Genomic DNA, 57,491 nt, shown 5'->3' on the forward strand with positions numbered 1-57,491 from the left:
TTTTTTTCCTTCATCTATTTATTTCTAGGGCTACTATTTTCTTGTCTAATGTGACATTGTCCCACTTTATTAGATGTATTGCCTTGTTCTGGCTGTTTCTTTATCATTTTTCTCACTTCTCATTATGTCTCTTTCATAAAACTTATATGTCATATTTATAGCATGTGGGAAGACACACATCAAATAAATACTACTCCCTCCGTTTCGTTTAAAAAAGAATGACCTAATTTGACTTGGAACGGAATTTAAGAAAAGAAAAAAGACTTTATAATTTTGTGGTTCTAAATTAAAATTATGTCAAATGTAACAAAATACCCTTTAATCTTTTACATCTTAAACATTTGTAGTCTTAAACATGTCATGCCACGTGAAAAGTTAAAGTTAAAAATGTTGCCAAAAAAGGAAAGGAATCGTTCTTTTTTAAACAAACTAAAAAGGAAATATGATCATTCTTTTTTAAACGGAGGAATTACATTATATTAATTAGTACTATATTTCTTTCCATAGTTTAAAATTATTATTTCTCGCCTAAGTTGATATAGAATTAGGCAACATAATTAAAATGTCAATACTTAGTCTATTTGGCCAAAAAAGATAATTTCCGATTTAACAACAATAGCATCATATTGAATCATCACTTGAATCTATGGAAAATTCAGTAGACAAAACAATAAAGAGTTAAAATTTGAAACTTATAGCACCACATGCTGCTACCATCAGTGCATTTCCTATAAATATGAAATGCCAAATAATATTGATAAATAGCATATAATTTTGTATCTCAAAGAAATGATAGAATTTACTCATTCAAATGGAGAAACAGAATATGCGCTATGCGCACACCTTACAGTCAGCAGAGGAAATCATATCATTCGTATCATTCTTGACACAATTCAAAAACTGAAGGCATATTGCATGCGGCCTGCAAGAAAGAACAAAAAGAACATAGCAAAAGATCACTTGATATATAATTGTGAAAAATAAATATAAATGCATAAAATTAGAAGTGTTTTACAATCGTTTGTAACATTAATAATGTCATCCAACATGAGTCATACATTAACTTTCTTTTTCACATCTATCAAAGACCTTCTGGAGGAGCAAAAATAATTAGTTTGGAAAACTATTTCAAAATTTTCTATAGATTCATGGACATTATCTATTTAATTTACACGGAATAACAAAAAATCATTTTGCAAGAAATAAGAAACAAAAGAGTTGATGGTAAAAAGCTCCTAAAGTGTCCTTACATTTTAGTTTCATTATTGAAGTACACCGCCAACTATTTATCAAAACACCCATCAACCATTAAAAATTCACTTTCTCCTAGGTGAAGCGATGATTGATATTTCAGCTAAGAAACTCAGACACACACATGATAGTTAGATAAAGTTTTCAGCCATCACTCCAGAAACAAATAAGCAAAAAAGCAAAAACGGCAACTATGACTTTCCTGTTTTGAAATACCCAATTCCAGTTGTTTCCAATATTCTTGTATAATTGGTTGTGGAGATCATCAAATTCACCCATTTGACAATTATCACACGAAAACACAATAATCTGACAGAGAGTTGTGCACCATAAATGGGTGATTATGTTTAGTTGATCTCTATGTCTGGTTCAAAATTTTGAGAGAATAGTAAGTGATAATGCAATTATATTTGACCATATCATTTTCATCTCATTTTTTTTGTTGCTTTGTTGACAGACTCACCTGTCACGTGTAATTTTTGGGCATTTCTTCGTATCCAACAAACAGAGGTATAGAAATGCATTTTCTAAGATCAAAGGTCCTCCATCACAACCATATACAGAAATAGGTCTATATAAAGCGAAGATGCTGAAAGCATTAATTTCAAAAGTAATCCAAATCGATAATTCAAGTTCAGGTATGGGTGCTCAATTTCTTTCCTTTCCTCTCTTCTCCAAGTACATGCAAAAGGCTACATAAAAATCAATAACAAAAAATTACCAAAAAAAAATTGAGATACAAAATAGAGAAAGTAGAAAATGGAAGCAGCAACAACTTCAAAAAATTTGAAACCCATCAAATGAAAAAATTGAAAAAGGTTCAAACTCATCAAATGAAAAAATTGACAAAAATATCAGACTAATTGAGGCGGAGAAACTATACCTTCTCAAGTTTCTGTGAATTATCAGAACAATTTAGTATTTGATGTTGTAACATTCTTCTATTCTTCCTACCAGATTATTGCGAAAGCTCTTGTGAATCTTGTTATGCAATCAAATAGGTTTTACAATTGTAATAAGAAGAAAACATGAATAATGATGAAATATGGAAAAAGTAACGAAAATTATAAACCCAACATAATATTTTTAACTGATGCAGTTCTTAAGTTGTAGGTCTTTTTGGGCATTTATACAAATAAGATATAAAGCAAAACAATAGGAAGAAGAATGAAAAAAAAAAGAGAAGAGAAACTAAATAAATAAAAAACCTAGCTTTTAAGAGTGTGTATTTATATTTTTTCCATAAATATATAAGAATATTGTTTAATAGAAAATAATAGTATTTATTTATAATCAATGTGTACATTTTTGTTCATCAATATAATGACATTATAAGGACATTTTGGTAATTCAACTTTTGACTTGAAGGCTTCCCACTTATTAATATAACAAGAATTCAACTATATGAAGAGAGACAAAAAAGTTTTATTATAATTCTTACTACAAATAAGTATAAAACTAACACATCAAGCTCCGATGCTTCAGTAATTGTATTCTTATCTATTCTCGTAACTGCATAAGGGAATCTCACAACTTTCACCTCAAATTGTGACATTATTTCACATCTTTAGAATTCCTATACAAGAATTGTAAGAGTGGTAAATAAAAGTTCTTCTTGAAAAAGTTAAATTTATAAAACAAAATTATGGAAACATGAAAAGTCACATGAATTATTGTTAAAATAAATATAAAAAAGATAGATATGAAATGTAATTTTAAAGATACATGAATCTACTTTAATTTCTTGATAATTACTCATTTTTGTTTTTATTTACATTTATGTTAGAAATTTGAAAGGTCAAGATTATGAAATGAGAATAAGAAGATTATATATATATAAATTATATAAGTTTTAATTTATTAGAGGGGCAAAATGGTAATTCAACTTTTAAGTTTTGAGCTTCATGCTTATAATAATATATGATATGATAAGAAAGTCCGAATTTCTACTGGAGAGGTATTGACTGGAGGAGGCTCTGATGACGAAAGAGTTGGTGCAGGACATGTATCATTGGTTGCTTTTCACCTAGAATAAACTTGAATTATTGGTGGCTTTGTTGGAGTAGTATGAACATCAGAAGACACATTCTCAGTTGACTGCTCAGCACTACCAAAAACTTTTTTATGGTGTCCTGAGCTCGGTTAAGTGGTCTTAAAAATGATCCATTCTTCTTTTCCTGTCCTTGAGTGGGAGAACTGTCAGGAGAAGGAACAAAGGAAATGTTCTCACCGAACACCATATCTATCGACACCATGTTTCTGTTAAGGGCTGGAGAGTAGCACCGGTATCCCTTCTATAAGCGAGAATATCCCAAAAAGACACACTTCAAAGCATTTGGATCTAGTATAGTAACATGGAGTCACACATCATGAACATAACAAGCACTTCCAAACACCTTTGGCTCTAATGAAAATAATGACTTATTCGGAAAGAAAACACCATATGGAATATCACTATTAAGCACTGTGGATGACATACAATTAATTAAAAAACTAGTTGTGGATACCACATCAACCTAAACCTTCATTTGGAATAGCAAAGCACGAGCAGTCTCAAGCAAGTGTCTATTTTTTCTCTCAGCTACTCTATTTTGTGAGGGTGTATCCACACATGAAGATTGATGAAGATACCATATTCACTAGAAAGAAGCATCAATAAAGGTAAGAATATCATACATATCTCTCATGATTCCTACTTATCTTTCCTATCTATATAAGGTAATAGAATATATTTGCAATATTCTGTACCACATCACAAAGCAGCAGAATGACACAGACAAGAATCCTTTTATATGCTTTAATAATATGCAGATTATAATAGTATTCATAGTTATTAACACATGAAGCTGAAACACTAGTCTTAATTATTTTAATGTAGGCACCATAGTTGTGTAAAATCTCTCCATAATTCTAACTTCTGGTTGACTTCTGGCTATTTTTGCCGGTTAACACTCCATCATTATACATTTCACTTTATGCTCAGACAAGACATGTACGTCCTTGTCCTTGTCTTCATCGAACCTTCTCCTATTCTCCTTTTTATGACATGATGATATGTATGAGAAGGAGGATCTAGTACAATGGTTATTGATATAGTCATGTGAATTAATTAACGTTTGCCCTAGACCACATATTTGTATTTAAATTTTCAATTAATGTATAAGAATATATATTTATCGTGGAATTTAGTCTGTTCGTCTGATTATTATTGTACTGACTTGATACTATTGTAGAAATGCATAAACTTACAAGACATAATATACAGATACACTTTAACTTGGCCTCCACTGGGAGTTGAAAACCCCAACTTTCATTATGACTATCTAGACACTTTAACTCGACATAGGCGTCTCATGGACACCTTAACATTGAAAATGAACATTTGGGAGTGCATTCTCAAAGTTGGGGTGTTTATGGGGCCAACTTAAACCAAGCTAAGACATCTAGATATGCATTTTCAACCCAAAATTGAGGTATTTGGTTGCCTAAGGCAAAATTACGTGTCTATTTGTGCTACAACACAAATTCCACTAGTTTAGGCTCTAATTAAGTATCTTCCCTTGAGTTTTCAAATCACCATTCGTGCCATAATTCGATTTCTAGATACATTTATTTGGCACATCAAGATGCAATTATCTCCAGTATACGAAATCAAAATTATGTGTAATTTATTCTAAATACATTGTATCCAAGTGAATTCGCATGTATCTAACTCTCTCCCTCACCTCTCTTATGTATCTTCATGTCACTCCCCAATACATTTATCTAGCATGATTTACATGTATCTAAAATACACGTACTCTCTTGCTCGCCTCTCTCCCTCGCTCGCTCACCTTTCTCCCTATTTATCTCTATTTCAGACTGTATCTAATAGCAAAAATACATGTATCTAATTTGAAATCTGGTGTGAAATTATTAATTAGTAAAACCAATATGTAATTATTTAAAGAGATTTAATAAATACAATAGGAATGCTTGTATAATTAGATAGTTTTCCCATGTTTATGTAACAACCCCTACCATAGATAGACCAAAATTTAGATTTTCGAGAAGTGCAGGTGTCATCTATGAAGGCCACCTACGGACTATAGTTAGGACCATGGTCCGTGGACCAGATATGTCGAGCTTGGTCCACAAACGACGGCCAGGACCTACAGACCGCAGGTAGTACCACGGCTTATGGACCAGGACCGTCGATCTTAAACCACATAAAAAACTCTAAGATCCTAAAAGACAGCCAGGACCTACGGACCGTAGGTAGGACCATGGTCCGTGGATTAGTTTTGTTGATCATGGTCCATAAACCCATTCTCTGAACCAAAACAACGAAGAAACAGGACAAACCGTAGGTAGGTCAACGGACTGTGGACCAGATCCATCGATCATGATCCATAAACCCATTCTCTGAACCAAATAACGAAGGAACAAGATGGACCATAGGTGGGACCACGGTCCATGGACCGGGTCGGTAGATTTTGGTCCACTGACCCATTCTCAGAACCAAACGAGAGCCAGGACCTATGGACCGTAGATAGGATTACGGTCCATGGACCAGTTCCGTTGATCTTTGTAACGCCTCGTATCTAAAAAGGAACCCCAAAATAAGTTTTTCATAAAAACCTACAGGTGCAACCAACGTGGCCATCGACGGACCGTAGCCTGACCCACGGTCCATCCTACAAATTCGTCAATGGGGTCAGAAACCCCCAAAATCTCAGCCCAGGAAAATATGGTTAAGTCCTGATCGACGGACGGACGTACAGTCTGTAGGTCAGACTACGGTCTATAGTCTATGACCGTCGATCGACACCCCATTCATTCACTCTCTGACAAGGACTACGATTGACCATTATAGTCCGTATGTGGACTCATGGTCCCTAGGTCTGACCGTAGGTGCAAATAAGCAGACAATTAAGGGGGAAATACAGTTGGGTAAACTTCAAATGATCATAACTATTAGAACAAATTGAATTAGGTGTCCCATGACATACAAAAATATATATAGTTGAATTACCTTTCCATATCCACCGACCTTGCTAAAATCAGAGCTTCGAGTAAAACGTTATGCCTTTTTTAGTAAAGGTTTGTCGAATAGACCTAATCTACAGACCAAACGACGAACCGTCGATTGAACGATGGACCGTCTGTCCAGGTTGTTGTTTGGTCAGACAACAACTAACTCAGGTGTCTTTTGATCTTTTTCCACATCGTTTAAACTTTAAGATACGTTGTTTTGACCCTAAATCATCTGATTTTAGTCTGTTTAAGCCTAGAAACATAACTAAAACTTGTCTAAGTCAAATCATTAATTAAAACTTAGAAAAATTAGAAGCAAAAGAGGAGAAAAAGCTCAGGAACCCTAGTTCAAGAACGCATCAAGTTTCCTGCAGTTCCAGCCCCGAAAGTGTTTTTTCTTGAATTTCATCACCAGGTATGTGGAATATCACTAATGGGTTCCTTTCACCCATTGGATCCCTAGTTTTCAGTCAAATTCTTGATTCTCATATCATGATTAAACCTAGGGCTTTTAAAACTTCAACAGAACTTCATGAATTAATTAGTTATATGTTCCAAATCAAATTTCTATGTTATTACTCAAATTATTGCATGAATTTCAAAAACCTAGCTATGTATTTCTTTAGTTTTTGATACACGTGCTAGGTCAGATATTTCAGTTACTTCAAATATACATGCCTCAGTTATTAATGCATCATTATCAGATTAATTGCTGCATTCTCAGTTTGCATGTTCAGTTTTGAGCTATCAAGTATTTACAGAAACTCAGTCATAATCAATTTATTACATAATTTATTGGGAGTAGCATAATACCGAGTTGGACTAGGGTTTAGCGTACCCAATTAGTCCAAGAACTACTAGCCAAGTAGGTTGTAAGTCCCCTATGTTGGCAATCAGTTTAGTGATCACGCCAACATGCCTTTATACCTCTGGCAGGGTATATTGAGTCTTCTTAATAGGGCGTATACATCGGACTCCACATTTAGCTCATGTAATTTTATTGTCGGTTATTAGTGGCTCCCACAGTTCAGTCAGACTCTATTGTATTGACCATTAATCAGTATATTTATTATTCAGTTTCAGCATGTTATAAATTGGTTGTTGCATTCAGTTAACTCAAAATTCTCTATATCATGTTCAGATTATTATACTGGCTTTTGTGCTTGTTCAGTTATGTTTTATTTTAGCGTTATTCTATCCTACATGCTCAGTACCTTTCAAGTACTGACGCATACGTGCGCTACATCTTCTCGTGATATAGGTTCAGGTTCTCAGCATCCAGATCATGCATAGATTGATTCCCAATCTCCAGTTTAGCAGATTCAGTGGTGAGTCCTCATTCTTCAAGGACAATAGTCATGAGCTTCCTTTTCAGTCTTTTAGTCATTTAGTTTCAGTTTTTGCTAGATTTAGCTGGGGCTTGTCCCAGTATTTCTTGCCCAGTAGAGGCTATTTTCGGTCATAGTTAGTTTCAGCTTAGTGTTGAGTTAGTAACTTCATTGTATTAAACTCATCAGTCTTCATATTATATCAATTTTAGCATAAGGGTATTCCCCATCTTTTCATTATAAATTATGATTTAGCTTCCGCATCAGTTTATTTTCTTTAGTATGCTCATGATCATGCCAACAGGGTTAGCTTGGGATCACTTGTGGTCCTAGGTTCTGCGTCTGCATCTCGGGGGTAGCTCGGGGCGTGACAATCCTTGTCCACAGACGACGGCCAGGACCTACGGACCGTAGTTAGGACCACGGTTCGTCGGTCACTCCGACAATAGTTAATTCAGGAGTCTTTTGGTCTTTTTCTATTTCGTTTAACTCCTAAACTATGTCGTTTAAACCCTAAATCATGAGATTTTAGTCAGTTTAAGCCTAGAAACATAACTAAACTTACCTAAGTCAAATCATTAATCAAAACATAGAAAATTAGAAGCAAGAGAGGAGAAAAAGGTCAAGAATTATAGTTCAAGAACGTAGCAAGGTTCCATCAGTTCCAACCTCAAAATCTAAAGATTTATCCGTGGAATTCATCACCAGGTATGTGGGATTTCACTAGTGGGTTCCTTTCACCCATTGGGTCCCTATTTTTCAGTTAGATTCTTGATTCCCATATCATGATCAAACCTAAGGTTTCTAGAACTTCAAAAAAATATCATGAATTAGTTAGTTATATATTCCAAATCAGATTATCTTGTTATTACTCAGATTATCACATGAATTTCAGAACTCTAAAGATGTATTTCTTTAGTTCTTGATATACACATCTAGGTCAGATATTTCAGTATTTCAGTTATACATACCTCAGTTATTAATGCACCATTATCAGATTAATTGTTGCATTCTCAGTTTGCATGTTCAGCTTTGAGCTATCCAATATTTACAGAAATTTAGTCATAATATGTTAATCACTTAATTCATTGAGAGTATAATAATACCAAGTTAGACTAGGGTTCAGCGTACGCAAATATTCAAAGAATTACTAGTCAAGTAGGTTGTAAGTCCCCTCTGTAGGCATCGATTTAGTGATCATGCCAGCATGTCTTTATACCTCTGGCAGGCTATATTGGGTCCTCTCGATGGGGGCTTATACATCGGACTCCACATTCACCTCATGTAGTTTTATTATCGGTTATTAGTAGCTCCTATAGTTCATACAGACACTATTGCATTTACCATATTTACAGTTCAGTTAGTATTTAGTCTCAGCATGTTATAAATTTGGTCATTGCATCTAGTTAGCTCAGAATTCTGTATATCGTGTTCAGAATATTATACTTGTTTTTGTGTTTGTTCAGTTATGTATAATTTCAGCTTTACTCTATCCTACATGTTCAGTACCTTTCAAGTACTGACGCATACATGCGCTACATCTTCTCGTGATGTATGTTCGGGTTCTAAACATATAGATCACTCTTAGATCGATTTCCGATCTCCAATTCAGCAGAATCAGTGGAGAGTCCACATTCTCAAGGACAACAGTCATGAGTTTCTTTCCAGTATTTTTAGTCATTTAGTTTTCAGTTTTTTGCTAAATTAGTTAGGTCAGTCCCAGCATTTCTAGTAAGTTAGAGGCTATTTTCAGACATAGTTAGTCTCAGCTTAGTATTGAGTTGATATTTTCTTTGTATTAAACTCATCAATTTCAAATATCTCAGTTATAGTATATGGGTATTCCTCATCTTTCATTTTAATTATGATTCAGCTTCCGCATCAATTTATTTTATTTAGTATGCTCATGATCATGCCATCAGGGTTACTTTGGGATCACTTGTGGTCCTAAGTTCCGTGTCCGCGTCTCTAGGATAGCTCGGGGTGTGACATTTTATATCAACTTAATATCTTGAATCTGTTTCTAATTTATGTAGAATTGATTCTAATATGAACAAGAAAGTTTCCAAAACAAAAAACAAATTGGCAAGTGGTGAGTCATCCACTTAATATTTGAAGGGAAAATTATGTGAGATGACAAACATCCCTTAATTATTAATTAACAAAGGTATAATTTAATTTATTTATTGTTAGTAAATATAGTTTTAAATTTTTGTCATAATTGTTGAAACCCACCACCTCTTTGTATATCAAACTAACAAAGACATTTATTTGCTTTTCTATATAATTTTATATAAAATCATTTTTATCTTTCCTATCCGTATCTCATATCTTTCTCCTAAAATCACCCTTTCACTTCTAAGTTGAATTTTAAATTTCATATTCCCCCCTCAATCGTGTTTTCACTTTTCGCAGGTAACCACCAAAATCATGGATGAATTTTTTTTCCATGTTCAACAACTAGGTAAATTATCCATGCTTCGCACGGGATTGAAATATGTTGTTAAGCTCACATTAATCATTCGGTAATATTTAGATTTTTGATATATACACTACATTGTCAAGATCACTTTATCTTAAGGCAATCCAAAATCTTAAAAGTGCTATATTTTTTAATACAAAATTTATGAGTCATAGAGATATTTTAAGTATAAGAAAGAAATTTAAGAAATCTCCATGGAAATAGTTGGTCAGAAGTAAAAAAATTTCTAAATTCTAAGAACTTATAAAGAACAACATTAGACATTAAAGAAGAAACCAAAAACCCTCGAACAACAACACTCCCAAGTAAAGTGGAACATCACTTCCACACAAGAACATAATTAACTAATTCAAATGGAGGACATTCGACTCCTTTATTATGACCCTAAAATTGTTAGTATCATAACATCGTCTCAGAATAGTCATTACTATTGTTTAGGTTTCATTTCACCAACCCAACTTATTTGGAATTGAACCATAATTATTGTTATGGTTATATTATGTTGTTACAAAGTATTATTGTAGTTATCAACCAAGTAGTAGGAGACATCATTCATAACTGGATATTCTAAACCAAAATATTTACACCTAACATATTGAAATCTCAAAGCATAATTTCTCTGAGTGTTTGAACTCACAAATATACAAAAATAATAATAAAGATAATCTTACTTTCCTAACAATCAAGAAAAAAAACATATGTCGCTTAACATATTTTTCAAAAAAATAGTTTGTCGGTCTGTATCCAAGTTTACAGTTCACAAATTTAATTGAAAAAAAAATAAAAGAAAGAGTTATTACTTCTTTATCAAAAAGAAAAAAAAAAGACTTTATCAAAAGAAAGAGTTATCACTACATCAAAAATAATTTTTAGCGACAATTATAAATGTCCCTAGAAAAAGTCCATAGCAACATTGAATCTAATGACAATTAACTAATGTAGGTAAATGCTCTAGGGCTCTTTGTTAATGTGCATATTCTTTGCCGATGATTTCTTTTTTATTTTAGTGTATTTTGGACATTTGTTAGTTTCAAGAAAACTTGATCTCTTATTATTCCTAAAAAGAAGAGACGAAGAATATGACAAATTAGTTAACTTGCGATAAAAGAAGTGAACTAATTGTCTCTATACTAATATTCTAGGTTGGGTGCAATGGTATATAAGATGTTTGTACCAAAGAATGAGCAATCCAAATAATATACTAATTGTGGCAAAGAAGAGAGCAATCTGTGTGATTCTTTTAACAAACTTCAGCATTGGTGGTGTATTAGTTATCACATATTTATTATTCTGTGCTATAAAATATAGCACAACCTACAAGATATTTTCAATAAAGTTTATGAATAAAACTATAGAATGAGAGAAAATAGAAGATAAATTTTCAATCATCCTCACTGAAATTTTTAACTAAGTTAAGAAAAGACACCAAATTAGAAAAAAGAAATGGCAATAGATACATTAATTACTATGACTTACAGTAGAAGATTAAGCTTCATTAGATAGAGGAAGAAAACATTGAGGAATGAATCACACTTCATAAGAAGCTATGCTTAATTAATGTATTTAAATTTAATTCCCCTATAGCGAAAAAGCCCTACAAATAATAGTGACAGAAATAAATTTTTGTTATAAATAACCAAATATAATGAATTGAACCATTTCAGTAATTTTATGAGTTGTGGACTGAGAGGTGCAAGAATAGTAATGTCGCATTGTGATTAAAACCATTGTTCTTTGTTTATATGAAGAAACCTTAGGAAACGAAGAAAGAGAAGATCGATTTTCAATCATCCTTGCTGAAATACTTAATAGAGTTTTAAAAAGCTCACCTCAATAGTAAAAAGAAATTGTCATAGTTACATGAATAACTATGACTTATAGTAAAGATTAATCTCCATGAAGTAGGAGGAATAAAACTTTAAGGAATGAAACAATCTTCATAAGAAGCATAATTAAAGTATTTGAATTCAATTATCCTAGAACGAAAAAAACCCTAAAATTAATAGTGACAGCAAATCTCTCTATTTATATTAAACAAAATGTAGGTCACAACTCTTTGGAAAAGTTACAACCCTTTAGAATGGTCACAATCTTATATAAAAGTCACAACTTTTCATAAAAGTTGCAACCTTTCATAAAAGTCGTAACAATTCCTAAAAGTAGCAACTTTTCGTAAAAGCACAACTTTTCGTTAAAGGGGAAGACTAATTTTGTTAATATATAAATTTAAAGGGGAATCCTTGTTTGTGGTGGCACCACGTAAGCAGGCCTAGGGTTCTCTTTTATATATATATACTAGTTCTGGAAACGTGTCTTGCACGTTTGACCTCTGTTACTGTTATAATTTATATAGGCCCAATTCTTTTTGATATAAAATTGCTCAACATTGTCTAAAGCACTCCTATGTGTTCTTGTGCATATAAAATAAATTCTTTTTAGTGTTTACTTTCTACCTAGAACTTAAATATCAATAATTCTTTTTGAGGGGGATAATGAGCAATTTGTAAGGCTAGAACAATATTTTTACCAATTAGAATTATCACTCAAAAATTCTAAGCCCCTAGGCTGAAGTTTCTTAGAACATAAATACTCGAACAATCATTAAAAAAAATGAATGAAGTGCACAAACCAATAAGAAAAATAGTGACCAATAAAAAAATATTACATGAGAACGATTAGATGATGTGTTTTTCCAACAATCATGAAAAAATAATAAATGAAGGCACAATTCAATAAGTAAAATAGTTACCTATAAAAAATATTGCATAAGAACTATTAGATGATGAAACACAAAGTGAAGTGGATTAATATTTTTTATTCAATTTAAAGGGAGAAATTAAGTACATGAAAAGTTGTGAATGTTTAATGGTAGAAGATTACAAGAAAAGAGTGAACTACATGAGAATATGTAATGGTATGAATATTTCGATATAACATATCCTCAATAATCTCCCATACGTAGATCACATATTCAATTTGAAAACATAAAAAAAATAATTGAGAATAAACATAAAAATCACTTATAAAGGAACCAATTTACATGAAATAATACCAAAATTTAAATTCTTAGAAAATTTTCAAGCATCTTCAGGAGATATGTATCCTTCATCTACATCAATTAAAATTAAAACTATCAGTGTATAAAAGAGTATATATCTTTATTTTATTCTAATCCATACATAGTGATAAAAATTTATAAAAACCTTCGAAACATTTATTCTCTATCTATCAATATTATCACATGTGATGACGTTTTTGATCCCAATGCAACACTAATGGTACTATTCCTAACAAGAGTCTATAGGCTTAATTATAATTGTAAGCATTAATGTAGAATATATAGTTGATCTATTATTATTTATTTTATTTTTTAAAAAGAGTAAATTATTTTCTTAAAAAAGGATAAATGATAATCCAACTTTTAACTTGAGTTCTTGCATTTTTAATAACTGACAAAAAAAAATATCATAAACATAATTTTTACATAATTAAAATAACATTTTATTTTAGAATAAAATTTTAATTCACATATTTCCATGTCATATTGAAATAGGTTGTTATAACGAATATTTTAAAGTATAATTTTAGATGTTATAAAAACTTCACATAAATGTCATATTAAGTGCTTAAACTCCTAGAAAAATAGCTGTAAATTAATCTTAAAGGATACGAACCATTATTTTGTATTCATCAATAAACTGTTGGCTTTTTTTAATCATCATCCACGAAGAAATTCATCAATCACCTAATATCATTCACCAATATCCTTATATTTAATTTATTTGACTAATTTAATACAGGATATTCATCTATTATTGATATATAATTAATTAGATAATTCATAATATTTCAATTTAGTTTAGGAGTAAAATGGTGATCGAACTTTGCACTTTGGAGCTTCTCACTTTAAATAATATATGATATGATGATGATTACACATTGTTTTATCAATCATAATTTTCCTAAATACTTCCATTATGAGAATTATGATTATCTTAACTTAGAATTTCAATAGGAAATGTAAAACTGGACAGGCAAAGTAAATTTTACTTGAGCATTGTTACTATTGAAGCATTTAACAAGGGAATAAGTGCAGACATCCACATTACACATCCATTTATAGAGACATGAAAAATAGCGAAATATTGTTATAGAGAAATATTTGCTTCTAAACGCGAAACGTTGTTATTGCAAACATATAATATAACACAACATGAAACATCGATCCGTCCTTCATAGGGCAGTGCTGAGAGAGAGGATGACAGTCACATTATGGTATCATCCCCACACACCGATCTCGAGCTCTCAGCCTGTACAAGAACATACATATCAATACTTTATAACTATAAGATTATTCGTAACAAGCAAAAAGAAGAGATAAATTTGTCTTCTATACAATGTTCTAAACACCAAAACATCGCGCTAAAATGGAGAAATTGATGGTTATTTGTCTGTCTAGTCTCACTGCGTAGAATGCATCTGGACACAATTGACAATCCCCTTCTCGGTAGGATCTCATGAGCGAGGCAAACTTTCCTGATTACTAACGAGCAAAGCATTTAACTTTAGTAGGAGCCATACAAAACTATGGTAGCGTCCTAGATACGTCTTTCCTGTAAATTCTACCTACAACGAACTTGCACTCCTTATTATGTTTCCATCTAAAAGTGTAATCCTCGGTAATTGTGCATTTGAAGCCATCAAGCATCTGCAATAGCACCACAAATCTACCTATTTACCAGTCATTAAGAAGATACAACAACTACTAGTGTAGTCAAAGGCACATTTAAGCCCTGAAGCGAGACTCAAATCGTGTTGTGTAGAAAGACATGTTCGCCAAGTAAAAAGTTATCGACCTTAACAAAGCATTAGAACTTCCTTTTCAATCCATAAGTCCTTTCGAAATAGTATTTTGTTAACTGCACCCACCTCATTACATGAATTCTTTGCTAGTCTGGTCCAAAGATTCGTTATAGATCGTCATACTGATGATTCATAGGTGGTTTATACTGCATTTCACTTCCCTTAAATCTCCGAAACCATTAATGAGAAAGCAATCATTCTGCATTTTCAGATTCCTGACTCGTAAACCTCCACCTTCTTTGTCTAATTGTGCAATCTTCCATTCTACTAAGTGATACCCCTTTTCCCTCTCTGTTCCCGAACCAAAGAAAATTCCTTCTAAGCCCCTAGGCTGAAGTTTCTTAGAACATAAATACTCGAACAATCATTAAAAAAAATAAATGAAGTGCACAAACCAATAAGAAAAATAGTGACCAATAAAAAAATATTACATGAGAACGATTAGATGATGTGTTTCTCCAACAATCATGAAAAAAAAACGAAGGCACAATTCAATAAGTAAAATAGTTACCTATAAAAAAATATTGCATAAGAACTATTAGATGATGAAACACAAAGTGAAGTGGATTAATATTTTTTATTGAATTTAAAGGGAGAAATTAAGTACATGAGAAGTTGTGAATGTTTAATGGTAGAAGACTACAAGAAAAAGGTGAATTACATGAGAATTTTCCTGGAGGATAGTATGAAAATTTGCAGGAAACTTATTTTCCTGTGGATTTTCATACATTATGCAATTAATAGTTTTTCTGTAGTGGAAGTTAAAAGGTTTAACAATCAAATTCATTAAGAAATGGAAAATGATAAGTTGTAACATCTAATCATATATATGGTCTAGTTTAATTGTCACTGTTGATTTAATTTTAAAAATTGATAAAAGATTTTTTAATTTAAAAAATTGGTGAAGGGCATTTTTGTAATCTAACTTTGAACTTAAAATCTTTCGACTTATAATAATACTAGTCATTAGAGTTTATCCCATATTATTGGATTATTATGAAGAAAATGTTGAATTAATAATATTAACTTTATCATTTACATTATATTCATTAAATAAAATTCATAACAGTTGAATGTTATATTTGTAAAGCTAATTAATATAATATAACATGTAATGGTATGAATATTTCGATATATAACATATCCTCAATAATCCCTCATTACTCACTTTACACGTAGATCACATATTCATTCTGAAAACATAAAAAAAAATTAAGAATAAACATAAAAATCACTTACAAAGGAACCAATTTACATGAAATAATACCAAAATTTAAATTCTTAGAAAATTTTCAAACATCTTCAGGAGATATTAATCATTCATCTACATCAATTAAAATAAAAATTATCAGTGTATAAAAGAGTATATATCTTTATTTTATTCGTCAATTATAACTCAAGGCAATTGAAACATCGTGCCAGCAAACAAGAGTCTATAGGCTTAATTATAATTGTAAGCATTAATGTAGAATATATAGTTGATCTATTATTATTTATTTTATTTTTTAAAAAAGAGTAAATTATTTTCTTAAAAAAGAATAAAATGATAATTCAACTTTTAACTTGAGTTTTTCGCACTTTTAATAACTGACAAAAAAAATATCATAAACATAATTTTTACATAATTAAAATAACATTTTATTTTAGAATAAAATTTTGATTCATATATTTCCATGTCATATTGAAATAAGTTCTTATAACGAATATTTTAAAGTATAAATTTAGATGTTATAAAAACTTCACATAAATGTCATATTAAGTGCTTAAACTCCTAGAAAAATAGCTGTAAATTAATCTTAAAGGATACGAACCATTATTTTGTATTCATCAATAAACTGTTGGCTTTTTTTAATCATCATCCACGAAGAAATTCATCAATCACCTAATATCATTCACCAATATCCTTATATTTAATTTATTTGACTAATTTAATACAGGATATTCATCTATTATTGATATATAATTAATTAGATAATTCATAATATTTCAATTTAGTTTAGGAGTAAAATGGTAATCAAACTTTGCACTTTGGAGCTTCTCACTTTAAATAATATATGATACGATGATGATTACACATTGTTTTATCAATCATAATTTTTCATATACTTCCATTATGAGAATTATGATTATCTTAACTTAGACCACAAGACTATCAGAATCTCATAGGAAATGTAAAACTACACAGGCCAAGTAAATTTTACTTGAGCATTGTTACTATTGAAGCATTTAACAAGGGAATAAGTGCAGACATCCACATTACACATCCATTTATAGAGACATGAAAAATAGTCAAATATTGTTGTAGAGAAATATTTGCTTCTAAAAGCGACACATTGTTATTGCAAACATATAACATAACACAACATGAAACATCGATCCGTCCTTCATAGGGCAGTGCTGAGAGAGAGGATGACAGTTACATTATGGTATCATCCCCACACACCGATCTCGAGCTCTCAGCCTGTACAAGAACATACATAGCAATACTTTATAACTATAAGATTATTCGTAACAAGCAAAAAGAAGAGATAAATTTGTCTTCTATACAATGTTCTAAACACCAAAACATCGCGCTAAAATGGAGAAATTGATGGTTATTTGTCTGTCTAGTCTCACTGCGTAGAATGCATCTGGACACAATTGACAATCCCTTTCTCGGTAGGATCTCATGAGCGAGGCAAACTTTCCTGATTACTAACGAGCAAAGCATTTAAATTTAGTAGGAGCCATACAAAACTATGGTAGCGTCCTAGATACGTCTTTGCTGTAAATTCTACGTACAACGAACTTCCATCCTTATCATGTTTCCATCTAAAAGGTGTCATCCTCTGTAGTGGTGCATCTAAAACCATCAAGCATCTGCAATAGCACCACAAATCTACCTATTTACCAATCATTAAGAAGATACAACAACTACCAGTGTAGTCAAACGCACATTTAAGCCCTGAAGCGAGACTCAAAACGTGTTGTGTAGAAAGACATGTTCGCCAAGTAAAAAGTTATCAACCTTAACAAAACATTAGAACTTCCTTTTCAATCCAAAGTCCTTTCGAAATAGTATTTTGTTACCTGCACCCACCTCATTACATGAATTCTTTGCTAGTCTGGTCCAAAGATTCGTTATAGATCGTCATACTGATGATTCATAGGTGGTTTATACTGCATTCAAGATTACCTCCTTCTATAAAGCCTGTTCACTTCCCTTTGGATCTCCAAAACCATTTAATGAGAAAGCAATCATTCTGCATTTTCAGATTCCTGACTCGTAAACCTCCACTTTCTTTGTCTAATTGTGCAATCTTCCGTTCTACTAAGTGATATCCCTTTTCCCTCTCTGTTCCCGAACCAAAGAAAATTCCTTCTTAATCTTTCCAACATATTGGCCACACTTATTGGAATGGGGAATAGAGACATCACATATGTGGGTAGTGAGACATAACTGCATTTATCAAAGTGAGCCTATTTCCAATTTGCCAACTTCTTTTCAGTCTTTCCCACAATCTCATCCCAGATAACTAATGGAATGCCTAAACACTTGGACTCGCTTACAACAGACCCTTGCATATTCAGATAAAATATTGCTCTCAAGTGTAAAACCATCAAAAATATGTCACGGGGACAAGGACAATTCAGCTTGTTACTTGCCGTATCTTCAGCTTTTTGCACCATGTCCATGTATTCAGCAGTGACATACTGCGGAATATGTATAGTCCGCATATGTGATAGTAAACAGAAGTAGTTGTTTAAGCATATTAGTGACAGGTTCCAATTCATTTGGGATTCTGCAGAGAAGTCTATATACTAGAGATAAATCCGCTACCTGAGCGAATAAAAAAGATTAGCCGTGATACTTCCCAAGATCGTAAGTCCAACATGTCTTCATCCCAAAATAAGTAGATACAGAATATCTTTGAAAGGTAGCTAAATTAGCAGTCGGACTGTGAAACCATTGTCACTCGTTAGGCCTCCCAATATAATGGATTTGAAGCAGTGAAGGCCACTTGACTCTAAGGAGAGGGCCTAAGTTTTGCCTATCTATAAGAAAAGTTGGAGTTGACGGTCCTAGTTCTGTTAGAATAAAGAGCTCTTGCTGGAATGCCTTCAATGCCTCGAGAACTTGCACACTAAGCCGAGCTGTCGAGGTAAGGAGCCCAAGGAATTCACTTAACGCCCCAACCTTGTAGACTTAAAAGGTGCTTGGAAGGAAGGGATGAAGGCCAACATGCTGAAATGGAAGTGCAAGGCTCCACCTAAAAGAAAATTCGGAGCTGAAAAGAGGTGGCAGAAGAGACAGTCACAGGCAGAATGGAGCCAAAACCCGGTCCTTGAAGGTCTCGTATGACCCATACCGGGGAACCTTTACTTGGGAGCAAAAGGAAACCTGAAACACTAGAAAGACTGGTCATGCATCCATGGTGCAAGCCTGGTCATACATACCATCGTGGGGAGAGTACTTTGCTCCATTTGCATTGTTCAGTTGCCACTTTGGGGCATATTTTCTATAGACCTCTTAGGTCTACTAAGAAGGTAGCTACGTCTGAGTGAAACTTAGAGATGAAAGTCTTCTTTCCTTTCTCGACGGTGAAATAAGATAAAGCTCATAATTATCCCAGTTTGGAGCAAGTTGATAGGACCCCATTTTTTACGTCCCTATGTTCCCCCATGTGGCGACATGGGGGCGGAAAAATGAAAGAGAGAGATGGGGTTTCTCTCGCTTTTGGCATAGCATCCCCTAGTGGGAGGCTCGCACGACAGGCTATTAATTAGTGATAGAGCGCGCCCTTGATAATTTCTTCGTTGTGCTTGGGCTGTGCATCTAGACCTAGACAATGTTTTTTTTTTTTTTTGATAAAGTAAAGTTGTATTTCCCAGCAATGAGGGTATGCTGGCAACCATCAAAAAGATTTACATCAGTGACCCAAAAAAGGCCAACTCAAGAAATTGCTACTAAACTTATAAAGACGAGAAAAAAATTTAAAATCTGTCCAGCATCCTCTATACCCTCCTCATTACACCAAAAACAGAAGGTATTCATATAACGCCATTTGATCTTTTGTACTGATTCTGCAGTATTTTCCATACACCTCTTGTTTCTTTCTCTCCAAATAGTCCACCATATACAAGAGGGTATCATGTTCCACCATTTCTTTTGGCTCTTACTCCCCCCTCTTCTCACCCAACAACTAAGAAGGTCTGCCGTGTGTTCTGGCATTGTCCAGTTTGTGTGTGTTCTTCTTAGAAAAATGACCCATAATTGAGCAGTGACTTTGCAATGGAGGAATAGATGACTATTAGTAANTAAGGCCGAAGAGAGAGAGAGTAACAAATAGCATTTAACCAGAACTGCCAGAAAACTAATAGTGAATAGCAAAAAAAGTAACCAATACCTTATCATCTCTGAGCAAAGCATGGGATTCAGAATGCTCCTTCTCAAGTAACTGATCGGTATACACAACCAACAATTCGTGTTTCACTTTCTGCAGCACAAATTTGGTCTCAGCATTTAAACAAAATCCAACTAAAGGAAGATTTTCAACATAAACAAGGTCTGAATTTTTGAAGAGAAGACAAACAATGCTGACCTCCAGAAGTTTTTTCTCGGTAATAACGTGGAGATAATGAGACACTCTATCCTTCTCTTTCTTCAAGCACTCTTCCACCTGTGTTAGAAAAGCTCATGGGTATCACAATTTACTCTGGCAACTTAAAACAATAACCAATGAGTTGTACCTTCAACATATAGTCCGAATAAGAATCTTCCACAATCCAACTTGAAGCTTTCCGAGAATAATAAGCTGCAGTATCTCTAAGCAAAGCATCTCGAAAGTCATTCACATAATCCTCCCTTCCAATTTCAGCAAAGATATCAAGAACATTCTTCAATAATGCTCTATCTATCTGCTCATCCTCACGTTCTTTTGCAATCTGACACGAGCAAACTCTTAAATCAGACCCTCATGACTAGCATACATAGTATCACAAGATTCGGGAAAAATGAAAACAAAAATAAGAGATATGATACTTGCCAACATAATAACAGCATTTATAGCTTTACTGCTCAACTCCTTATAAACCTATTGTCAACGAAAAAACAGAAATAAGTTTTGACCACACAACAATGATATGATGAATTCTTATTGAAAATTAGGATTGGCAAGAAACAAACCAAATTGTCGAAGCATGTCAGACCAACATCGTTCAGTGTAGGTAGCGATCTTCGAGGAATATAATACCGTGAAAGATAATGGAAGAATATAGAGAGCCACCTGAGCATACGTTTATAATCCTCCCATCTCTTCACAAGCTCCCTCAACATAAGCTCAGCATCCTGCTTCTCTCTCAAAGCAGGCAGAACCTAATAATGAACACATATTGCAAAACTGATAAGCAACAATGTTGACTAGCACCAATATGTTGGCCAGATTATGATAAGATATGTTGCTCGGACTCTCCAAAAATACTGTAGCATAAGAGAGAAAGTTAATGCTTCTTACTGTAGAATTGATGTATTCATCAAGTGCTTCCTTGTACTTATCATACAGCTGCGGAGCGTAACTGTAAGAAGGCGATTTCCTATAACACATATTATATACAAGTCTACTCTTCAAATTAAGGAGAAGCTTCATCCTGGGGGTGGATGTAACCTTTCAGCTGCAAGACTTTCAACACCGATTTTATATATAGTAAAAAGCTACTAAAATCTCAAAAAATAATATCAGACTTGAACTCATTGTTTTATCATTACAACAAATGTTAAGGATACGTGTATAACATCATGTATTCGTCACCGCTGAATGATTCTGTCTGTCCTTCCAGAATTCTCTTTGCTTTTTCGATTCCCTCCTGTATAATATACCATCCTTCCTCAAACTCAACTATCTTCATCAGGTTCATTTCAATCTGAATATGACAAATAAAAAACCACACATATTACAAGCGATAAAAGAGGAAAAAAGCAATTCCGTGCCAACTATAATACCAATGCCAATTTTACTTTCAAGAAAAATAGCATCGACTATACGCAGGTTTAGGCAAAAAGCAGCAACTTCCAAGAGTGTCAATAAAGTGGATTGAGAACAATGAGGTCGTTCAAATCTCAGGAAAGGCAAAAAACTAAGTTTAACAGTTGCAAATATTAATTACATAACAATTAAATCGGTTACAAAAAGGGGGATTTCAAGCACAAAAATGTTCAAGGATCATAAATGTGTTTACCTAAGAGAAAGAGTTGAAGAAAAGCCCTAGAGATGTCCGCAGAATCGCCCAAATTGTGTTCTCTCGTTTTTCAAAAACTTAATAATGATAAAATAAGATGGCTGGACTATTTATAGTCTAAAATAAAGCATGTGACTCAAACCTAGACCTGTTCCCTCTCTGCACATTTCGAATAGGTTGAGCCAACTCTGTGATGCGGAGGTGCTCCCTCACAGTGTATTTTTCCAGCTTCTTGGCGATTTCTCCTTAGCTACTTCGACTTCTATTTCCCAACATCTTGAATGCTTTCATTTTTTAGCTCCTCAAAGTAATTCAAATACGGACTATTGTATGTTCAATTGAATTCAACCACAATTAGTTATCAGACTGTTTGTAAAATTACCCCTTATAACCATGCTCTTTTTTGGTAATATACTAATTAAACATCTTTGTCAATATAAAGAGATTTTGAGAGCCAGAGGTTTAGATAACAACAAGACTTTTAGAATCTCAATATGAAATGTAAAACTGGGTAGAGACTAAGTAAATTTTACCTTGCCAATGTTACTGTCGAAGAATTTAACATCAACTGGAGTAATGCAGACATCCGCCTGTGTTATGTCTTAAACCCATTACAGCCAAACGATATCTTTTTGGTTGCTATAGCGAAATACTGTTACAGAGAACATAATTTGATAAATCATAATCAGCTCCAAAGAATGGCCGTCATGTAAAATGTTGTTATAGAGGATGATGGTTGTATTATGGTAGAACGAGCCCGAAGTTTCAGCCTCTGCAAGAACACACATATCAGCACTTCAATACTATAAAATTATAATCAGGAAAAAAAATGAGATTTACCTTCAACATATAATCCGAATAAGAATCTTTTACGATCCAACTTGAAACATTTCAAGTATCTCTAAGCATTGCATCTTCAAAATCATTCACATAATACTCCATTTCCCCCCTTCCAATTCCAACAAATACATCAATTTGTATCAAACTACTCTTCTGATATCAGTTACTATTAATAAGACCCTCAAAACTACCAAATAGTATCACAAGACTTGGGTTCAATAAACTAGTTTAGGTATAAAACTCGCAAAATAGTCACAAATTAATTTTTTTAACTCTATATCGAAAAGACCTAAAATCAAATGCACTTTATACCAAAAATTCCAATTCCAATTCAATGTTGAAGAATATTAAACCCTAGCAACTATAAGAGGCACAAGAATCAACAAATCAAAGCTTAAATCAAAATTCCCCAAAGCTTAACCAAGAAAAAAAGATGGATTAGCAAATGGAATTCAACACAACTTTCTTTGTAAAATTACCTTTTCATTTTTTTACTCGTTCAGTCCAACAATAATTATCCACTATATTATCTTGATATGTCTAATAATACTTGTCTAATTCAAATCAATGGATAATTTACAATTAATTCCTACTTTACTTTGATCATTAATTATATTTATTATATTCAAAGGATGATATAGTCATAGCTACTTACGAAATATGCAAAGTTCATACTGAACAAAGTATTGTTGAACACAGAGTAGTAAGATAATATAATAATTAATCATTTTTATAGAATTAGAATCATCATCAATTATTGCTCTAAAGATTTTGACAAAATATTTTTATATATAATACACTATTTATAATAAAGAATATTATATAAATGTACATATAGATTATTATATAAGTTGTACATACTAGCCAAGGCAATAGAGAAGACGGTTCAAAATTTAGATCAAGTGAAGTTCATCAAAGACGAAGAACGCAGAATATCATTCAGGAAATTATAGACAAAGGTAACAGACATACTTTCATAAACTCTTGAACGAAGATCAACAAACAGGCTCATGCAACATATCATTCGGGAAACCCGCAGCCGCTGCCCTTTGAGTGCGCACAGGATAAAATTCCTACTCCTGTGCAATAGCGAGGTAACCCGTACCAGGCTCGAGCTCGACCAGAAGACAAACCCCTTGCTTTTGCTGGCAAGGGATTTCGAACTCGAGACCTCCAACATGGAAGTCCAACGTGGTGTTTTGTTCTCGGAAATCTCCAAAACAATACCCCATGGCATTTACAAATATAAATTGGACAAGGATACAAAACATTTACACCATTCAATATAACCAAATATGCTTTTCTTTGCCTCCACCAAAAGAGATACAAAGCTCAACTGCTTACACACTACACCTTTTGCTATGAATTGTTACAACTATAAACAAAAGAAAATTATATTACATCAAGATATATTGGTAAAAAAAAACTGAACTAGGAAAAGATGAATGTACAAGAAATCGAGGATGACTGTCGAGGATGGTACTATAATTTTCGCGCAAACATGAGAAAATCTTGGTGTTCCTAGGCCTCACTCATGTAAAAATTGGAAGGCTGGATTCTCAAGAAGTTCGGTTGCAGGTTTTACATCTGTGAAATCCTTGACTTGAAGTGAATTTGAAACTTCTTCAATTGAGAATGGGATGCTGCAATTGAAAAGATGCACTTGTTAGAATTAGCTTCTTGAATCAACTCAGACATGTTAGCACATTTACTTTAGGTCGTGTTTTTAGGAGTCCTTTAGACTGGTTAATGTTTATATGTCTGTAGAATTACAGGGAACTTGTTGTACTTTATGTTTTTGTTAATTTCTTGTATACTGTTGTTCTGTGAGTGACATGATCAGTGAAGATCCATGTAGCCCACTTCAACTTGTTTGGGATTAAAGTGTAGCAGTAGTTGTAATTGAATGCATTCAAACTTTTCGATCAGGAAAAGTTTGCAGTTAGAGAATGGAAGAAACAAGAGCTGCATAACCACATACTTCATGTCCTAGTTCTGTATCCCCCCATATGTAAATGCGAATTAGAGAAAATGATGAGAGATCTTCCATAAGAAGCATATGGTGGAGCGAAAGAAAATAACAAACCCCCCTATAGGGATGACGGGTTAGGATAAGGAGAATAGATTCCATTTCTCATTTAATATGGTGAAGTTTGATAGTGGATGCAGTTCAAGAAAGAAAGAAGACTTCAGGTACATGCCAAAATTACCCTTACGACTTACGGTCTTAAAGATGTCACGACAATTCTAATGATTATAAAAGCAAAGCATGTAATAAGGATTATGAGTGTTGTGCTTGCTCTGACCACTAAGCCAATAAACTAACCTAGGTAAATCCATTAACTCCATTAGGTTTGTCCTAAATAAGATAATTCAATCAATCCTTTGTTTTGGGAAAACTGTTCAATCCCTCTTCTCTGGAAAATCCAAAAGCTCTGCTTTGTGGCCTTTCACCATAAGAAAGAAGACCGGAAAATTTTGGCATTCAAAGTTAATAATTTCCTAATATAGAAACATGCCATATTTTCAAACAGAGATAATGTCATATAAAATGGAACAGAGAGAGTATAGTAAGCGGATGGGAAGGGATTATAAGGAAAGAGGACTTCACTTCATTGGCTTCACGCCTGGAATTAGAGGTACAATTTTTGGTTGGATTTTTGGTGTGGAAATTCAATCTTAAAGTAGGTGTGTCCACGGGTGTAAGCTTCACAGATGATATTATTGCAGCCATGGCTATCCTAATCACAAGAAGCACTTGAGGTTTATCATGGGAAATATGATCCAGAGAGTTAAGATCTTATTGATATTGCTTACTGAAGAGGGGGACATGAAAACAGGAAGAAGAGAGAATATGAAAGACAAAAATGCCGAAGAAAGCTGTTTCCATCAAATAATGTGCCGCATGAATGCAATTCTTACAGCAAACAGTTTAAGGAGGACAAATTGGATTGTGTAAGTTAGTGTCAATGTGCAAGGATCATATTCTTGTGTTATAGAGCGACTTCACAACCCTGGACAATGGAGTTATCCCGGAAATGGCGAAGTATGGAGGGCTCCCATTATGATTTTCTCTGATAATTTTGAATGAAGGGAACTGGTGATGTTTTAAGGCAATACAAAAGAACTATGCTGTCTGGACTCTCAAAAATGATGTCGTGGCCGTGTTGGATCCTCCAAGAATGCACTACTCTTGGAGGATTTGACACGCACGTGGTGACATATTTGAAAAATCCGAGCACAAAAGGAAAAAAATGAGGAATATGAGAAGTTCCTTTAAGCTTCATTTATGCTTTTGTGCAATAAAGAGCACACTTACAAAACCCACATTGTACATAAAGAAAGCTTCCAGGTTATATTTCTAACGACACAATATAAGGCAAAATCATGATAGAAGTATCCAAATTTGGCAGAGGATGACATAACTTTTCCAAACATTGAATAGTTTCTCACCTTGGGTTATCATCTAACAAAAAAGAGTTGCTCTCGGCGTCGTTCGAGTCCTCTGTCATAAGTACCCTCATGTTAGATATGACCTGTCAGGAAAAAAGAAATTCCCTCAACATTCAACTATGACTGATATGAACATGCACAGGTAGGACTTCCATCGGAAAAATACCATCGGCCACACATAACTTACATCTGGGGAGACACTTCGTGTATTGTATTTGTCATCCCAGTAAAGAGTACAAACTCTGTAAAGTTGCTGGACACTGAGAACCTGTAAAACCAGAATTTCACATTTTAAGGAAGCTGATATGGTCTATGCTCGATGAAATGGAAACCAGAAAAGATAAAATTGATAAACCAAGTAGAATGCATTTCCACTGGACTCAGAGCAAAGCTAATGTTGTTAGAGAAAACCGACTTACAGGACACAAATCATTAGTGATATCATCATACGAAATTCTGTACTTCTGATGTATAACCTGCAAAAGAGGAACAATTAACAGAAAACTCCATATCAATTGTGGATCACACTGCATATGTATAGTTCTAAAGAAAAAAGGAAAGGCAACAATTATCTTGCAACAGCCAAGTCATAATAGCCATAATGCATATATTGAAGCCCAAGAAATTAGTAAGTAACCAAAGAAACTCAGGGAAACTTCAGCAGTTCCGCTTTCTACTTTTCCAGACACGATGTCTCAGAACTTTTCTCTTACACAATAAACCATATCTACTTGCTCAAACACTTTGATCTGAGATTGAAAAAGAACTTCACAAAAATAAAAAAGGATAAAGGAAATACTGATGTCACATTTATATAGATTGACGGAACCAGAACAACTTAGACTACCAGAATCAAATAATAGTGAGGCAACACGTTGAAGAAGTCAATATCCATGTAATATATGTTAAGAGATAAATGAACATGTAAGGGTTCATAAAATCTAGCATTTAATAACCTTGCAGTGCGGATATGCAAATTGGCCCATGTCCTACTCTTTCAGCATTAGGTCAGCGTTGAAAACTTGGTTTGTGGTAAGTTATGTGGCTACTTCTAATCAATGATACTAGAAGAAAAAATATTAAAAGAAAGATTGAAATATATTAACATTACCAAGAATCCAACAACTTGTCGTATATGTTTGAGTTCATCCCAGGATGAGCCAGCATACTGCAAGCCAGGAATAAATGAAACAAAAAAAGGAATTAGATCCAAAAAAATTCATTTAGGTGATAACAGTGAACCATAAATTACCTCTTCCTTTGCTTGGGAGCACCACAGCTCTAGCTCAGCCAAGCCAGATTTAACATATTCTGCATTACTGAATGTACAACACTCCCGGCGAAGAAGAAAACTATGATTGCATAATTTAAATGAGATTAGAAAGCTTAAATTGACAAAGAACTAAAGACAACTTAAATTAGAAAACCGCGGTCACCTGTTGAAGAGCTGTACATTCATGTATGCAAAGGCTTGACTAAATATCTTCTGAACAAGAATCGGAGGCATCTGAGAATGGAAGGCAGAAATTATTAGCTTTCCTTATAACTAAAAAGATAGTGAAACAGGAATAGGTCTGTGAGGCCTTACAAAGTTTTCTTTCAAAGTACAGAGAAGAGAATCAAGGCATTCAATTATTCCTCGCCAGTGATTTATTGAATAATCTTTGCCAAAGGATCGACCAGACTTCAGCACACTTCCTTTGGAGGTCCTCGGTGCCTGAATTTTCAACATATCACATATTATCCCATCGAACAGTAGAAGGGAAACATTTTAAACACATAATTACTTAAAACAAATTCACCTGTATAAGAGGAAAATCTTGTACTCTCCCCACTATTTTCATTTTAATATAACGTTCAGAATTTTTATTGAAGACGGTGGATTGCAGTTTGTAAAATTCAACATACCTGGATACACAAGGAAAGAAGTGACCCTAACTCTTTCTTCAAGTTATCACGAATAATTCCATACATTTTCTCGACATATGCTGTTAGCTGCTGTTTGAAAAGCAGAGCTGGGTATTTTGCTTGAACCTGGTGCACTACTCCAGCAAGATTGATGTCAGGAGAGGACGAGCGAAATCCCTGAAAACAAGAACAGCAAAATCAGTTAGTACATACATGGGAGCAAAACTACTATAGCTACGATTTTAGTACTCTAAATCAGTTTTAAAGAAGAACTAACTCAACATGAAAAGTTCTCATACCATTGTCATTCTCCCAAACAGGGATGTTGCAGGCTGTGGTTTATGGGTAGAAGTCGCACCAACTGCACTGTCTGGCTTCAGGCTTTTTTGGATTAGCAATAACAATGTTGAGGTATTTGACAGCCAGTATGCCATGTGGTCATCACTATCTTGATTCTGCAATAAGCAGATTTCTCATCATATTCTAGTTTGTATTAAGTTTACTGAAACATGAACCTCCAAATTTAAGAAATTAATCGCATTTCTATCTTCGTATCACCTTAGGAGTCATTTTTTGAAGATTATACGATTTCATCACAAAGCAGCAGAATGACACAGATATACTTTAATAACAATGCAGGTTATAATGGCATTCACAGTAATTAAGGTAAGGAGCTGAAATACTTGCAGTCTTAATTATTTTAATGTAGGCACCATAGTTGTGTCAAATCTCACTTCACCTTCATTCTTCTTTATCAGGGATACACTTACAGCGAGATATACTTTGTTTTAGTTCTACTTATCCTAAACCCTTACTAAGTGATTCTCCATAATTCTAACTTCTGGTTGACTTTCTCGCTGTTTTTGCCAGTTAACACTCCATCATAAGCAATAAGCATGCACCATAGAACTATCCATCACCAAGTAAGTACCAGGCTCAAGGTAGATCCTTGGTGTAAACCCATTTTTACAGAATCCTCCTCTATCACCAACTCTTTAGACCGTGATGCTCCTTTGTACATATCCTTCATATAGTTGATATGAATTTCTTGCTTCTTGAGCACCCATCAAATGATTTTTCTAGACATGTTATCATAAGATTTTCCATCACACCAATGAAAAATCATTTACATCAAAAATTGTATTGAACTGCTATAAAACAACTAAAACTAATCCAAATGATTTGGTGCAAATATGATAATGAGATTATAACACTGATAAATCTTTTTGTCTTCGGAATAAGTTATAACGCTGCTCTTATTGATGAATATCATAGTGACACTCTCCCAAATGAATGCTTTGCGACAATCAGAGGTGGAAGCAGGTCGATTATTTGTTTTTTATCAAATGCTGTCAGCAGGTAGTTGAGTGAAATCAGGAATAGCTAATGAAATTCTGTTGAAGCTTTGAGTTATTTTCCATCTTAGTTTCATATTTCAATATAATTGGGTAAACACATTTTACTGCATTGTTTCAAAGTCATTAGTTGCAATTCTCCATTTAGTTACCTCAATGGCAGAACCAATCATCTGCACTAAACGATCAAACACGCTAGTCTTTTCTGCTTCAAAAGATTTCCAATGAAGAAGACATTTGTAGATGGTAAAAGCTGCAACAGGCTTGCTTTGACTGAATCCAACATCCTTCATCACACAGTTAATGAGTGCACCAATGTCTTCCTGCAGCATGGTTCACCAAGATATCAGTTTATAAAATGTTTCTCCGCCAAATATTAAGAAATTTGACACAAAAGGTTCGCCAGGGAAGTACATACATGTTGACGGTCAATAGGAGGTTTCCTTGACTTGCTATTAGGGGTTTCAACTTTTTTAGCAGGTGTTGAACCCGGTGGATCCTGCAAAAGTCAATCATCTAATAAGCATGGAGCATGAATTGGAATTTGACAACTACCAAACATTAGTGTGGAAAAATCAACCCATTTTTTAGTAATCCACTCAATCCGCCCTAGTTCAAAGGTGTTGAAGTATGATACCTTTTTATTTGACCCAAGGATCTTATACAGAATGACCCATCAAACTATTGAGTCAAAATGGATCAAAATAGTGTAACTCAACAGGTCAAAATGCAACACAAACCCGAGCATACGAAATGAAGTTTGGGGATTGGGAATTAACAATTAAGTAAATTTGGAAGACTTAAGCTAATAAATATATATTTTACATACTTTTTTCTGAAAAGCCAAAATAAAAAAGAGAAAAGGTTGGGTCATGTTGGGCTGGATGGATTATGACCATTATTTGATGCAATTTGGTTTTGCTGCACTTGAGCTAAGGATCTTTCGGAAACACACTCTCTAACTCCATGACGTAGGGGTAAGTCTGCGTACACTCTACCCTCCCCGGAACCCATTTGTGGGATTTCACAGGGTATGCTGTTGCTGTTGTTGTATTTCACCCAACCAAACTATTATGTTGATTGTATCATGCTCTGTTTATAGATTTGACCCACCCAAGTTTGACCAAACCTGCTTATTTGTCACCTGTACTTCACATGATGTTGCAGGATGACAAAAAAAAGAGTGTCTTACATTGGTTCTAGTTTCTTCTTTGAGGTGGTAGCCATTTTCTTCTATCTGCACCTACATAATAGTGTGTGATAACGCAGAATTTGTCAAACGGAAAGAGGGAAGGAAAAGAGACTAATGAATAATGGAATTTTTAAGGCAGATACCTTGGAAGCCAGACTAGGTGAATGATCTGAAACCTGCTTGGCTGGGGCTAACAAAGATTGCTGAAGAATCTGGTTCTCAGATTCCAAATCAAAATTCCTTTCCTGGAACCTATAACCAGAAAATGCAATGAGGAGTGGAAATGAATTACAATGAGTTATACTCACGAGCCAGTCTGTATAAAAATAAAATTGCCATAAAATTATCCATTCAAGCTACTTATGAGTTATGACATAAGCTCACTAAACCTTTGCATAGTAGTCTTCAACTGAACAATTGTAGACTCTGCATCCAACACCAGCCTCAACCTCTCCTCACAAAGTTTGCTTGTCTCTTCATACTTTTTTTCTGTCTCATCAATCTTCTGTTCTAGAGAGCTTACCAAAGACTGAAATCAAAAACAAAAAGGAGCATCAAGAGTTGAATGCAAGTAGCTGTCCTGAATACAAGAAAGTCGTTTACACTTAAAACTCCCTTGTTTCAACAAACCTACCTTTAGTTTCTCATTTTCAACACTAAGTTTGTTCATCATTTCATGATCAACAACAGGAACTTCCTGAAAAATAGGAACTTCCTCTGTCGCCCTTTTTGCAGTTTCACGTTCTTTGACAAACATTTCTTTTGTTTCCTTGAACTGAAGTTGAACTTCTTGCAAAGCTGATTGCAGTTTTGCATTTTCTTGTGTTTTTGCTTCTTCCATGTCAGCCTACAAAAACAGAATTATATTGTTAAAACTAGAAGGCAGACTCTCAAAAGCATACAGTGGTGGAGACAGAATTCCACTTCGACAGAAGCAAATACTTCTAGTCAACTAGGCCCATCAATAAATTATGGTCCACTTCACTTCTGACTAAATAGGGAGTCTATATGTGATTCAAATCTCACAAAGGTCGCGTTGACAATGATGTGACTTGTGAGACACAACCAGAAAAAAGTCACCATATTCCTAAATCAGCAGTGGTTTCTATTTTTGAAACTGGTAATGTTCCTAAATCAGCAGTGGTTTTGTTTGTGTTTCCTTCGTCAAATATGATTATAGAATTGCATGTATGATGTACCTATTCCTGCTCTAAAGCTTTTCTTTGAAAAACATGACTGCAGTTAAAAAGTTTAATTTTTTTAATCCACAGCTTAACAAATCAACATGGAATCATATGAGGATTTACAGTATTAGATTCACGCTCAAACACTTCAAAGCTTTCACCAAGTCCATCATACAGCATTATTTCAAGATTGATTTCCTCTAGGGCATTGTGTGTTCTATATGATTGAATCCTTTATAGTACAAGAATATGGCACAGCAGCATCTTAAGATAAAGAATTACCCTCATGCGTTTCTCCAGCTGTAGTCTCCAAGTTAATTCCTCAACTTGCTTCTCTAATTTATTCTTTGCAGCTTGAAGCGCACCAGTCTCCCTTGCAGCCTATGCAGAAATAAGTTAGAATGGAACTCCGAACAAAAATGAAACTGTTTGAAAACAAAAAAATAGATATTCATTCAAAAGTGTAGTAATAAAGAAAGGGTGAATTTCTCAAGCAGGCAAATTATCACATTGTTTCTTTAAACTGAGCATCGCGCATGAATTGCATAAACTTGACTTTCTACCTTTAGTATCGATAAATTTAAAACTGGGGATTTCCTGGAAGATTTTAACTATTGGATGTAACATGAGCTGGCACTTATATGTGAGATAAATCAAATCTGGATGAATATACAAAATATATTGAAACTTATCTGTCTTGCACAACACTTCATGGATCTAAAAAGCAAAGTCGACTTAGCCATAGGGGAATTCAACAAAATGCAACTCTAGCAGCATGGCATTACTTATGTACTCAAAGACTCCAACTGGCTGCAAAATATGAGTCCCTATTCTTTTTTTTCAACTTCAAATGGAAAAAAATGAGTCCCTAATTTTTACTAGACACACATTTCCACTTGTGTACTATAGCTTGCAAGTTTTTGAAGGCAGTCCAGTTACTTAAAATGCTTATTAGAAGTTAATGCTGATCCCCTTCAAAGTATTCACTCTAAGTGCGAATGGCCTAAAGCATGAAAGAGAAATTAGAGGTCTAAATTTGATGTAAGCATGAGCAGTGGGAAGCATAACAGCAGTTAGTTTCTACAGGATTTAAGCATACAGTAATCTAATACATTTCCGAGAAATTTTAACTGTGTATCAACTCAGAATACAGATGCTAACAGAGGCTGTAGCAGCTAAGAACCTCTGGATCAATAAAAAGGATAAAGAGGAAATGACGAATGAAATATTACCATCTTAAGTTTCCGTAGTTCTCCACGAGCGACTCTAGCTCTCCAACCACATTGAGTGGTAATAGCAGCTTTCTTGAGTTTCTTGTATTTCAATCGGGCTAAGAATGCACGAGAATGACTCTGTACATATAGCATGAGGATCATTATAAAGTGTGAATCACAACTTTCAAGGCATTAAGTTAATAAACAGGTAGAGCAATAACAGCAAGGATAACTATTCCAAATAGTCTGTTGATCCTAAATTAGAAAAACTTTCTCAAAATTTCAAAGAATTATTCTTCCCTTACAAAAGTTTACCTGAATGATAATGGCAGCTTTTGTCTGCCTCCTGAATCGAACTTCATTGCGTGCAGCCATACCACGCATTCCTGTCTGAACTGAAATGGCAGCAGAGCACAATTCTTTGTAACCCTTCCTAGCAAGATGCATGCGCATGTCTGTCTGGATCTTCAGACAAGCTGCTTCTCTCCGCAAACCCTCATATACACGTCGAGCAAGTTCTCCTGTAACAACAATGAGAAATGAAAACATTGATAGATTTTAATCTACGAACCCAAAAGCCAAGCGCATAGCAAATGAAATACCTCTGCACATCGATTGTATCCTTATTGCCAACTGACGTAACAATGTAAAATTTCTTCGAGCCATGTGAGAACGAACTTTCCTCTGAATGATGCTCGCCGATCTCCCTAGCACCTCTGTCCTGCGACTGTCTAGCTCTGCCATCTGCCCAGCCCTTAGAAATACTTTTGTTTTACCAATCTGCAAAGGCAAAATGGACAAATGATTCGCTTTCCTGAAGCCTCCTCCACATGGAAGACATCTCACACACGAAATCCAGAGGGATTCTGATTATTTATTTATTTTGCCTTTTTAGATCATTATAAGAATGAAATATTCTACATTTGACCTAGTAAAAAGACGAGGAAAGTATGGAATATGTTCCAGACATTAAAGATGATGCTTGTGGTTTTTAAAGCCAACATCTTCTGCATATGATTATAGAACAAGAACCAAAAGAACTCTGGGAAGAAGATGAAAAAAATACTATACTTATGAAAGGGATACACACTATCATAATCAGTAAAGACCCAAAACTAGAAAATTTCAAAAACTAAAAAAATCACAGTGCATCCATGAAATTACAAGAAAAAACAAGAAAGATGAGCATATAATACAACTGAACAATCTAACCAATAATACCTAGAATATAGAAATGCTAAGAAGGAAAGGAAGTACACATAGCAATGAGAGGAGGCCACCAGAAAGGCGAAAAAATTTACAGATTTATTATTCACCAAATATCTGACCTGCCAAAAGCCCGACAGGATTCAGGTGCGCAACAAATGCAAAATGGAACCACTGAAATTCTTTAAACATTTTACTGAATGAAGAATGTGCTAAAATGTGCTAGATTAATGTCAGTTAAAAGAGATAAAACAGACTCTCTATCAAGTGAGGTTATCACCTGAAATTAAAAAGACTCCAAAATTACAGAAATGAACTGGAAAAGTTTGATTTGCTTCATATTTACACTATAACTTCTAATAGAGTAATGTATTACCTGATATCCTTGAAGGCCCACTTTCTCTAAAAGGCGCGTGCATGCAGTGACCTCGTCCGTACTGTCATGAGTTAGTCAGAAAAAATCACAGCACATTGACAATCTGATCAAACAGTACAAGGTAAATAATAGGTACCTTCCATCTAAAACTTCAGGCGAAAGGATGCCAAAGCGATCTAAAAATTCATAAAAGGGTCTCCGAGTAGGATATCCAGCACAGCTTATTCTTATTGCTTCCATCACTCCCTACAGAAGGAAAAACAGTGAGAACAAATTTTCCATTCATATATATGCCACCAATTTGAAAAAAAATCAACACATTTGCTTACCCCACAGCACAGCTGTTGCAGAACATTGTGATTCTCAAAGATAGAGGGCTTTAGCAGATTATTTGGCTTCACACATCGAATATAATGGGGTTCCGTTGCATTCAGAGTTTCAAGCAAAGACTGCAGTTGTTGCTGCAAAGTATATAAAAGAACATGTGATGATTCCATATATCTCGGTCTAATTGCATATATGAAAAGAGGAGCAAAATACACTAGAAAACAGAAGCAACATGCCTTGAAGCTAGAACCGATAGAAGAGAACTTTGACTGTTTTGAGGATTCTTCCACGGATTTTGGAAACAAACTAGATGCAAAAGAACACTTTGAAGCTCTCAGGAGTGCCTGATGTTCAGCAACAACATAGTCTTTGTTTTTATCCAGAAACAATTCTGTTTGATATGTGACCTGTAAGAAAAGAAAATGTAATATTACCCACAGCTTCAAAATAAAGTTTAAGATTTAAGCTCAAATTTTTTTACAGTGGATGAGAAGACTTACATCACCAGCATAATGGCAAATAGTGAAGTCAGAACGAGCCAACTTGGGCTTGCTGAATCGTTTATGATTTTGGAAAGTCTGATAGAGCTTCTGTGCAAACGTTTCATGAGTTGATCTTGGAAACATACTGCAAAAACAAAATAACAGTAGTCTGAATATCCTCAGCCCTACGAAATGACTACAAATAGGGTAAACAGAAAGGATGTTTGGACCATCTAAACAATGAGAATGAAGAATAACAAAATCTACTGAAAAATATAGTTCTTTATTCAAAATCAGCTTACCAAGCTTCATCAAGGAGTGCTATAATACCTCCTGGTTTCTGAGCAAGAGAAAGAACTGTTAAAATATGCTACTGGAGAAACAAAGTAGAAAATTAATTCTTGGTCCATCAATAAAAAACTATGGAAATTAGAGAATCAAATCAAAATCAACACAAAAGGGAGGTTTGTATGGAACAACTGTTGCAGATATCTTTGCCAGAAACAAGATTTCAGTCACTTAGCTCCCTCGGGTTGAGCCAACTTACAGAAAAATCGTGATTTCAGCCTTTAATACTAAAATAATGTTTCTGGGTTTTTCTTGCTGAAATTGCGACATTTTTACATATCTCAGCCTTCATAACCTCTCGTTTATATATTTTCTACTTTGATTGCTAAGGCTAGCCAAAATTTGATCCCGCACTTCGTCAAAATCAGATTTTAGTCCAGCAAGTGTAACAACTAAAAACATCTTCTGGCGGTGCTCCAAAAATTCAACACATTGCCTATTCCCGTCCTAGGTGTGGACGAAGACCGAGACTGCACTTAAGTAGCGGGCACAACTAATCAAATTCTATTATTACCGCCTGAACCTGTCCTAGATAAATAAACATATCCGGATCGTGCTTTTTAAGGTAGGTAAACCAAGAAATCATCTTATAAAAGTGGGATATATCATTTCTGTATAGCCCACGAGCCTTTTTTCAAACTAAGAAGCAAGCTTGGACTAGTCGGACAACGACATTAACTTTGAATTTATAGATTTCCACAACAGACTACACAATTAAGCATCAATCTTCTTCTATTTGCCCCCTATCATTTTCAGTAATATCCTTAGCATGTTTGAACAAGTGATCCTAAACACCTTGTCCTTTACACCATAGCTAAACAGAAAAAATCAAGATAAGTAGTTCGCACTACCTACCAAAGGTTTTGTGGTGACACCATGGTTTGGGTTGCTGGAAACCATAGATTTAGTACCAAAAACATCGGATCCGAGAAACACGAGGGGTCGAAGCAAAAAATAGAGTGTTATTAGTGTCCAAAAATTAGAGTGAATTCTGGTCCGAGACTTAATGTTGTCAGTTGTCATTGGAATCTGGAAAATTAGTCACTATAACAGGAAAAAGTAGATCTGATCACCAGAAAATGGTCGGAATCAGGAAAAATCATATGAACAACCTCAGAATGAAGAAGCAAGACCAACTGGAAAGTAATGCCGGAAACTCAACATCCGCCAGCGCATGAGGCGCGTGGCGACGGAGATCTAAGCTGCAGATGGGGCGTGAGAACGCATGGACCCAACTGCAGTGGAAATTCTTGCGTAGGGTCAGATGAGGGTTCCGATCCTATTGGTGGTACTGGCATATTCACCATACCCCTAGAGAATAAAGAACCCTGGACCTGCAGTGTATTTTTCGGAAAATATGTCTTTTTTTCTCTCAAAAGATTTATTTTATTGCTTGGTCCTTGGGTCATGGACTCAAGTGCTTCTGACCAAATTGCTAGTAACAAATCTTTATTGTCTGATATTACTTATTTTCATCCCACTATTACTTAGCTAATGGTTCTCAAGCCATGACAACCAGAGCTAGTCAATCCAATCCCTTATCTTCCTTGACTCTAATAATTTTCTTTTGGTCCCTGGTTGTCCTTTTAACTTTCTGACGATCCGTCATATGGCTAGAACATTATATTGTTTCATCTCCTCCGTTTATAACTTCTTTGTTAAAAAGACCTCGGTACAGGAAAAATGATTGGTGAAAGGTGCTCAATTCTCCCAGCTCCACTACAGATTGCAGGCCTACTGATACTCCAGTGGATCCAAATGTTAGAACTTCTACCAGGCCAGGGAGAACCTCCTAGTGATCCTGGAAGATACAGGAGGTTGGTAGGGAAGTTGAATTAACTCACTATGAGTCAACCTGACATTGCCTTTACAGTTCATGTTGTAAGTCAGTTCTTAGATTCTCCCAGGTGACGGTCACCAGAATGCAGTTATTTACATTCTTCAAAGCTTAAAATCTGCTCAAGGAAAAGTACTACTTTATGAAGGCTAAGGACATTAGAAAATCGTTAGATATTCAGATGCAGATGGACAGTCCCCTATAACAGACGATCCACTTCTAGATTCTAGGTTATAGTTGGTGAATTTTGATTTTTCAGAAAAGTAAGAAACAAAATGTGATAGCTAGATCTAGCACAGAAGAAAAACATCGGGCTATGGCAGTGGCAATATGTGAACTCATATGGATCAAGCAACTAATGAAGAAGTTGAAATTTGGAGAGATTAAAGAAATGGAACTTGTGTGTAAAAATGAAGTTGCACTTCACAGAGCATCGAATCCAGTATTTCACGAGAGGACTAAACACATAGAGATTAATGGTCATTTTGTCAAAGGGAAGTTACTCGGAGAAGACATTATCACAGGGTTCGTCCGGATAACTGATCATCTTTCAGACATATTCATCAAGTCCCTAGATCGTTCCACAACAAAATATATATAGCAAGCTTGGTACATATAATTTGTATACACCAACTTGAGGGAGAGAATTAGAATATTCTAGAAGACATGTAAATATAGTAGGTAGCTTATTTACCCCTATTGTGATTAAGCATTGATTTGTATTGGTTTCGTTTCCTTTTTAGGACATGTAAACATAGATATTTAAATCTCAATAACTTGAGGAAATAATAAAGTTGAGGTTTTTCACAACACTCTCTTCTTTCTCGCAACTTTAGCCTCTGAAGGATTGCTCTTGTTGTTCTTTTTAGTTTCAGTGAAGTGCTTAGAGGAATAGCGGTTCCTCTGTTTCTTTGGTCTAATAAAAAGATTTTTCATCACCGCAAGCACTCTCGCTTAGCTACCACTTGTCTTTGCTTCCTTATTTCTAAAGCAAACCAGACAGAAGTCAGTAGAGAAAGACTTTTTATTACGTTATCCAGACATCTCCTCTAAGTGAATTTCATCTTAGCTGCAGCTTCCACAACCTTCTTTTAATTAAATAGAGCTGCAACTTTGAACTTATATCCAAGATCAACCAAATATAAGTGACAATATAATTCCTGGAGAAGACAACATATTCTTAAGGAAACAACCTGATGTATGTAAATGGAAGAAATTTTACATAAGGGAAATGGAGGAAAGTAAGAAAAGGGATTGACTGGACATGCTGCATCAAAGTACACAAGGAACAGCTTTCTTTTAACTGGGTCAAAAAAGCTGAAACTAAATAATGTGAAGTCATTTACAAGTAAACAAATGTAAGATATAAAAAGCAAATCTAAGCACAAACCTTTTCTATTAGTTCCAGAATATCTTTATTATCAATGAACTCAATGTAGCTCCAGTCAATTTCTTCTCTTGTATACTCTTCTTGTTCCATTTTGAAAACATGCTGACAGACCACATGCAGGTATGATAGAGATGAGTACAGTAGTAATGATAGATCAACAAACTCAAATATGAGAAAATAACCAGAACCTGATTGAAGTGCTGCTGCAGTTTCTCATTGGTCAAATTGATACAGAATTGTTCAAAGCTGCAGAAATAAAGAGCATCAGAAGTATGATTCATAGCTGCAGAATAAATAGCATCAGAAATATTGAGCAATCTACACTGGATCCATGACTAGTAGGCTTTCAGAAGAAAAAACTGATACTGCAGTTTAAGGAAAGGGTACAAAATTAGAAAGATCACAGAAGAAGATCTTTCAGTCAACAAGAAGTTCAATACTGGATTTCCCATTTAAGATTATATGGGCAATTTCATCCCATTGATGGCAGTCTAATGGTTGCAAGCCCATCTAATTCAATTACAAAAAAATCAAAACCTAAGTGAATATTTTATAAATTTGACATTCTCTTTAGGCGACAACCAAATAAAGAGGAAATAAGATGCATCTAACTGCTCATAACTCGTGTATTAGGCACCAGAAATCAAAGACAAGAACATAGTAAATAAAGGGTTGTGACTTGACAATTAATGATGCTTATGGCAATTGTGCTATGAGTCCTCTGTCAAGTGGCCTAAAGATAAAGAGAGTCACGATTAACTGAAAGATATAAAATAATCAACTGCTTGCTGATATGCTAAGGCAATTATATACAGTTCATTCAAGAAGAACACATCTCATACAATCCAAACAAAAAGGCATACCAGTCAAGCACCTGTTAGTCTTGAAACTCTCAAATCCATATATATCCAGCACACCAATCAAAGATTTCGAATTTGGATCTTGACCAATTGAATTATTAATCTTATCTACCAGCCTGAAATTGAAATTGAAGAGCATACGTAAAAAATCAAAGTCATTACTGCTTAACAAATTCTGCTACGGAGTAGTAAATGCTTCAAATACATGGCAGAAAATTGATGGTCTGATTCACTGACTGCCCAGTAAAGTTTAAGCTCACCAATCAAACAATCTTGAGTATACTACTTTTGCCAAAGCATCTCTACTGATAGCTGCTGCTTCTGGATCTAGCCATTTGGTGATGGTTTCACCACGTGTTACAATAACACGCTTGCAAAGTGAATCCTCAAGAGCCTTCATGTCACACCTAGGAAATATTAGAAGTTCAATAGTGCTGCACTTTTTCTCTTCGAGAAAACCTTCCGCCTAGTAATAGAATGGAAATTAACTTCAATGAGCCAATTTCATCACTTACATGAACAGATCAGCTGCAGTTCTCAGATGAAACCAAGATTTTTCATCTTTGGGAGCTGAGGAGTCCATCTCCTTCCCCTTTGAAAATTCGACGTTTCCAAGATGGAGAATTGCAGCGACTACTCGAAATATTGCATCCTGGGGAATTGCGAGAGTGTGAAATAACCGTTTACTAAAATTCTACCCTTGAATATATTTTTCTGTCTCTGCAACTTTTCATATATACCTGCTCTTCCGAACTTATTCCTACAACATCCATTGCCCTTCTAGTAGCTAGGTATTCTTTTGAATCATCAACCCCATCCAGCTGATAGCAATTTGATTGATTTAGATAATGAAATGACCGAGGGTTATCCAACTTGTACCTTTGAATATCCTGAGAGTGGAGAACAGAATCAAACTGGCAAAAATTCCAAGTCTTGTAACTAAATTTAATCAAGATTAGTAAAAATGCGAAGTAGTATGTTGTCTCTAGTTTCTTTTCGGTGTACTTATGAGGTCCAATCTATATAGAGGATTGGATCTCTTTTCTCAAGAACCATATTTTGGTGTAGGTTCTCTTATTTTGGTATATGGCTTGTATACAGAATTTCCACCATTGTCAATAAAATTATTTTACTAATCAAACCAAAAAAAAAAAAAATAGCAGGCTGGGAATGAGAACGCTCCAGGGGAATCTTTATAGCTCAGTTGGTTGGCTACTTGAACGCCCACCTTGTTGGCGAGCGTTCGATTCCCAAGATTGTAGTCCCCTTCCCCTACCCTAATTTTTAAAAAAAAAGGGGGGAATGGGAACTCCCTACCTATGAGTTCATCCACCTCCTTAGCAGGAGTACCAATTGTTACAAAATGCTGTCTGGCCAATATATTGTATTCAATCTGAGGCTTCTCACAGACCTATTCTAAATCGTTCTTTAATCGCTACAAGTATTTCGGCCTAGCTCTCTAGTTCTATTAGCTATAGTTACATTTTTTGGCACATGGAAAGTGGAAAGGCAGAAGCGTCGGCTAGTCAGTCACGGACTACTTAACTTCCTTATGATGATTCAATGTTAATGACCTCATTCAATCTTTTTTTGAGCCTTCGGAATTTTCAGGATCAAGGTGCATATCCCAATGAGCTGAGAAATGAAAAACTAAAGCATGGTATTCCAGCAAGAGTCATGCATTCTTCTGTTAGAACTAACATGGCTTTAACATAGAATAAAGTTTCCTGGTAGTGCTTGGATACGTTCTGTTCATTTTGGGATTCTCAAAGCATAAAGTGCATTGCAATCATTGGATTATGAGGGTTCAAAATTCTGCCAGTTGCACAAAATACAAGCAGAAAGAATAACTGCCAGATTCAACCAGACTTGTCTTGCAAATAACACAGATGACGGGTTCTTTGTCGTGGAGCAACAAAATCAATGAGATTTTTCTCTCAAGTCAATGACGAGATGGCTTTATTTAACCCCCTCAACCTCTATTTCATGGTGACAGATTCATATAGTCAAGGGATGAGTCAATAAGGAACACGTCTCTCATTGAAAGATAATTATATTCTTTTATCAGGCGTATGGTATGAAGCATTTAGGTGTACAAGGCAGAGAGTGTTGCCTAAAGATTTTTCTGATAACAACACTTACCTTCAAGCTCACTTGCAAAAAATAGATATGGTTTCAACAAGGATAAAATCCACTTCTTCTTACTGTATTAAGTTTTATTAGATAGCATGAATTTTTTCACTTTGAGAAATGTATGAGCGTGGAAATGAATTTCCAATGGAAAAACAAAGATAAAACACCATGGTTTCAGAACATCTTCTGCAAAAGCAGTTCTTGTTGAAGTAAATACTGGAGCATTACCTTTGGTGGTGCAGCACAAATCATGTAGAAACAGTGATAATTTCTCTCTGGATCAGAAACTTGGCAAACACGAGATCTTTCCAGTAAATATGTTCTGATAGCGGCTCCTGAAATCCTTCCTCTCTGGTCAAACTGGATCTCCACAAACTTGCCAAATCGACTGCATCTCGGTTTAACATATATTAACAACCATGTGTGATGATACAAGATGCTCTAAAAATTTAGCTAATTTTATCTGCCTAACCTTGAGTTATTGTTTCTGACAGTCTTTGCATTACCAAATGCTTCCAGAACAGGATTTGACTGCAAAATGCACAAATGTATCTAAAAGTTAAGCCTGAATCCTAGAATCGAATTGTGCAAGACAACCAACTGTCAGAGTTTTGCAAATCTTTCTGCTAAAATTTATGGTAAAAGATTTACCACATCTTACCTCCAGGACTTGCTGCTCAACTGTTCTACCCTCAGCTTCAGCTCTGCCTCCCATGTAAGCAAGATAGCGCATTAGCTGCTTCGTGCTTTCTGTTTTACCAGCCCCACTCTCCCCGCTAACCAATATTGATTGACTTACTCCTTCATTAATCATAAGTCTGCAAGGAAAGGGAATATTCTCTTACTGAAAATGCAAAATAAAGGGCTTGATCCATAAAATGGGACAGTGCACACCTGTATGCTGCATCTGCAAGAGCAAAAGGATGAGGGCTCAGCTCTCCAAATGCGGCACCTTTATATTGGGCCATCATATGGCTATCATATAAGTGAGGCAATCTTCTAAAAGGGTTGACCGCGATTAGTATATTCCCCGTATATGTCTGAAACAACCATCTACAAGGTTAGTTCAGTAAACATTAAGCTTAAGGAAAACGAAAATATAACCACGAAATGACACCAAAAAACTCACATATATTTCATTAATATCATATCTAGTCTTTAAATTGTGCAGGACTCCTGGTTCGTGCAAATAAGCAAGCTTTGTCATATCATCAACACCACTAGGTGGAGCTTCAGCATCTTTAGGGTAGAGGTTACAAGACTTAACAACCACCTGAAAATTGACAAGAAACAAGAGGAGCGAGACTCGGTCAATCCAACAAATCTGCTTAGTTGATAACTTCCCAAGATATGGTGGGAACAATACGAGTCCTTGTCTAATTTTGAACATTACTAAACATAAGAAGCAAGTTATCATTAACTACTTTAGTGCAATCTGATGCTATAAGCGACGTTGTAACGTACCGTTTTCCCAGAAGTACAAGAAACCTTGATGTCTGCACCATTGACATCCAAAACTTCCCCATCTATCCAGGCTACATCAGGATCTTGCACCCAAACAAGCGATCCCGCCCCTAAGCTAACTGAAGCAGCCTGCAAATCCAACAATGTAATATTCTTCAGTAAGTATATGCAATATCATCCATAACAGACACTTTCTAATCCTTTCATCTGGCCTTAGGCATAAGCAAAATGGTTAAAAAATTCAATTTGAAGCTGCCAGACAATTAAAAACAATAACGCATATAGATATCAACAGATAAAGCAATGAGAATAAAAGAAAGCCTTCTAATTAATAGAGATAATGCTACATGACACTGAACTTATTGAAGACATAAAATATGCAGAAAGTTGCCAGCTCATTAAACTAGAAAATAGCCATGACTGTACTATAAAATGTGAAATTTGTTAAACCCTTTATACGGCCGGAGAGTGTGTTACAGTCTTCTCACCATTAAGAGCGGCAAACCACTAAAGTAGCAAAATGCATGAGATTTTTCTGTAAAAGGTTGTTCACAACACTAGTTTAAGGAGTACAAGAGCTTCAGAAAGTATTAGCCAAGAATAACGCGAAAAAATCTAGTACTCCATCTGACCCAATTTTTATGACTCTCTACATAGCAGATAGTACATGATTAGGTAGTAGGTAGTGGTGTATTCTCGAGTTGTCTGTCCAACTAGTTGTCCTAGTAATTCTCCTGTAGTTTCTTATCCTTCAATTTCTTTTACTATCTGCTATTTCTTGTACTTTGACTATCAAATTGTTCGGTGCAGTATGGTTCCGTTACTATTTGTTGTGTGTGTTACTATGAGTTGTTGCTTGAACTTTTGTTACTTTCTTTTGTGTTTGGCTTTGGACTGTTCTTCCTTGACCCGATGGTCTATCGGAAACAATCTCCCTACCTCAGAGATAGGGGTAAGGTTTGCCTATACTCTACCTTCCCCCTCCCCAGACCCCACTTTGTGAGATTACACAAGGTATGTTTTTTGTTGTATTTGTTTTGGGACGTTGCGAAGTGTTTCACACCATTCCATTGTTATGATCTTGTCATATCAAACTAGCTTTACAGAGTACTCTGATTTTTTCTTTTTCTATTCGTAGTATAACATATGAGTCAAATTTAACATCTTAATATCTATACAAGTGGAAAATCATCACATAGAATTAAAAAGACAGAGTAATTAAAGCAAAAATCAAAATAGTTCCTTTAACTTCATTAAACCAAAGCTCGAATTTGAAACAGTAACTTAGCAGAAGAACATATATTAACAAGCCTTGATCAATTACTAAAGCAAATGAGACCAGAATATGTTCAGAAGTTTGAAGAAAAAATATTCAATTGAATAAACTCAACACAAGTGAAATAAACTCAAGAACAAGATAATAATTGAATACCATCAGATACAACGTGGAAATGAAAAACGCACTAAATATTTAAGATATGAAAATCAACAAATGTTGTATATATCAATTTGTTTGTGTTAACCAATCAATTTCCATCAAAAAATCAACCCCATTTCTGTTCAACATTCAACTTCACTCTTAAAACAATGTGAAATATGAAATACACACTAAATGGAACTCAACAGGACACCATTTTTAACATATGAAGATCAACCAAATGATCTTATATATCAATAACAAAAATCAAAAACAAGAACACAAGATGATAATCAAATACTATCAGATAGATTCTTGAAGCAGGTTCTTAATCAGCCCAATACAGAATCAAAAATTCAACCCCATGTCTGTTTCAACTTTACTCTAAAACAATGTGAAATATAAAATACACACTAAGTGAAACTCAACAAGACACCATTTTTAACATATGAAGATAAACCAAATGCTGTAAACCAATTGCTAAAAACAAAAACAAGTAAATAAGTTGGCAATCAAATACCATTTTCTAAATAACTCCTATACAGCACAAATAACCAGTCAATTTCCATCAAAACTTCAACCCCATTTCTGTTTCAACTTCAACTTTACTCTTAAACAATGTGAAATATAAAATACACACTAAGTGAAACTCAACAAGACGCCATTTTTAACATATGAAGACCAACCAAATGCTGTAAATCAATTTCTGAAAACAAAAACAACTAAACAAGTTGATAATCAAATACCATTTTCTAAATAACTCCTATACGGCACAAATAACCAATCAATTTCCATCAAAAATTCAACCCTATTTCTGTTTCAACTTCAACTTTACTCTTAAAACAATGTGAAATATGAAATACACACTAAGTGAAACTCAACAAGACACCATTTTTAACATATGAAGATCAACCAAATGATGTAAACCAATAGCTAAAAACAAAAACAAGTAAATAAGTTGGCAATCAAATACCATTTTCTAAATAACTCCTATACAGCACAAATAACCAGTCAATTTCCATCAAAACTTCAACCCCATTTCTGTTTCAACTTCAATTTTACTCTTAAAACAATGTGAAATATGAAATACACACTAAATGAAACTCAACAAGACACCATTTTTAACATATGAAGATCAACCAAATGCTCTTTACCAATAACAAAAAAAAACAAGGATGATAATCAAATACCATTTTACTCCAATCAGCTTCTTGATCAACCCAATACAGATTTCTTTCAAGAATCCAACCCAATTTCTGTACAATTTCAACTTTATTCTTAAAAAAAAATTAAAAAAATATATTTTTGAACTTCCCTTAATGGGGTTTTGTTTCTGAAAAATTTTTGGGAAAAAAAAAATGAAGGCTTTACGGTTTTCTTTGTCTTTTCTTTGCTCTTTTTCTTTTTCTTAGTCTTAGTTCATAATTAATTAGTACTAATATATTTTTAATGTGCAATTTGTAATTAAAGAGTTGTAATTGAAGTATTTAAACAACAAGTCAATGGAAAAAATAATAATAAATGGAATACCAAGTCTACCATGATAGTTCATGTATCTTTTCTTTTTTTCGACTAACATTACGTTATTAGTCATCGAATTATAATCAAGATCGATAAAATTTAAAAAATTAATCACTTTAAAATTAAGTTTTACACAGCTTCAGTTATATGTATCTGATGTTTGACCTATCGAACTTTAAAAAGATCAAATGTATTTCACGTGAAAATAACATTTTTTTAGTTATGTTGAACCTAATGATTCTTACGTTGTGTTTTAGATGATCGTCTTGAGTATGAGTAGTTTCTTATTAGTCATTGTAGTGGTAATTGCTATGTTGAAAATAATAATCAACAATTGTACTTTTAAACTTGATAATAAAAATAAAAAAATTACTATTTTCTTCGAGTTTAAAATATACTATGAGATTTAAATATTTTTATATATTAAAAAAAAGTTGGAGGAGGGAGTTTTTTGTTTGAAGTTTATGAATTCGATTATAAATTATATAATTTGAAAAAATTAAATATGACTTAACTAAGAAAGGTTAAAATGGACTATTAAATATAATTTTTACGTAATTAATTTAATTGGCCCTAATTAAAAAGAATTATAATTTTGAATATTTGAAAATCTCTGTTCAATGTTGTTACCTTTTTTGTTTCTTTTAAAATTTTGAACATCACTTTGTAAATAACTTTTTAATAAAGATTGTGAGATTTTTTAATGATTAAAAATGTATAGTTAACAAACAAGGGTCAATTTTGTAGCAAGAAATAGGTCAACTAACATTTATTTGTAAAAAATATATATAAATAAAGTCATTTTCGTAAATTTGAATTCAAAACTTCTAATAAAGATAGAGTTTGAAATTCGATGTGACTTTTAAAATATTTTATCATCTTTTATTAAAATTTAATAATTAGAGTTTATTATAATTAAAAATAAATGTTCATTTTACTTAAACTTGGAGAATATTTTCATCTTCCGCCGCTTTTGCTGATGTAACACAAACTTTTTTGTAACCAAAATAGAAACTTTTCATAGAGAAATTTGTTAAGGATGCACTTTCTTTTTCTTTTATTCGATGTTTGATATTTGTATTAGAGTTCGATTAATTTAGATTGACATCAAAAGGGACTCATTGTTGAATAACGCTCTCTACCAAAGATTTTCTTATACGGATAATTTCAAATATATATAATAAAGTAATTAGTTTATAACTAATATAATCATATTTTTATCTACATAAAGAAATTCAAAATTCATAGAAAGTATATTATGTCTATATATTATAATACACTAAAAAAATTTAAATATAATTTACATATACATAATGTATACATTTACTATACACTATGATATACTCAAAAAAAAAAATATAACTCAAAATTATTTTTGAACAATCTCAAATTTTAAATATAAAATTTTCTCGATATTTAATTTTTTAATATATAATTCACTTAAAATAATTCAGTTCATTAAAAAAAACACAACGAAGAAAATGAAAAAAACGCATAAGAAAGAAAGGCTACCGTCTGCCGTTTTTGATAAACAAATAATAATATATGATTGAGCTGTCATTTTTTCTAATTTGTTTAATTTCAAATATATATAACAAAGTAATTAATTTATGATAAATATAACCATATTTTTATTTGCATAAAAAAATATTATAAGTTATAAAAAGTACACATTATATATACTTTATGATACATTAAAAAAATTAAATATAACTTATTTTTACATGATCTATACGTTAACTATGTATTATGATATACTAACTATACATTATGATATCCTAAGAAAAACTAAAAATAATTTACTTATATACATAATCTATACACTGATTATACACTATGATACATTCAAAAAGTTCTGTAACTTAACTATAATGAAATATACATTAACTATTCAACCCCGACCAACTCAAAATCGCCTCTAAACAGTTTCAATTTAAATATAAAATCCTCTCGATATTTTGATTTTTTTTCTTAATATATAATTCACATTATAGTTCATTGAATTTCAAAGAAAAAAGAAACACAACGAAAAAGACAAATAAGGAGGAGGATTGTCAAAGAAAGAAGGACGAAAAAGAAAAGGAAAAAAAAGACAAATATACCCCCAAGGTCCAAACTATCGTAAATAGTACGTAACTATTTTTCGTCATATTTTTGGCATATTGGTGGTCCTATCGTTCAAAAACTATAGCATATACCTTTTATACTAATGAACATATATGCGTCATGATCTTATCCACCAACCCGATATTTGTTAAATATTGAATCGACGAATAAGATTGCGCCACGTGTCTCTATTTAGTCTTACGTTAGAGTGAATGACATATATGCCCTAGCTTTGAACAACAGGGACGCTAATGTCGTAAAAATATGACGAAGGATATCTGCATACTGTTTATAATAATTTCGAGATAAATTTATTCTTTTCCCCTATAAAAAAAAAAGAAACAAAAGTTATAATAACGGCCACTTTTTGATAAATAATATGATGAGAGGGTTATTTTTCTTAATTTATTTAAATTGGACTAAATAATACTCCTTCCGTTCAGAAATGTTTATCATATTGCGCTTATCGAAAGTCAATTTGACTAATTTTTAAGGTAAATTAGATCACATTAATTCGATATTTTAAACAAAAAAATTAGATATTCTAAAACTATATGAAAAGTACTATAAATTACAACTTTTTCATATTAATATGATGAAAAACGCATCTTAAAATGTTAGTCAAAATTTTTATAGTTTAACTCTAAAAATTGAAATTATGACAAACAATACCGGACGGAGGGAGTACATAAAGTTTATGAGGTAATATTTTATATAATTATTCCCTTTCTATCGAAAACTTAAAAATTATACTTCTAATTAAAAATGAAAAAAACACATTCACTGTATCACATCCGTTAATTGAATTACGCTTTCAGTTACACAACAAACTCAAAAAAAAAAGGTATTAAATGCATTTTTGGTTCCAAGTTTGGTACAACAGTTATCTTACTTTATTTAGTGCACTTTAAATAGTCATTTTAGTCAGATTTTATTATTATTATTTTCTCTGGCTCAATTTATAAGATTTATTTTTCATTTTATTCGATCTTAAATATAATGATATATTATTTATATATTTAGTAACTTTTTAATTTGATTTATTTTTTTATTTATTATTTTCAATAAATTAAAAAAGAATAATATTTTACTCTATTATACTTTCAAATTATTAATGTTGACTTAATACCATTAGAAACTATAAACTATATAGTGAGTAAATATATTTGACATTTTATTAATTAATAGGATAAAATGATAAACTCATTATACCAATTGCTGTTTTCTTAATAAGCGTATCAAAACAAAATTGAACAAGTAAATAGGAACGAGAAAGTAATAATTTAACTTTAAAATATAATTTTATCTATGATTTAGTTTAGATCATAAATTTCAAAAAAAAAAATTGTCCTTTAAATTTTATATCAAATCAAATTAACTTACGTAAATTAAAATATACATATAAAGTATTATTTTTTTATGAAGATTTATAATGTGATAAATCCAATCTTAAAATAAAAATAATTAATATATTATTTTTTTTAATTAATTTAATTTTGACCAATAACCAATCCTCGACTCTGACTCAATAAACATTCCACATGAGGAATTTATTAAGCTCACAAACAAAAGAATTTGCACTTCCAAGTAGTTGGTTCCAACCACAATATTTATGATTTTGTACATAAAAACCATCATTGCTGACTCAAAAGTTTTTTCATAATTAAAATATGATAAAGTTGACCAGTCAAAGGTGCATTTAAAGTTCTTTTTTTAATAAAAAAAAAGATAGTTTTATACTAAAAATGTAGTTGAGTTTGAAAATGACATCCATTTGACTAATTGCTACTTCTTTGACTATAACCTTAATCGCCGTTACATTTTACTTGATTCATATTAATTAAACAGAGATAAAAAAAAATCAATATCACTATAAAATAGTTTACTTTCAATTGAACATAATATTTTGATACGAAAATAATAAGAATTAAATTTTAAATACATAATTTTAAAAGTACAACATGTAATTTGACCGATCTACTAATCAACACTTCATAGAACAAGAACTTACTAGTCACATATAAGAAGATCAAAGTTACATCATATCCGATACAAAGATCTTAAAAGACTAAATTTTGAGTCTGTCTGATGTACTAATCAAGAAAAAGAATTGTTAACAACTTATGTGCGATACTAAAAAAATTAAAAATATTATATCATCGAATTTAAATACTGAATCAAACCTTTACTAAACACCATTTTACATATAGAAAAGAATTCTACTTCATACATATATATATATCTCTATATATATCAAGAAAATTGATTACAATCAACAAGAGATGTTTATCATAAACAAGAACATTAGCTAAGTTTTTTAATGATGATTAAGAATTAATTAATTAAGATGAATCAAACTTATAGTGTTTATCAACAGCAATTGAAACATCCCAAGTACAACTTAATCCTTTTGGAATAATAACAAGATCTCCAGCTCCAAATTCAACTATTTCATCATTTGAATTCTTTGTTGAAACTTTCACTTTACCTCTCAATAAATAACATGTCTCTTGTGCATCAAATTTTAATTGGTATTTTCCTGGAGAACAACCCCATCTGAAGAAAAAAAAATATTTATTTTTATTAATAACATAAATTAATAAAACACAATAACATATTTATGTGTTTCTTAGATTTCTCATAAATCAATTAACTTTACGTTGATTATCAGTCTATCATAATCGTATTCTTTCATTTGAACTAGTCAGGTATAGGTTACTTGAGCTTATATATTACGAAGATTCATCATAAATTGATTAGTTTTATGCCGGTTAATTAATTAAGAATCGATAATTTGAGCAAGCTTAAACAAGAGAAGAACATACACATATTATGTATTTGTGAAAAAGAAATCATAAATTGACTAGTTTTACGCGTGACAATCAAAGAGACTTTTGAAGTAATAAGTGTATTTTTATATTTTTTTACATATAGTATAATTTTTTTCAACCCTCCTCCTTTATCAGAGTTGAAACTAATACCTTAGCAAGCTCAAATACAAATAAAGTACACATATAGAGTTCGATACACAAAATATTTCACGTTAGTAGGGTTCAGAAAAAGATCGCACCGTACATATACATGATGATGAGGAGAAATGAAAATTATATGATTGTGTATACTTACTTAGGCCAAGATTTGATGCCCAATTCATTGAGTTGAGATTGTGAAGGATTCTTTTGAACAATTATTCCAAGATTTGATGAAGAAGAAGAAGAAGAAGCCATCAAAGAAAAGAAAAAAAATGAATTAAAAGAGATATTTATTTATATATATGCACTCAAGTTCAACTTCACCCTTTGTTTTTTCTTGATAATAATTGCAACCTTTTTATATACTATAAAGTTATTTATTAGGGGGGGTAGAGGAATCATTTTTTATTAACCAAAGAAAAAAGAAGAAAAAAAAAGTATATGATATATACTTTTAAAGACAAATAGTTTGTATACTTTTAATTTCTAACATATCCTTTGACCTATCACATCTAAACTATGGCTTGTTCATAAAATAATTTGGATCTATTTTATAAATTTTTTTATCATTAAAATAATAATGATAAAGGGAAAACGGATAAATATATATCAAGTTATCGTAAATGGTATGCATATGCAATTTGTCGTACTTTTGGAACATTGATGCCTATGTTGACAAAAAACTAGAATAAATATGACCATCACTCTAACATGCATACACGTGTCACAATTTTATCCACCGATCCGACATTTATTAAATATCGAATCGACGGATAAAACTGCATCATGTATCCCTATTTAGTCTTCTTTTAACACGGATCCTAGTGTCCCAAAAATATAACAGATAGTATCTATATATAATTTACGATAGTTTGAAGATATATTCGTTCTTTTAATAATAACAACATAGTTATTGTAATATCACGAGTAGAGTAATTAAAAAATGAGGTATGTATAAAAACAAGATAAAGAGAAATTATTTTTAAAAGTCTCCCTGCTTAAACAAAGTAAGACTAGATTATTATTATTATTATTATTACAATAAAATGCATAATATAATCTCCGATTTGAGATGATAATATACACATATCGTATCTCTATCCCGTAAAGATAGATAATTTTATTTTTAAAAACTCTTGGCTCTAAGTAAATTATAATTATTTTTTATTGTACATTTTTTAAATGTTAAGTAGCTAGTTGTTGTGCTACAACTTGTAGGAGTTGTTTAAAGATTATTCAATCACGTTTTTTTTCTCAATAAATTAATAAATAATGTTTCATTCCAAATTAGCATACTCACAAATTATGATTTCCTTTTTTTTTCATTCGGTGCTCATATTCGAGTCCAACTAAATTTGGATTTATGTCAGAAAATTCTACAGTGAGGAGTAAAACGCCCTTTAATAAAACGACTCGATATCCTAGGAGGTTCAAATCTGAAATCTCTTGATTAAGAATGAGTAATTATCACTCCATCATGATCTACGTTGATAATTATGATTTTCATTCTAATGTAGTAATGACTTCTATGACATTTCATTATGTGGTTATAGTCCAATAATTATCATAATCTCTTTTTTTAATTACATTTCACGCGTCTTTTCTTATCAATAAATTTTTCTTTTTAATATATTCACTACTTTTGTTTGCAAAAAAATAATCCTTTTAAATGTGTATAATGATAATTTTATTTACTTTCAACAAATATTACAAAACAATTGGTATATATTAAATTAAATTTATTAAATTATCACTATTATAGATGACCTAATGTTTCACTCAAGATTGCAATATTTTAAAAATGGTGAATTTTGGCAGATCATAAATATATAAAAAGGATATTAAAATTAAATAATTAAATTTTTTTTGGATAGGAATCTCCAGTCAAAGTGTTGACTAAAAAATTAATCTTTGACCGACAGACAAAAGTGGGAAGACTGTTTGACCAAGTAAAAAGCATTATCCTTTTTTCTATTTTGGTTTTCTTTCAAAATTAATATTAGCGTACATATATCTCTTACCGTTACAAAAGTAATTCATATATATTTTTACTGTTACAAAATGATAAAATTAATTTTAATTAAATTTTTTGATTTATAATATTTAAAAAAATTATATTTTTGATTTCTTTCACACATAAATTACTTTTTAACTACTTTGATTATTCTACTTTTTCTTTTGGCTATTGTGATTTAGTTTTTTTATAGGATATCTATAATATTAGAATAAGTGAAAAGAATTAATTCGGACATTAAAATAATAAATTTAAATTAGCTGTTGAATTAATTTTTTTTTTTAAAAAAACGTTTGAGAAGGATAAAATCATGGACGGCTCAACGTAATAAGGAGGCCTAAAGCGAAATTTTAATTTGCGGCCTAAAATATAAATATACTTCACTTTACGTATTTATTAAATAAAAAAAAATTACACTATTTAGATGAAAATTATTAGTACTCAATATTTGAATTACTAGTTTTAGGTAAGATTTTACCAACTCAACGTTGGAAAACATCCTTTAATTGAAACAATTATTATATGTATTATTAACATAATGATATAAGTACCATAGAATTTGACTAAAAAAGTTGATGATTTGGTATACCTCATTTTGATATGCTTATAGTAATGTTTGAAACTAAAATTCAAAAGAAATAAAAAAGAATCTATTAATTTACTTTGTTGAGCACTTTCACTACTAGTTTTTATTTCTAACAAAGTACAAAAGATGTAAAAGTGGATAAAATAATTTATTTAAAAAAAATTATACTTTTTATTATAAATAATTATTTTTTCTATAAAAAAAATTTAACACATAATTTGTTCTTGTCAAGAATTTGGGGCCTAAGGCAAATGCCTTGTTTTTAAAAGGTCGAGCCGGCCCTGGATAAAATATATCCCTACATGAACTATAATGGTATATGAAAGTCAATTATGTAACAAAATGTATATATATGAGCCACTATCATAACGAGAGATATATATCACCTTTAAATAACAAAAATTGAATGATATAAATCTGACATTTTAATTTGTTTTTACAATGAAAAATGTAATTGATATATTAAATCACACTTCGTTGACTAGCTAATAATGAATAATGTACAAACTTTGTTTTGTTATGAAAATTGTGCAAAAGTGATGTGAACACATATTTTCAATCCAAATAAATTAGAACCTTTTTAGATTGATTTATTTAAGTGTTTTTAAATTAAAATAATTTTAAAGTGTTTAGATAAAAATTTAAAAAGTACTCATAAATAATTATTTATGATTTATAAATCAAAAATAACAAAAATATCAAATTAATTTGAGCGTGATGTCAACTTTTCAAAATAAATATAAAGTGTATTTAATGCCTCTCTCTTTTAATAACGCTAGTGATAATTTGATAAGATGGTCGAAATCACTTTATATTCGATTTATTTTTGGGAAATTTACGTAAATATACTATAACAAAAAATATTTATCATTTATAGCAATAATATTTTCTTTCACTTGATCACTTTTAATTCATTTATAATACAAGTTTAATAAATATTACAAAGAACAATTTATTATTTACATATAACACAAGTTTTGATGATGGATAATGCATTTATTACACATTTTAATACACTTATAATACAATGTGATATTTTTTTACCAAACAAACATAAAATATTTCAAAAACAATTACAATTCAAATATACTGCATACATAATTCACTTTTAATACATATTACAGATTTATTACCGTATTGCTATAAATGGTAATAAACAAAAAATATCGCTAAAATCAATAAATTATTTTCAAAAATGTATTAATTCATGTAACTTTCATTTATTTTATTTTAGAATCTGAAAATGATCCCTATAGGCTATAGCTTTGATTAAAAAAAAAGTGTTTTATTTTCTATTATCTAGTGAAATTTCAATTAGTCTAAAGATAAAAAAAATATCAAATATCAAATAATAATAATTGAAAAAATATTTTGTCATAGTAGATAAGGAAAGAAAAATATATCACGTGCAAATAAATGTGCTAATTTAAAGTCTGTAATTCCTTTCTTTGCATGAATGTGGTAGTTGGAACAGTCACCTCCTTTGATTGCATGGCGCTGAGGCAAAATTAAACTCAATCTGTTTTGATTATTTAAATTTGAGCAAATTATTAATTTGTTGATTTACGAATCGAATTTATTACAATTCATTAAAAGTTAAGTTGATATATCAATCTGAATTGATTTATGAAATTTTTTGTCAAAATATTGTTTTAAAACTTTTTCTTTTTCAATTTGATATGTCGTATATAATCGTAATAAAGAAATAATAATAATTTTATTAGGTAGTAAAATACTTTCCTCCCTCAACTTCTATGTTTCGCCGCTCACCCTGTTTCTAACACCATTTTGCTCATCAACATTTCTATCTTGCTTCTTTCATCAAAGATAGGTGTGAGGTAATTTTCTCGATTAATTCCTTCTCATACGTTCAAGTGGCTGAACATTATGAAGATTAAATAACACTTGTGTTAAGCAAGCAGAATAGTCAAGCCAAAAGAATAAGAAGCGATTTTCATTCGATCACAGAACAATCGTTAAAGACCAAGTAAAATAATTAAGGTAAAAATTGAGTCGTAGTGGGTCTTTGACCCGTTTCCTAACCCATTTTGACCCAAATAAATTTGGATTGGGCTGGGTCGGGTGTTGACTCGACTGTGATCTTAACCCATAATAACCCACCTACATTTGACCCAGCCCACCTAATTGTCACCTCTATTTAGGAGGTAATTTATTACTACCTCTGTCCCTATTTACTTGTCCATATTTTCTTTTTTAGTTGTCCCTATTTACTTGTCCATTTGACAAATCAAGAAAGGACAAAAAAAATTTCCCTATTATACCTTCATTTAAACTTCTTGAAAATTTCCAAGTTTTAATTCATCATTTTTGGAATCATAATTAATAAGGGTAAAATTATAATTTCACTATGCTAATTAGTGTTATCTTAATATGTGTGTCACGTCTAAAATGGACAACTAAATAGGGACAAAGAAAATATAATTTTACAAACATGGGTTGTGGACTTTTGGTGCAGTGTTGAGCTATTTTACCTTATTCAGATGTCTCAAGTTCGAGTCCTAGATATAGAAGAGAACATAATAGGAAATCACCCTCAAATAAGTCCTATAATGCATAAGTAAAGTTAGCTAGGGTTTCAAAACACGCTCTGAACACCGAACGAAAAATATTATATTTTTGAGAATTGAGATGGGAGTTGATTAACAATTTTTGGATGTCAAGGGCACAAGGGACAGATTACACTTTATGATTGGCCATATGATTCTGTCCACATGAAAATTACCCCCTTCATCAAGCTATCGAATATCCAATAGAAATCTCACGACTCATTTTAATGATTCATAAAACCCCGTCAGGATGAACAAGCAAGTAATTGATATGCCTTTTTGCCGTGCATTTTTTGAACAAAGAAGACGACTATAAGATTGATTCACTATGCAAGAACTGCTTGTTTCTTATATGTGGAACTTGAATACATAAAGTAGATAAAGCTTGGTGAGAAATGGTTCCCTTTCAAACAGATCCTTATACATCCATATGTAAACCTTGGTACTCTTCTAGCTTCCTCTTTCTATAGATATGAAAACCATAAAACGTTGATCAGAGAGCAGAGTTATTGCACTGCTTAACTTCCAATTTCGTCTCTGACCATCAAATAAAATGTAAATAACCCCCCCCCCCCCCCCCCCCC

At 32.6% G+C, this 57,491-nt stretch overlaps 3 protein-coding genes across 3 annotated transcripts; all 3 read right to left on the reverse strand.

Moving 5' to 3' along the window:
- Nucleotides 1–17,190: 17,190 nt before the first annotated feature.
- LOC107021954 (cullin-1-like) lies at nucleotides 17,191–22,916 on the reverse strand. Its single transcript, XM_027917889.1, has 9 exons — nucleotides 22,689–22,916; nucleotides 21,704–21,840; nucleotides 21,435–21,537; nucleotides 21,107–21,295; nucleotides 20,967–21,014; nucleotides 20,671–20,865; nucleotides 20,523–20,600; nucleotides 20,328–20,417; nucleotides 17,191–17,401 (listed from the first exon to the last, which is right to left on the reverse strand). Exons 2-9 carry the CDS (start codon nucleotides 21,832–21,834, stop codon nucleotides 17,357–17,359), a joined length of 879 nt encoding a protein of 292 aa, XP_027773690.1. The 5' UTR covers nucleotides 21,835–21,840; nucleotides 22,689–22,916; the 3' UTR covers nucleotides 17,191–17,356.
- A 1,293-nt stretch (nucleotides 22,917–24,209) lies between these two features.
- On the reverse strand, nucleotides 24,210–46,507 carry LOC107023811 (myosin-6). The gene is made up of 39 exons (XM_015224621.2): nucleotides 46,332–46,507; nucleotides 43,725–43,853; nucleotides 43,390–43,533; nucleotides 43,155–43,300; nucleotides 42,922–43,078; nucleotides 42,733–42,791; nucleotides 42,489–42,648; nucleotides 40,868–41,017; nucleotides 40,643–40,779; nucleotides 40,388–40,534; nucleotides 40,142–40,243; nucleotides 39,456–39,513; nucleotides 39,268–39,369; nucleotides 35,995–36,032; nucleotides 35,711–35,837; nucleotides 35,447–35,617; nucleotides 35,213–35,344; nucleotides 35,020–35,129; nucleotides 34,884–34,944; nucleotides 33,904–34,081; nucleotides 33,617–33,822; nucleotides 33,320–33,439; nucleotides 32,370–32,468; nucleotides 31,538–31,750; nucleotides 31,293–31,432; nucleotides 31,047–31,155; nucleotides 30,904–30,954; nucleotides 30,130–30,210; nucleotides 29,864–30,034; nucleotides 28,656–28,811; nucleotides 28,357–28,533; nucleotides 28,037–28,165; nucleotides 27,885–27,955; nucleotides 27,701–27,800; nucleotides 27,560–27,616; nucleotides 26,868–26,924; nucleotides 26,636–26,716; nucleotides 26,449–26,531; nucleotides 24,210–24,638 (listed from the first exon to the last, which is right to left on the reverse strand). The coding sequence occupies exons 1-39, from the start codon at nucleotides 46,332–46,334 to the stop codon at nucleotides 24,524–24,526; spliced, it is 4,527 nt and encodes a 1,508-aa protein (XP_015080107.1). The 5' UTR covers nucleotides 46,335–46,507; the 3' UTR covers nucleotides 24,210–24,523.
- Nucleotides 46,508–50,894: 4,387 nt separating this feature from the next.
- On the reverse strand, nucleotides 50,895–52,103 carry LOC107022664. The gene is made up of 2 exons (XM_015223261.2): nucleotides 51,895–52,103; nucleotides 50,895–51,324 (listed from the first exon to the last, which is right to left on the reverse strand). The coding sequence occupies exons 1-2, from the start codon at nucleotides 51,993–51,995 to the stop codon at nucleotides 51,111–51,113; spliced, it is 315 nt and encodes a 104-aa protein (XP_015078747.1). The 5' UTR covers nucleotides 51,996–52,103; the 3' UTR covers nucleotides 50,895–51,110.
- Nucleotides 52,104–57,491: the final 5,388 nt, after the last annotated feature.

The sequence above is a fragment of the Solanum pennellii genome, chromosome 6, assembly GCF_001406875.1.
Source record: "Solanum pennellii chromosome 6, SPENNV200".
Taxonomy (NCBI): Eukaryota; Viridiplantae; Streptophyta; class Magnoliopsida; order Solanales; family Solanaceae; genus Solanum; species Solanum pennellii.

What these genes read in the sequence shown, in the direction of transcription:
- LOC107022664 (XM_015223261.2), bottom strand. Translation starts at nt 51,995, where the DNA reads ATGGCTTCTTCTTCTTCTTCTTCATCAAATCTTGGAATAATTGTTCAA. An exon ending in GGCATCAAATCTTGGCCTAA is followed by an intron (nt 51,325 to 51,894) that starts GTAAGTATACAC and finishes TTTTTTCTTCAG; the next exon opens with ATGGGGTTGTTCTCCAGGAA.
- LOC107021954 (XM_027917889.1), bottom strand. Translation starts at nt 21,834, where the DNA reads ATGAACCTGATGAAGATAGTTGAGTTTGAGGAAGGATGGTATATTATA. An exon ending in TGACATGCTTCGACAATTTG is followed by an intron (nt 21,015 to 21,106) that starts GTTTGTTTCTTG and finishes CGTTGACAATAG; the next exon opens with GTTTATAAGGAGTTGAGCAG. An exon ending in ATTCGGACTATATGTTGAAG is followed by an intron (nt 20,601 to 20,670) that starts GTACAACTCATT and finishes TTTCTAACACAG; the next exon opens with GTGGAAGAGTGCTTGAAGAA.
- LOC107023811 (XM_015224621.2), bottom strand. An exon ending in GATACAATCGATGTGCAGAG is followed by an intron (nt 33,823 to 33,903) that starts GTATTTCATTTG and finishes TTGTTGTTACAG; the next exon opens with GAGAACTTGCTCGACGTGTA. An exon ending in GACAAGTTGTTGGATTCTTG is followed by an intron (nt 26,925 to 27,559) that starts GTAATGTTAATA and finishes CCTCTTTTGCAG; the next exon opens with GTTATACATCAGAAGTACAG.